General features: G+C 41.9%; 4 protein-coding genes and 1 long non-coding RNA gene across 6 annotated transcripts; 3 read left to right on the forward strand and 2 right to left on the reverse strand.

The window, feature by feature from the left end:
* The first annotated feature begins 13,045 nt into the window (after positions 1-13,045).
* On the forward strand, positions 13,046-13,516 carry LOC147455568 (uncharacterized). Its single transcript, XM_086513729.1, has one exon. It carries the CDS (start codon positions 13,046-13,048, stop codon positions 13,514-13,516), a length of 471 nt encoding a protein of 156 aa, XP_086369855.1.
* Positions 13,517-16,360: 2,844 nt separating this feature from the next.
* On the reverse strand, positions 16,361-20,634 carry LOC147455569 (uncharacterized). Its single transcript, XR_015188493.1, has 2 exons — positions 20,310-20,634; positions 16,361-16,592 (listed from the first exon to the last, which is right to left on the reverse strand). It is a non-coding gene; the product is annotated as an uncharacterized LOC147455569 (long non-coding RNA).
* On the forward strand, positions 17,272-19,975 carry LOC147455570 (uncharacterized). Its single transcript, XM_086515283.1, has one exon. The coding sequence runs from the start codon at positions 17,480-17,482 to the stop codon at positions 19,973-19,975; it is 2,496 nt and encodes an 831-aa protein (XP_086371409.1). The 5' UTR covers positions 17,272-17,479.
* Positions 20,635-21,668: 1,034 nt separating the features above from the next.
* On the forward strand, positions 21,669-27,939 carry PRD1 (putative recombination initiation defect 1). 2 transcript variants are annotated; one of them, XM_086514324.1, is made up of 11 exons: positions 21,671-22,348; positions 22,685-22,803; positions 22,903-23,060; positions 23,161-23,439; positions 23,535-24,501; positions 24,633-25,389; positions 25,475-25,770; positions 25,848-26,550; positions 26,666-26,887; positions 27,174-27,194; positions 27,271-27,939. In XM_086514324.1, the coding sequence occupies exons 1-11, from the start codon at positions 21,884-21,886 to the stop codon at positions 27,544-27,546; spliced, it is 4,263 nt and encodes a 1,420-aa protein (XP_086370450.1). In that variant the 5' UTR covers positions 21,671-21,883; the 3' UTR covers positions 27,547-27,939. The 2 variants fall into 2 exon arrangements, with proteins under 2 accessions (XP_086370449.1, XP_086370450.1); XM_086514323.1 differs by lacking the exons at positions 27,174-27,194; positions 27,271-27,939 and having other exon boundaries at positions 21,669-22,348; positions 26,655-26,827.
* Positions 27,940-28,943: 1,004 nt separating this feature from the next.
* LOC147455572 (laccase-4-like) lies at positions 28,944-33,834 on the reverse strand. Its single transcript, XM_086514325.1, has 8 exons — positions 33,524-33,834; positions 32,956-33,107; positions 32,357-32,449; positions 32,008-32,168; positions 31,404-31,532; positions 30,702-31,303; positions 29,444-29,804; positions 28,944-29,341 (listed from the first exon to the last, which is right to left on the reverse strand). Exons 1-8 carry the CDS (start codon positions 33,647-33,649, stop codon positions 29,211-29,213), a joined length of 1,755 nt encoding a protein of 584 aa, XP_086370451.1. The 5' UTR covers positions 33,650-33,834; the 3' UTR covers positions 28,944-29,210.
* Positions 33,835-71,865: the final 38,031 nt, after the last annotated feature.

Genomic DNA, 71,865 nt, shown 5'->3' on the forward strand with positions numbered 1-71,865 from the left:
GATCTCCCCTGCATGTAGCCTTTCCCTGACATAGTGGTAGTGAACCTCTATGTGCTTTGCTCTTGCATGAAATACTGGATTCCTTGCAACTGCCATAGCACTCTGACTATTAGTGAAAATGGTAGTGGGTGCCTGTTGACACTCACAAAGATCTGCCAATAACCTGCGTATCCATACACAATCAACTGTTGCCGTGAAAGCTGCCCTGTACTCAGCTTCACAAGTTGATGTAGCCACTGTGGGTTGCTTCTTGCTTAGCCAAGATATACATGCATTTCCCAAGAAAAAACAATTGCCACTTGTGGAATGTCGTGTGTCAAAATCACCAGCCCAATCTGAATCGCTGTAACCAAGAAACTGCATAGAATTGTGCTTTCCATACATATCCCCCCTTGGAAAGAACATGGAAAGATTTGGGGTGCCTGAAAGGTAACGAAGTATGCGCTTCACAGCCTGCCAATGATGTATACCTGGGCTGCGCATAAATCTGCTTGCTTGTGAAACCCCAAATTGAATGTCTGGACGAGTGTTGCCTGCCAAATATATCAAGCAACCAACCGCTGCTGCATAAGTATGTACATCAAAAGGTTCTCCAGCATCGTGCATGCTCAACTTTGATCCGGTTTCTACGGGTGTAGAGATTGGTTTACAATTTTGCATACCAAACTTGTCCAAAATTTTATGCAAATATTTTGCCTGCAACATGTATATGCAATGCTCTGATTGCACAAACTGAATACCCAAGTAATAATGTAGCAAACCAAGATCAGACATCTCAAAGGTTTTTCTCAAAGCATCTTTAAACGCTTCAATTTCATCTGCAGTATTTCCTGTAAGAAGCATATCATCCACATAAAGTGTTAGCATAATGAGAACTCCATCTCTCTTTTTGACATACAAAGTACTTTCTGTTGGACAATTCTGAAATCCCTGGCCAATCAAATAAGTATGTATCTTCTCATACCATGCTCTTGGAGCCTGTTTGAGACCATACAAAGCTTTACGCAATCTACATACCTTTTGCTCTTGACCTTTTACAACAAAACCACTTGGTTGACTTACATAAACTTCTTCCTGCAAATCACCATTCAAAAAAGCAGTTTTTGATATCCAACTGATGCACTTTCCAACCATGATGAGCAGCAATTGCAACTAGTGATCTAACTGTGGACGCACGAGACGTAGGAGCAAAGGTTTCATCATAATCTATATGCCTTTCTGTTGCTCATAGCCTTTTGCCACAAGCCTTGCTTTGTACCTGTCAGCAGTACCATCTTCTTTCCTTTTTACCTTAAAAACCCACTTTGTACCAATAGGCTTTTTACCTGTAGGCAAGTCCACTAGATCCCATGTATGATTCTTATGAATAGAATCAATTTTCTTGCTGCACTAGCATCTTTCCACTGAACACACTCTAAAGCTTGTTCAAATGAATCAGGCTCATCTGCATCACAAAGAGTGCTAAAGCAAGCCAAATCTACTTGCTCTCTGCCAAAAGTAGTACCCCAGCACGTGTTTTTCGTGGCAACGGTGCATCCAACTTGCTATCCTGCAAAGTTTTTTGAACCCATTTAGGCAAGGTTCTTTCTTCCCTGAGAACTTCTTGCTCTTCACGCACAATTTCCTCTACATCATGAGGTGTCACATGCTGATCAAAAGATTGATCAAGATTATCAACCTGTTGTGATTATTGATTCTCCACAAAAGAAGGAAGCAAACCTTCAAATACAAAATGTGTCTGCATATGAGGTACAATCAAAAGCAACCATAGGTTGAGCAGTAGTTTCTGCAAAAATTACATCACGTACTTTCAAAAATCTTGTTTGTAGCAGGATTGTAAAGTCTATAACCTTTAATATTCCACTATTGTACCCCACAAATATACATTTGATTGCCTTATCATCAAGTTTCCCACGTAACTGCTGAGGGATGTGAGCATATAAGCAACACAACCAAAAAGACGAAGATAACTGACTGAAGGTTTTCTGTCATACCAAGCTTCATATGAGTAATGGTCTTCAAGGCACGAGTAGGACACCTGTTCAAAACATGTGCTGCACAAGCAACTGCCTCCATCCATAGCTTATGAGGCAAAAAACTTAGCCTTGAGCATACATCTAGCTGTCTCCATTAAAGACCTGTTCTTCCTTTCTGCAACACCATTCTGTTGTGGTGTGTATGGCATAGTGCATTGGTGTTTAATGCCTTTCTTTCCCAAAAAATCCTTAAATGCACCTGACATGTATTCACCTCCTCGATCGGTACGAAGAGTCTGTACTTTGCAACCTATTTCATTTTCAACCATGGTGACATAATGTTGAAAAACTGCAAACACATATGACTTTGCTTTGAGTGGATACACCCAACAAAACCTAGAAAAGTCATCAATGAAGGTCACAAAATAAAGGCTGTTTCCCAAAGATGGCATCCTCATAGGACCACATACATCACTGTGTACAAGCTGCAACTTTCGTGTCCCTCTAACTAAACCATCCTGCGAAAATGCAATTCTGTGCATCTTTCCAAGAACGCAACCTTCACATACATGTCTCGGTGGCATCTCCAATAAAGACAAATCATGCACCATATTATGACATTGTAAAGTCATCAAACTGCCATAACTAACATGCCCAAATCTAGCATGCCACAACTCAGCATCCTGCATAGCATGGCCTGAGTCTTTGTTTCTGCAATACATACCTGAATCTGCTTTTCATAACGATCTAGCACAAATAGTCCATTTTCCAGCGTACCTGTAGTGATAAGAGAATAAGCATTCTCTCGATCTCGTACAACACATCTGTCATCCTCAAAAATGGCCCGAAGACCATTTTTTGCAAGAGAGGATACAGACAACAAATTCTTCTTGATCCCTGGAACATATAATAGCAATATCATCTTATCAAAGTCACCAAATCATTTGTGTCTCGTCAACACTGTAAGTAGAAAAATCTGAATATACTAAGAAAGCATAAGAATCCTGCACAAAGTTTGCAGACTCTTCTTTAGCTGTAGAAGAATCACCAGAAGCTGAAACAACCAAACCAGAAGCTGAAACAACCAAACTTGACTCTTTCTTCTTTTCTTTAGCAATTCGCTTTTTACACTCACTAATGTAGTGACCAGGTTTCTTGCAGTAGTGACATTTACCTTTCTTCTTGGACTTGTCGGAATCACCTTTAGACTTCTCTGAAGACTGTCCTCCACCAGACTTGGAGTGATGAGCACTCTCTTTACCCTTGTTTTTGTTATGTACAACAAGAGCATGATCCATACCATCCACCTGTAAAGACTTGTTCTTACGTGATTGATCCTCCTGCAATAGCAAAGCCACTAACTTTTCAAAATGAAGAGGCTCAGGATTAGTTCGCAAAGACAGAGTCAAAGAAGTCTGAAAATTCAAATAAGACGGTGGTAGTGAATTGAGTGTTTTGGAAACCAAGTCCTTCTCTGGAATCACTTCATCAATGCTAAGCAATTGCTCTTTAAGATCCCTGATTTTTGTAAGATGCTCGACGATATCGTCACCTTCGTCCATCTGTATTTTGTCAAGTTGTTTCTTCAAAAACTCTATTCTGGCAGTGTTTCTTCCTCCAAACATAGCTTGCAGAGTGTTCCAAGCATCCTCAGAAGTTCTGCAAGATCTGATATGTGGTGTGATTGTCCTCTTTATGGTTAAGGCAATCACGACCATAGCTTGTGCATCTTTAGTATCCCATCTCTTTTGCTCTGGAGTGACTTGTGAGGGTCCTGCACCAACAGCTGCACCACGACCAGGCGTGGTAGGTGCAATGCTACCTGGACGAACTTCATCTCCAGACACATAATCCCACAATCCTTTACCAACCAAAACATTTTTGGCCATAAAAGACCAAAGAGAATAGTTGGTACCATCCAATTTGTCTTCGGATGTAAACACACCAAAAATCTCTTTCTCCGTAGATTGAGCCATACTGTGGATGCACACAAGAGAGCAAAAGTACCTCCAAGAGATTCACAAATCTCCTCTCCAATCCAAGCAAAACTCTACACAAAATCTCAGCACAAAGCTAAGATAAGCCGCTTCCCAAAAGAACTGTTTACCTGAAGAAAATCTGTCAAAAAGCACACCCTCTTGATCTAAACGCCTCCGAAAAGTAACTTCTACTACGCTGCTCAGAACAAAATTTTGAGGGCTTGAACGGCTTCAAAAGGGGGGTAAAATCCCAGGTCGTCTGCTCAAAGTACTCCCGGAACGTCGAGGATGCTCCCACGAGCAAATTTTTCGAAAACTGCCTGAAAACTGCGATTACGCGCGCGGACGCGAAAACGCAAGTAGAGGCTCTGGAAATCACCTTGCTCTGATACCAATTGTTGAAGATGATGAAACAGGAAACAGAAGGAAGATAGCAACTCAGTTTAGGAAGAAGATGGAGAAGGAGAAGACACAGAGCTTGCGTACGAGATCTCTGTAGTCTATCTCTCTGTATTAGAATAATAGAGTATACAAACTCAGAGCTACAAAGCTTATATGAAACCCTAAGAGATAAGGTGTCCTTTCACACCAGATGTCCAGGGGAAAAAACCCAGTGGGAGAAAAGTGCCCCTGGTGAAGCGCGTATACATACTAACACTACTACATGTCTACATTTAGCAACCAACACAAGTACACACCGCAGAGTAGTCATCGTGACAACCGAAGAAAAGATCTCATCAAAGTCAATACCCTGCTGGCTGCTTAAATCCTTTAGCAATAAGTCGTGCCTTGTACTTGGGTTTATTATCATGAGGCGTAATTTTCTGCTTATACACCCATTTGCATGGTAATGTCTTTTTACCTTTTGACAATGGAACCAACTTCCAAGTTTGATTCTTATGCACCTAGTCCATTTCAGATTGCATAGCTTTCTCCCACTTTGCCTTGTCATCCATTGACATGGCTTCCTTATAGCAAGAACGCTCTCGGCAATCTGTCAACATAATGTAGTCCACTGAGGGAGTAAATCTATCAAGAGGCCTTGAAACTCTTGTAGACCTTCTAATAACTGCTTGAGCTAGTTGTCCCTCAGCAACATCTTGTACTACACGAGGATTCTGCACTTGTTGTCTGACATTAGGCACTTCAATCCTATTGTGGATAATTCCATCTTCTTGGAAGATAACTCTCCTGACCTCCACTGTATGCACAAGCTTCTTATGCATCTTTTCTTCATTGAAGTATACGTCATTACTACAAACTATCTTTTTAGCTTTAGGATCCCATAACCGAAATCCCATCTCGCCAGGATTGCCATAACCAAGAAATATGCATTTCTTTGACTTAGGAACCAACTTGCTTCCAAACTCCTTTGGAACATGGCAATATGCTTCACAACCAAAGACTCTAAGATGCTTGTAAGAAGGTGGCTTCCCAGACCAAAGCTCTTCAGGTACCTTCTCATCTACAGCCTTGTTAGGAGATCTATTAATAAGATGGACAGTCGTTGCTAACGCTTCCACCCAAAATCCATTAGGCAACTCTGCATTAGACAATATGCTACGTAAATTCTCTTGTATGGTACGGTTCATCCTCTCAGCAACACCATTTTGTGGAGGGTTATATGGAGCAATCAACTCTCTTTTGATGCCTTTGGAACCACAAAAATTTTAAAAGGCTTTAGTGACATACTCACCACCATTGTCTGACCCTTAAGCACTTGACTTTCTTGCCAAACTTATTCTCTCCACCTAATTCCACAAAATTTTGAAATTTTGAAAGAACTTCATTCTTCTTCCTGAGAGGATATACCCACACTTTCCTTGAGAATCCATCAATGAATGTAACAAAGTACAATGAACCTCCCATGAATACGTTAGGCATAGGTCCACACACATCACTATGCACTAACTCTAATGGCTCACTTTTTCGAGTGCTTACCCTTTTGTGTGGTGACTGTGTTTGTTTACCATAAAGACAATGCTCACAGACTGAAAAGTCTGAGAAATTGAAGCCAGGAACATAACCAAAACAAGACAAGTTTTTCATTCCCTTTTGAGACATATGTCCTAACCGGTGATGCCACAAAGAAACACTTGGCTACTCAGTTATACAAATTACATGGTTTTTAACATTGGATACATGTAACATGTACAAAGTCCCAGACTTTGAACCATGTGCTACCACGAAAGAACCTTTGGTGATCTTCCACGAACTATCACCAAACGTGCAGTAATATTCTGCGTCATCCAATTGTCTTGTACTCATCAAGCTTTTGGTAAGCTTTGGAACATGTCTCACATTCTTGAGCGTGAATAAAGAACCATTCTGAAACTTTAACTGCACATCGCAGACACCAACTATGTCGCAAGCAAAATCATTGCCAAGATGAACACAACCTTTACGGGCTGCATCATATGTACTGAACCACTCTCTGTGAGGAGTCACATGAAACGATGCACTTAAGTCAATAACCCAATCCTGTAAAGCATAGTCATCAGTTGTTAAGTATGGAGCCTGATTTACCCTTGTAATTTTATGTGTAAAAGCGCACATTTGTAAGGCCCTCATTATGAGGAGAAGCCATCGTGCGTGAAGGTAAATCACTCACCGGAAACCAAAATTTTCACAGTCAAAAACCAGGGGCAACTTTAGGGGCCTCGGGGATGGAAGCCCCCGAGACTTTTTTTTCCTCACTGGAATATTCCTTTTTGCCGGAATATTATGGCCGGACGGCGGCCGGAAAGTGGTCGGAAAACAACCGTCGGTTGGCCGGTGGCCGGTGGCCGGTAGTCAATGGCCGGTGGCCGAATTCAATGGCTGGTGGCCACACATGGGCGGATTGGAGGGTCCGATTTGGACTTATCTACACAAGGGCGGCTACACATGGCTGCCTCTCATGAGAGAGGGCAGCCCTTTTGGCCTATAAAAGGAGGCCATTTCTACACACATTTCATAGTGTGAAGTTGATGCAACAAGGTGAGTGTGAGGTGGTGAGAGTGAAGCAAGGCGAGAGCTCTATTAAGGGTTTAATCCCTTTGTAAACTACTTCTTCTTTTGAAGTGCTAAAGCCATTGAGTGGCTGCTTTCCCGTGGACGTAGCCCACATTGGGTGAACCACGTATATCGTGTGTACTCTCTCTCTCTCTCTCTCTCTCTACTCTATAATCTCTTGTGTGTGAAATCTATCTCTCTCCATTAAGTAATCTACTCAAATATCTATTTAGCTACGTCTTATTTCCTAACATCAGTGACAATGAAGAATGTTGAATCCATGGCAGATGTGAGATAGATGTCTCCATCAGAATCTTCAACAAAAACATTGTTGATCTCTTCAATCTTTATACTGCTTTCCTTAGTCTTGCCTTCTTCTGACTTCTTGTCTTTACCTTTCTCTTGTTTCCACTTTCGATAATCTTTCTTTATATGACCCTTTTTGTGACAATGATAGCACTCAATGTCTTTTTGGCCACGTGATTTGCTACGAGATTTTCCTCTCTGATTCTGCTTGGCCTTTTCTTGTGATCGACCACGAACAACGAGAGCATTGCTAGTACCACGAGAAGTATCAAGATTCTTCTTGCTAACGTCTTTAGTAAGCAAACTTCCCTCAACATCAGCACATGTTAAACCATCAGGAGGTATTGAGTTACTTATGCCTGTGCGAAAAGTATCCCAACTTCATCATCGGAGAACTCTTTGTTCAACATTGAGAAGTTAGGTGGCACTAACTTCCCATTTTGGAAGGAACAAATCTACAATGTCTTAGTACAAAAATCCACCCGATAAAGATGAAGGGGACAAAGCCTGGGGATATGGATGAGTATGATTGGAAGGAGTTGGATGAGCTTTCCAGTCCACCATCATGATGAATTTGTCAAAGAATGTGTACTTCAATGTGAACATGGAAAAGACTAGCTATGAGATGTGGAAGAAGTTATGTGACCTGTATGGGAAGCAAAGTGCAGCATCACAGGTTTATTGGTTGAAAAATTTAGTTTATTAAAGATGGATGAGGACACACCCATGTGAAACCATCTCAATGAGTTCAACACAATTTTCAGTCAGCTTCTTATGCAGGGAGTCAATTTCGACAATTCGTTGATGCGCGCGTGCGAGAGCGTGTGTGTGTGTGTGCAGCAATGGAGAAGAGAGGTGACACAGGTTTGGTTGGACTCCAAACACAATAGTGTTAGGGTTATGAATCCTTATTCTTAATGTAGAATGAATGGTCAATGTTAGTTCCCGGTTAGTCTCCGGCCGCCCAACACTCAGGCGCGGCACATTGGCTTTACCACCCCAACAATTGGGTGCCTTAACAAATCTACAAGGTTCTAGAGTTTTGAGAGATTCGAGTCAATGACAAGTCTTGGAGTTTCTTGGGAATTTTTGCAGAGGTCTTGGGAATTCTTGGGAACCAACACAATGACCAAGATCGTGCCCTGGGTGAAATTGTGCCCACTTTAAGGAGCACTGTGAACAAACTGGGTGCCGTAACGAAGCTACAAGGTTTTGGGGTTTCAGAGATTCTAGCCGCTTCAAATAAATTGGATGCCTTAACAAAGCTACGAGGTTTTGGAGTTTCAAAGATTTGAGCCGCTTCAAATAAATTGGGTGCCTTAACAAAGCTACAAGGTTCTAGAGTTTCAGATATTTGAGTAGCTTCAACTACACTAAATGCAATGGTCAAACACAATTTGCCAAAGCCAAATAATCGCATTGGTTACAATGCATGTGAACAAAGTGCAAATCGCTTATTATATATGTGCTTAACATTTCTTTTTTATGCAACCAAAAAATGAGAGCTTTGCTTTATGTAATTTTTAGACTTTTTCAATTCACACGTCGAAACACCAAAGCTACATTATGGTGTATCTTCCTCTACACATGTGATTGCACATGCCATTAAAAAAAAGCAAGAATAGAGGGAATGAAAATGGGGTGTGTGTGTGTGTTTGTGATAGATGGACAATTGTGTAATTGTATATGGTAAGATAGAACTCATAGCACACGTATATAAACTAGGATTATGGTGTATCTGCCACTCCCCTCCTCTTCTCCCTCCCTGTCTCTCTCTCTCTCTCTCTCTCTCTATGTGTGTGTGTGTGTGTCAAATGAAACATGGATTTATGAAGATTAAGCGATAGCAAGTGATTGATAAAGAAACTAACATACATTCTCATTCTCATTCTCATTGTCTTTTATACATCAAATTGATAAAGTTGAATCACAACAATTGAAATGGTCTTTACCTCCCTATTTTGCATTGTCATCTCTCTCTCTCTCTCTCTCTCTCTCTCTCTCTCTCTCTCTCTCTCTCTCTCTCTCTCTCTCTCTCCATCTTCTTCCCTTAAAGATACGGAGCAATGCCAGGATGATGGTATACCTTTATGTGTTTTTAGCTTAGTTTCATTAATAGTTTTGTTAATTAGTTTCTCTAAGTGTAACCGAGGGTGTTAGGGATCTCTCCCCCTCTATGGAGAACTCTTTTGCATTATTGTCCACCCCCCCCTCTATATCAACAATTTCCTTAAAAGATAAGGAGAACTGCTAGGATTATAGTGTACCTTCATGTGTTTTTAGTTTAGTTTCATTAATAATTGAAGTTTCATGGAAGATGGTGTCTAGACCGTGAATGTTTTCCCCACGACATGCAAGGTGTATTAGACAGCTTGATCAATCTTGAAGAGCTAGGTGTGAAATAGCAAGAAATAGAGCTAGGAACACTTTGTGTATTAAGGCATTGAGGGTCTTGAGGTTATCCACACATTTCTTATGAAAGAGACTGTTATGAGGGACTTGAACCACCCATTGTTGTCTAAGAGCCAGATCATGAGTGCATGGATATTCATGTTTAAGACCATGCAAGTAGTTTAGAGAAAATGTGCATGCATAGAGCCCCCCGTTGTGCTTGAGGAGGGAGATTATACAAAGGTAGCAAGACATTGTTGGTCAATTTGCTCTCACTGTGCATCTATTCCCATCTTGAAAAATCCTTCCATGGCACCAATTCTATTTGGAAAATGTTTGATACACAACTTGGGCTGCTGCTCCATATGTGGAGCTACAACATGGAAGCTTGAAGGAAGAAGTATTTGTAATTTTTTAGGAAGAGGAGTTTACATGTTTAAGGCACATGGTTGTATATATCACAACATTGGTCCTTTAATGCCAATTTAAGGACGTGATGAAGTTTCTCGATTTGAACAGTTGTATTTTTTTGACACAGAGTATGAGCTACAAAATAGACTACTCCATGTTTCACACTTGGACGTTGAAGTATTACAAAATTTACAAGAAATGATGCATAGGGTGAATCCTTATGCTCGTGCACTTTGCACTGTAGGTGCTATGGTTAATGGATCTGTAGTTTCATAAATCAAGATAGTGATAACTAAAGCTCGCTCTAATAGGTGGCAATATCTTACTCCCCGTGGTGGTGAAATTGCTGCTATATTGCCTAGGAAAGGGGATGAGAGAACTATAGGGCATCATGACATAGTGTTAAATCTTCCAAAAGGGGGATTAGAAAGGATTTCTAATTCGCATCAATCATACATGCCTCTTATGTATGTTTTTTTGTTTCCAATGGGAGAAGATGGATGTGATCCTTTACTACAAAGAGGATCTAGATAGAAAATTACACAAAAACAATACTATAGTTTTTGAATACAAATAAGAAATGAAACTACTGAGTGTCTCCTATCGGGTGGTAGATTTCTCCAACAATATATTGTGAATGCATATAATTCCATGGAGGACTCACGTTTGTTGTGGCTAAGAAATAATCAGAGGACACTTCGGGCTGAGGTCTATTAGGGCTTGGCCGATATGGTTCAGGCTAGGGATGGTATTGATGCTATTTTGGGACAAATTGCTGGGCGTAGAATTGTATTTCCCTCTTCTTTCACTAAAGGGCCACGATATATGTGCCAATTGTACCAAGATTCCATGGTGATTGGTTGTAAGAAGGGAAAGCCTAATCTCTTCATAACCTTTACATGTAATCCACGATGGAGAGAAATAGAAGAAGCATTGCTACCAAGACAAAGTGCTTCAGATCATTCGGATCTAACAACACGTGTATTTATCTCAAAAGTTCAAATACATGATGCATTTGCTCATCAAAAAGGCTGTCTTTGGATATGTTGTAGGCCATGTATGTGTGATCAAGTTTCAAAAGCAAGGTCTTCCACATGCACATATATTGTTGATTTTAGCATCTGAGAATAAACCAATGGAAGCATCCCACTATGTAAGTTGGTGTGCGTTGAGCTCCTAGACAAAGATCTGTTTCCAGAGATGCATAGTGTGATTAGTCGTTGCAACCATGTGGTCCCTTGAATTCAAATGCTCCATGTATATGAAAAATGTAGGTTTAAATATCCATGCAGATTTAGACTATCTACAAATGTGGATGAAAGTGGATATCCTACGTATACGAGATGAGATAATGGAAGTTTTGTTGAATTAAGAGATTGCAAGCTAGACAACATATGGGTTGTTCCATACAACCCATTTTTATCATTGAGATATAAAGCACACATCAATGTTGAGATTTTCTCGACCATTTCTATTGTCAAGTATTTGTACAAGTATGTCTATAAGGGCCATGATCGAGCTATTGTCGTGCTCCGTGATCATGAAGGTGTTTTTGACAAAATTAAGAGCTATCTTGATGCACGATATGTTTCTGCATTTGAAGCTATTTGGAAAATTTATGGTTTTGACATGCATGAAGAGAAGATTGATATCCAAAGATTGCAAATTCATCTTCCCGATCAAAATACTACGAATTTTTGAGATTTAGATGATTTGGAAAGGTAATAAATAGCAATGAAATTAAGAAGACAACACTACTGAGTGGTTTGTCGTAAACCAAAATAATCCTGAGGCCCATATACTAATATATGATGACTTTCCTACTATGTGGGTCTGGAACAAGGCTAAAAAACAATGGACAGTTGGGAGATACCATTGGAAGAATGTACAACATTGTCCCCACTTCTAGAGATGTTTACTATTTACGAATTTTGCTAACCATATGTACGGTATGAAAGTGTTATGATGACTTGCGAACATATGAAGGACATGTTTATGCTACATTCAAAGAGGCTTGCAATGCTAGATGGTTATTGCAAAGTGGTGAGGAGTGGATCACATGCTTGGAAGAAGCCTCTTCTTTTCAAACTGGATTGCAATTGCGCCAATTGTTTTCTATTATATTGGTATACTGTGAGCCATTATGTTCAAGGACATTTGTGGGATAGGTTTCTTGTTGAGATTTTTGAAGACTACGCATATGCTTTAAACATGTGTGTACTTGATGCAAGAGTTTGACAAGAAGTTGTTAAAACTCGGGCACTTTGTAATCTGCATTCTTTGCTCCAACATTATGGTAAGAGGCTCTCTGACTATCTTGGGATGCCTCCAATTGATCAAAATTTTATGTCTTTAAGTAGTAGTAGTGTGTTAGCAGAAGAGATTATATATGATACTACCAAATAATGTAGTATGGCAGAACACATGGAAAGGTCTTTAAACAATGGCCACCGTGATGCTTATAATTGTGTACTATAAGCAGTTGAGCCAAATGGAGGGGGTATCTTCTTTCTAGATAGTCTGGAAAAACCTATGTTTATAATGCATTGCTTGCACGGCTTCGCGGCGGTGAATGTAAGGTAGCGTTGGCATGTGCATCTCTAGTATTGTCGCTTTCGTCCTTAACAATGGAAGAACTACACATTTGAGGTTTAAGATTCCTCTAGAATTAAATTCTGAGTCAACATGCAATATAAAAGTGAATAACCAACTTGCTGAATTGTTGAGAAGAGTAGTTTTGATTATGTGAGATGAAGCACCCATGACTCATCGGTATGCTTTTGAGGTAGTAGATAGGACACTTGGAGATGTTTTACAAACATATAGCTTGTTTGGTGGAAAGGTAGTTTTGCTTAGAGGTGGCTTTAGGCAAATTCTACCAGTTGTTTGCAAAGGGGACGCAAAGGTAGCCAAGCAGATATTGTGAATGCGACATTGTGTCATTCGTATATTTGGAGACACAGAAGAATATTAAGGCTCACTCAGAATATGCGTGTGCAAAATTGTATGACAGATGCAGTTGAGAAAAAATTCTCACATTGGGTTCTTGATATCGGTAATGGAAATATACATGATGGAGGAATTGTTGACAATGTCACTTTGCCTACGAGCATGCTACTTCACAGAAACCATTTGTCATATCTTAATGAGAGCATCTATGGAGATATTCAGAGAGTTGAGGATTATGCAGGATTCTTTAAAGATAGGAGAGTTCTTGCACCTTGCAACAAGGATGTAGACGTGGTCAATGATTATGCTCTATGCAAGATGTGTGGACATTATAGAGAGTATTTGAGTGCAGACTCACTATATGAATCAGAAGAGAGTAGTGCTTTGTATACAATTGAATATTTGAATAGCTTGGATTTAGGTGGAGGATATCCACCACATGTATTGTGTCTGAAAGAAAATGCTCCTGTCATGCTATTGCAATTTGGAGCCAAGAAGGGGACTTTGTAATGGCACAAGGTTAATATGCAAGAAATTTCATCGCAGAGCCATAGAGGCAGAGATAATCACAGGCTCCAACTTTGGAGACCGAGTATTTCTTCCAAGGATAGATTTCATTAATGAAAATTCTTAAGGACTACCGTGCCAAATGAGGTGCATACAATTTCCTATACGGTTGGCATTTGGAAAGACCATCTTGGGATTATATTTGGTAGCACTTGTTTTTTCACATAGTCAGTTATATGTAGCAATGTCACGTGTGTGAACCCCCACTTTCTGTAAAGGTTGTGGTCAAGGATGATAATAAAGCAGAGTTGACTCCGACTCCAAACATTGTACTCAAAGAAGTGCTGCAGGCAGCAAATGCAGTAGGGTAAGCATGCACAAATGGAATATTGAAATTGTATATGCAAGACATCCTCTTTTACATCATTTCTCCTCAAAATGATGTAAGGTTTCAAGCTACAATTTTCCTCAAAGTGGGAGTGCAATATTTTGTTGCATCGACTCTAAGCAATTGCAATCTAAGTCATTGGGTTATTTATGCCTTAGAGTTGAAAAAGGCGTCTCTATTGTATTCTTATATATGACATATTGTAAATGAGTAGAAGTAATAATATACGATTACATGTGATGTCTTAATTACTTTTCTAATGGGATTGACCCGAGCTATATTTGTTCTCGAAAAGATAATAGCTACTTTTCTTAGAATTTGACTTCAACACTATGTTTTTTGGACCGACATCCATCAAAGACAAGGTGATTGTATATAGGAAGGGTTAAATGAAATCTGTTTTGGGTAAATAAGTGTGGCCCTAGATCTTTTAACTCTCTATTTTACTTTTAAAATAGTCATGAGTTAATCACTTACACATCAAAATGAAACAATGGAAATTTGGAAGAGTTTGTGGCCTAACACTCTCTCTTACTTTCTTTTAATCAAATTTTTTTTTTTGTTAAATGAGATTGGTTTTTGGTAAATAAGTGTGGTCCTAGCCCTTTTAACTCTTTATTTTAATTTTGAAATATTCACGAGTTTACCCCTTGCATATCAAAATGAAACAATGAGAATTTGGAGGGGTTGTGGTGTGTCAAGAAGTTTATGGTAAGTTTACTTTATCATTTTTTGAAGAATATAAGCTTAAGTGTAATTTTATAAGAGCTTGAATATCTTATTTTATTTATCTCTGTTTGGTTAGAGATGGCCTACCACTCTACAGTGACATGGATGCACATGCAACCACCAACATTTATCTATGGTAATTAACTATTTTGTCTATGATAATCAACTATTTCACAAAAAAGTTCACATGAGTTACGCAATTGTGTTATAGATCCGCGATTTTGGAGAGGGCCTTTACATGCTAATGATGTTGTTCGCATCATTGAAGACTTTGAAGTTGTTCGGTACGGTAAAATGAGACTTATTGAAAGTGGTTTATATTTTTTTGTTATGTAGTTTATGATTCAACATTGAGTATCTTTTTGTAAATATAACCATTATTATTGACAATATATTTTGTTGGGTGTTTACCATCATATTTGATGGCTTGCAGGGATATTATCACATTAAAATGGCCATCCCTATGTGATTCTTTGGAGGTGGCGGGCTATAACCACTTAAAATACATTATTCATATAGTGATAGTTGTCCCGGTTGGAGGAAAGAGATGTATGTGTTGGGCCACCCTCCTCGACGCCTTGGATGAAGTGTGTGTCGCATTGGACCATGGATAGTGCGGACACCAAGTGATTCTTCTAGAACCTTATTTTATTGATGATGATGGTCATTTATGTAGTTTGGCATACATTGTGTGTTGGAATTTATGTAGCTTGACACACATCTTAGAATGTAGTCTTCTATTCCTCTCTTTCTCTACGGAAAAACTTCTTGCTTGATTTTAATTATGGTTCAATTACTCCTTGCTTGATTTTGATTATGGTTTGAGAAAAAAATATTTATGGTTCAATTATGTAGATGGTGATGTTATAGAGTTTGATTTCATTGAGTTCTATTTTTTGGCAAGTGAACCTTGCTATACTCTTGATTTACCATGTCCATGTTAAAGAGAGAGAGAGAAAGGTTGTGGGGTGGCTCAAATGTAACTCTCCCTCATACACACCACCACTCTAAACAATAGCAAAAATCTTTCATTACTTCATTCTTCCATAGTATCTCTCTCTCTCTCTCTCTCTCTCTCTCTCTCTCTCTCTCTCTCTCTCTCAACGGAGGCCTCTCTCTGCGGCCTCCGTTGAGAGAGAGAGAGAGAGAGAGAGAGAGAGAGAGAGAGAGGTGGTGTGGTGAGGGATGCTAACAAGGGAGAAAAAGAGAGAATATGATGTGTGTCATGGGGAGATATATAAAAATAGCCACACACATATATAAACACACACATATTTAGGCTGGGTTCAGACTGAACCGGCGGAAGAAACCTTCATCTGCAAATCTGCCGCCGCCTAGTGTGAACAACGTGGAGGAGGAAAAGCGAAAAAGTGAAGGGGGCCGAGAGAGGCCATCAACTCTTCCGAGAGGGGGGGGGGGGGGGGGGGGGGGGGGGGAGGGGGGGTCAGAAGAAAAATGGAGGGCTCGACGGAAGAGTGCCTCAACTCAAACCAATCAGATTTCATCATGGAACATCCACGCCCCTTTGCATTTCTCTTCCGACGCCTGGTCTCAACCCACCCTTTTATACACAAATGTAGGTGCACACATACTCATATATTTAAACTTGAGAAACTATATAATATTGTCCTATTGATAAAAGCGAGTGAGATCCATTGGAGACGTGAATAGGGTAAAAGGGCCAATAAAAAACCGGGGCCCAATAATGAGACACAAGTCAAGGACAGAAATAACCCAATATTAGTCCAAAAAATTTTCATTTCTGTAGCCATTTTTTAACGTGGCCCAAAAAAAGTTACAAGGCCAGTTCTGGCTTACAAAGGGTCCATCTGTGCATTTGTCCACGTACATCAAGGATTACAGCTGGACCACGACCACCTCTGCACACCTTTGTTAAATGATCAACCATAGCAAGCTCTCCGACTCCTTCGCGCCAAAATCTGCCGCTTGATGATCCACTACCTGCACATAAATGACCATTCTCAGCAATGATGCTTCACAATACACAGATACATCATACAATTCCACACAGAGGAACTATTTTCACAATCGTTAAGAGCTGCACTCTTGTTGCCCGTACTATATAATCAAAACCAGAAAAGGTTCAATAGGTAAGCACCATCCAAGCCACCCACACCACTGTCTCAATTTAGCACAAGCCAACCCACCCACACCACCTTCATAGAGTAGAAACTATACAGAGTATTCACTACAAAAAACAAGCGCCAACAACCAGCTCATAGATGAAGTTGTGCCATATCAGAAGAGACACCTTTATAAGCTTGCAGAACACAAGCACACCAACTCCTCTCATCTACATGCTAAACTATTCACCTTAGGCTGCTACATATTCAATCACAAACAACAGTCAAGCAATGCAAGCACTCGCATGATGACTTCAAGAGCCCCATGTGAATGCAAAGCCTGCTTGATAGAGAGGCATCCAGGGCTCGAGGGTCTTCTTTGTACTTCACAGCTGGTGCACAAGAATGGTGGAAGAGTTTGCTGCTGCGGGAAGGTACATGTCCTGCCCATTTTTATGTGTGTGTTACCTCGCAACCAAGAACCATTCATTTCACCAAAACTCCCTTCATCTTCAACTACACAAAAGAAGACAGTCGAAAATCTCCATTTACCCTCTCCTAAACCTGCTCCCAAAAGAAAGTTTTCAGTGAAGGAATACTCCAAGCTCTTGGAACCAGCTTTGGATTAAATCTTCGTGCTTTACTCAAGAGTAAGAACATTCTTCTACCTTCTTCACTTCATGAGTTTATGAGCCACCTTATCAATTTTAATGTGTGTAATCAATCAGCCCTAACATCTTTTCTTGACATGCAGCAAAGCCGAAAATGCCAAAAAGAAAGCAAGCAAACCATACACCAGTAAGGTCTAAAGGCAGCCGACTACATGCATCCGATCTTCAACAACATTCCCACATCACATCCCCACAAAGCAAGTGCAAGAAGAAAGTGCAATTCATGGATGAGAGTAGAGACAATGTCTCTCCACCAATCAGAGACCAACATCAAAACTTCATCGTCCAACCATCAACAAGACAGCAACACCGACAGTACCATAAACCTCTCTCCACATCACCTAAAACCACCAACAAGCCAACATCATCCGCAAGTAAAAACAAACCTCTTCTTAAACAAGCAAAGCCCAACTTTTCGAAAAGGACAGCACCAAACACAAGGACTTCATTGACTAACCTCACAAAAGTTGTTCAAGATAGTGCATGCCACTTGCCAACTGAAGGTGAAGCAGAACTGCCAAAGACTCCTCATAAAGTCAAGAAACACACTGTTTTGAGATGGACAGAGCTGGATATGGCCAAGGCATTGCAAGCGCGTGAAGACGGCCTTTCATTAAGAAAATGCTCCTTGCAATTTGGAATTAGTAGATCTGCTATAACAAATTGGGAGGAAGGCAGAACTCAGAAAAAGAAAAAAGGTCCGCCAACTCAGCTGAGTAATGAGGAAGAAGATGCTTTGCTACAGTGGATTTTTTTAAAATGTGAATCAGGACATGAAGTTTCTGTCTTGGATGTCAAACTCAAAGTTGCAGAAATATGTCAAACGAGGCATACAATGTTCTCAAATGGAATTCCAGGCAAGAGCTGGTGGGAGGGATTTCGCAGAAGACATCCTAACCTAGTCTTCAGAGTTTCCAAAGGGCTAGACCAATCAAGAGCTAGCAGGTTTAGGCTAGAAATTGTTAAGTCACTTCATGAAAACCTTCTAAAGCTATACACGGAACACAACTACCCACCCACCAACATATGGAATGCGGATGAGACAGGTTTCCAAGGCTCTAGGGACAAGGGCATGAAAGTTCTTGCGAGAAAAGGAGCAAAAGCAGTGTATGGAGTCACATGTGATTCTCGCGAGTGGATGACTGTACTATGCTGCGTTAATGCAACAGGTCAAGCCATTCCCTCCTACTACATTTTTAAAAGAAGCCGCATCACAAGTAATTACATTCGGCATTGTGAGCCAGGGGCAGCAATGGCCATGCAAAAAAAGGCTTGGATGACGGGAGAACTTTTCCAAGCATGGTTGGAGCACTTCGACAATGCCATAACTCAAACCATCGGTAAGTCTAGTAGACATCTTCTAATCTTAGATGGGCATGGCAGTCATGTATCCCTAGATGTAGTAGAAAAAGCTGATGTTGCAGGAATCGACATCATCACCTTGCCAGCTCATACCTCACATAAGCTACAACCTCTAGATGTGAGTGTTTTCAAGTCATTGAAGGTGCAATTTAGAAAGGAAAGAGACATTTGGCAACAGAAAACTTCATATAGGCAAGCAACAAAATCAGAACTTGCAACTATTGTTGCTAGGGCTATAGAATCTTCTTTCACAAAATCCAACATCACTGCTGGCTTTCGCGCAACAGGTATATGGCCTTTAAATTTATCTGCAGTGCACTTTGAGGGCATGCCAAGCAAGCACATCAACATAGTTGAAGATTCAACTACGGAAATATTCAGAGAGGAGGATAACATCGAAAATCTATCTCAAGTACCCAACACACCAATGCAACCAAACATAGAAGACGAAGCAATAATTGCTTTGAACAACATGGCAGCACAGCTTGACGAAGACATATTGAGAGAACCTGGAGAGATAGCCACACCAATGACCTTCACACAGCTATTACAAGAAGAAGACATGTCCATCTTTCAAGGGCCTTCACAAGAAAGATTGTATACAGCCAATGATGAGAATGCAGGTAATGTACATCTATTGGATTCAGACTATTCTTTTGGCAACAATGATGCAAATTCTACACCTGCAACTCAATCAAGAATGCAAGGTCTTGAAGATGAAAATCAAAATCCCAATCACCCCTCTCCACCAAGGCAAGCAGATAATAGTCAACGTTTCATTGATCTTTTGAGAATACCAACCACGGAGGTATGCATAAGGCAAGTGCATCGCAAAGCCTTTGTTGACTACACGAAGAGCATGATACTCACTTCTACCCAGTACATGGAAAGTATGAAAGCTAAAACCGCAAAGAAGGAAGAGATAGCAAAGACAAAGGAGACAAAGCGCTTGGAGAAAGAGATGAAAAAAGCGCAAACTATAGCAGAAAAAGATTCAGCAAAACAAAGAAGGATCGAAGCACAACAAGCAAGGCAATCACGCAAAGTCTGGGAGGCACAACAACAATCTTTTGAACAAAGATTACGTTCAATTCTATGGGAAGGTGGACCTACACATGACCTTTACATAAGGCCATTGCATGTCCCTAATCCATATCATGCATTGGCTCGAAGGCAAAGATTGGACAAAATGCGAGCACGACCTAGTCAACCATCGACTGCTTTTTGATGCATCAACAACAAAGTCTACAATCATGTTGCACTTAGTTCTTTTAGTTCTTTTATACCAGTTTAACACTGTAACTACTATTATGAGTTTTGTAATGTCATCTCTTGGACTATACCATTTTGGTCTCCATGCTTTTGTCGACCTATGAGTCATGTATTCATCTTGACAGAATATATATGCAAAGTTTCATTGCCTTGGTTTAGCTTCGTTGTAATGCACATTCTGGAACATACGAAAAAGAAACAAACCATACATTGTTGAGTGAATACGAAGCCTCACCCATATAAAAATGTTGCTCTTGAACCATACATTACTGAGTGAGTATAAAACTCACCTGTATACTTTGTTCTTGAAGGTCTCATTGCCGTGTTGTTGGTTGGTGAATCTGGGTTGTCTTCTTGCGAGTAGGGATCTGCATGCCCCATATGTTGCTTCATCATCTACTAACGTTGCCCATTGCTGCTTCGTCATCTGCTAGCTGTTGCCCATTGCTGCTAAATAAGTGAGTATCAGTATCCGTATCAGTCCCCTGAAGGAATTTGCAAGCAATGCCTACTGATGAAATAATTTACATCACATTACTTCATGCATGTACTGCCCTCCATGCACTCACAGTTTAGCTCTCCAGAGATAGAGGTATGAAGTGAGTTACGATGGCATCTCTGTCCTTATGTCGTAATACGAACAAGCATAAACAATTGAAAGAGTATTGATGAATGCACACAACCAAGCTGTAAAGATATAAAGACCAGATTTTCTTTGAGGAGTCACAGGTAGAGCATATCGCCTTACCTGAAGCTTTCAAGATGGGGCATCTTTCAACATTGCACAGGGTAGCTAGAAGCAAGGGCATGCATTGGCCTAGTGGAATACACCTGCAGTTGAGGCAGTGAGTCGCTGGGAAGAATTTTGTTGGTGCTTGTTGTGCATGAAAACAGACTTGGTATGTGGTGCTTCCTGAGCAGAAGCTCATGATGTGAAGGTCTATATGCAAAAAAATGAGAATTAGAAGAATTGGCTACTGAGCCTAGTGTGTGAGGAACAAGGGCTGTACCTGATTGCCTCCCGCAGCTGTAAACATGAGAGTCGACGAAGTTGAAGTAGACAGCGAATGCCTAGATGGGGTGTTTTCCCTTCTTCTTCACACTTCCCCCTGTACACAGGTCTGCCCCTAGCCCCCTGCCCCTAGCCTGCTCGTCACTGACTTCGCGGAAAAACAACCTCACAGGGGCAAGCCTTGGCCTCGTGGGATGCACCAGTGGAGGCGTACACTATGCACGGTGGATGGGTAAGCTCATCATGAAGTTTAATAGGGTCATCAGAGCTTACAAGCTAGATAAGACTCGCACGTGTGTCAGCTCAAGTGCGGCTCTAATAACACGCCTAAGAGGTGCTTGAGTAGTAAGTGCTGGCACCTGCAATTGCTTACCTACCACACCTATATTGAAAAGAGGGTGGACAAGTGGAAGGGGATCCAAAGTCCTATTTTTCATGCCCATTTTTTATACAAAGGAATCTTTGTTTTTCCCAAATAGCCCCCCTCCCATCACTGCAACACATTCACCTTCTCTACTAGTGTACAGTGAGATGCAGCGATCCTGACCAATGCCTTAAACACCCAAAAACACCCAAATTTGACCCCTAAACCAACCTTTCCCCTTAGGTGGCCCTAAGTTGGCCCCTTCACCCTACTTGCACACATTCTCAGATTGGAGCTTCACAAACTGTATAAGAATGATCCCTTGGTAAGAGCGAACGAGACCTGCAGGAGGCTGGTCGCGATAAACCCGTGCGGCCGTGCCTCCAAGGGGCTCGGGGATGGGCACGCACTGACAATGTCCTCGGACCTACGTAGGCCTGTTGCCATTTGACAGTGTCGAAAGACTCGAAATTTTCTGTTTGCTTCAAATGCGAATGGCGGGAGCACAAGCGGACCAGCTACATGGGTGCACACAAAGTCACAGTCCATCTCTTCAGCTGTCCACAGATGAAGGCGGCTCCATCTGCCTCATGTGCTTTGTCAAGCTTCTCTCCGACCACTCCGCCTTTCTCACTCACAAGCTGTACGCAGTTTCAGAATTTCGGCAAGCTCTCAATGGCCCCTCCTTCTGTGCGAATTTTTTTGGTCATCACTCCCATTTCGTAGTTTCGCCTCTTTCGGAAGCCCTTGCCCATTGCAGAGATAAAAGCAGTAGTTGCCTCGCGAAGGCTCTCATGGAACTCATCCTCGATCTTTGCAAGCTTTATTCTTCTGTGGGTACGGAGGTTCCTCATAGCGATCCTGCTTCCCTTCTTTATGACTTCGTCCTTCACATCATAATGGAAATCAGCTCTTCATCCAGTCTATCTTACAGCGCGGGGCAAAGGAATTCGGTAAGTTTTAGGCCCTTGCGAATGCTAAGTAGCATCTGTCAGCTGAATGTTAATATCTGTGCTGCTTGGCCAGCAACCTTTAGTTCATCATAGTCTGCAACTCGTCTTAAGTGAAGATAGAAGCTGCTTAACCTCCTATGTGGATAGAAATTTTCTGACGTGCTCCCACTTAAATCATTAGTTTAGTTGTTATCGAGTCTGCAGGAAAATAGGAAGATGGATGCTTGGCCGCTGATAGCTTGTATGCGATGCTATCGGTAGCAACTTGAGCTGCACATTGTGCCTTTTCGTCATAAAACTCGGTTGTCTTTAAGCTTTTCAAATTGACTATGGCAGCTACATGTTTTGGGACGACTACTGGACAGCTACCGCCATTATGACAATGTGCTGCCAGCTGCTATACAAAGCTATCCTGACTTTCTGGCCAACCTCATTGCAGGCTTAGTGGTGCCAGGGTACTTTGCCTACTGAATAAAAATTGTACTTTCCAATGATATATTTACTTTGAAACTCCATGAGTGTACAAAGTATCTTACATGCAAGTAATTTTCTAGGGATCAACTGCGAGGCGAACTTTTGTTTCTTTTATACAAGGTGTCCTCTTTTGAAGGAGGTATCGAACAACTTCTACCGTTCCTCTCAGAATTGACGAATGCTGCCATCAATATCCTTGAGAAAACAGAGAATGATGAGTTGAGAATCAATTGCATTGGTATGCCTGTTTTTTAAATTCTGGTATTAATACTCCAAGAAGGTTGTTGCATCTGGATGCAGAAACCGGCTTATAGCGTCGTATGTTGACATGATTGCAGCCTTGCTCAGTACAATGGCTCAACAATCAGTTATCAGCATTCGTTTTCAACAAACAAATGTGGATGCTGAAGCTGTCCCAGAACACAGAAATGACTTTGCAAGAGCTTTTGCAGAGGCACTTAAAGGATCTCTGATCTCATCTGACTCGCAGGTCCAAGTGGCTGCATTGCAGCTTCTGTTTTACATGTGTTCCCCAGACAAAGCATTTATAAGTGACCTTCAGATTCTTATTGAAGAAGGCATAATGGATTATCTTTTTGAGATTTTAAGAGTTTGTGGTGAGTCATACTAATTTTGTGTCTAAGAATCACTAGTCACAGAAGCACGATTTGTCACATTCTTCCTCAATCTTCTGCTTTCTCCCATATGGCAGAAAACACCCTTGATATAGTGGTATGGTCTGTACGAATTCTTAGGATGCTTTCAGAAGCAAAGCAGGCTTTCACACAACGGTTTGCTTTGGGCCTTGAAACAGCAAGTTGGATTCTAGAGCGTTCTACAGAAACATCTATGCCTGTTTTGCAACCTGACCTCCTTATTCTTATAGATCTTGGTCTGAACAATTATCCTGGAGCAATCTCTCGTGTTAGTGCAGAGCGGTTACTTCACATTCTGACCGCTATAATCAAGAATCATAATGGTGATACTTTGGGTTTGGGTCAGGATTCATTTATTTCAGCTTGCTCAGCCCTGTTGGCACTGCTAGGGCTGCCATGCACGCCCAGCATACAGGAAGTCCATTCTCTTGTGAATTCTGCAGTTTCAAGCACATTCATGTCTGTGGCTGCAGCAGGTCTGGTAGGATTGGATTGCAGAATGTTTCAGTATGCTGTCCTTCTGTTGAAAGGAGCTTTCGTTTTCAGCCTCAAAGCTCAGGAGCCTGTTGATTGCTCTTTTTCTGATACTTTAATATCGATAGTTGAGAAAGTCCTACTACCTTGTTTCCTAAAGAGCTTGTCAATTATTGACAATGAAGATACAGTTTTTGCAATTCTGGAAGTGCTTTTTCTCATGATAGACGAGCCTTCTTTACTAGCTTCAGCTAGGCTTGGTAGTATTCTCGCTACAGCCTCCTGGTTCAGTGTAACTTATGAGTTAATGGCCAGATTTCCAGCACGCAGAATTAAGGATCTTATTATGAATCTCCTTGGTAGTATGATCTGCAAATTGGAAAGTGGTACTCTTGATGAAAATGTCAAGCAACAATTTACTCAGCTTCCCAGTGACCCTCAAGAGTCACTTGTTTTGTTGGCATTGAGCAGCATCCACGACGATCAGCTTAAGCTTATCCAGTTTGCTGTTATCAAAGTTCTCTACTTTAGCCACATCTATGGGGATAGGTGAGACTTGTTGCTAAGATTGAGATGCTTGCACGGTCATTGACATTGCTGTTCCTCCATAGTGATGGATTTTAAAATGCTCGATCCTAGTTGATAAGATTTACATTGTAAGTCCTTCTGGCACCATGCAGGTTTGCAGAAGACAGCCATGTTCTAGCATTCTTGGAACAGTATCTTTTGATGAACTTCTCGACACCAAATCTTTTGATGAACTTCTCGACACCAAATCAAGGCTCTTGCTCATCTTGCATTTTTAACCAATTGCTCTATATTTACATCCTTACAATAAACACAGCCATTTCTTGCGGTCTTACATATAGTCTTGAAGCAGAGAGCTTGCTTGCATCACTTGTTGAACAATATCAGCACAACATCATATCTCCTAATATGCATAGAAGTGTCTTTGTATGGCTGATAAGGACACAGAGTTTAGAATCATTTATGGTTGCAAGCATGATAGACAGGATTAAGACCTTGTCACGTGGAGAGCAAGGCAATAAAGAGAAGATCACAACATATCCAAGGATTGTAGATCAAGAGGATGGGCAACCGGAGGATATTAACTTTTTTCTGGTTGCAATAGAGGAAGAGGACTGCTGTGGTTTATTCTTTGCTCGTGTACTTGATGAAGTACTTGCAAGTCAAATTGAGGATGATATTAACACAGTTGTAGGTTGTTACATCAAGCTTGTAAAGCTCTCTGCTGTGGCTGCCAATCAGCTTTGCCTTTCTGGAATTGTTTCAAATATAAGAAGCTGGCTTGCCATTTATGGTGCCAGGTTACCAAAAATTCACAGCTGTTTGTTTGAACTCTTGTATCAGCTTCTTTGTGCAGTGGATCATGATAGAGCCTTGGATGAGGAGTCTTGGGGTCTTCTTGTAAATCAGGTATCTGTGATTCTTCAAGGTTTGAAAATAGATTTCGCTTTCAATTTTTGAATTATTGATTGAATTTATTGGTCTGGTTATTTAGTTTGTCCATCCTCTGGCGGACAAATTGAATTTCTTTGGTGATACTGATGCTGACGAAGAACTTTTCAGCCTTTTAAGTCTGATGGGTTTGATACTGCATAAGTCCATCGAGAATACTGGTTTTCTTGCACAAGCTTCCAGGATTATTCTCTCACATGAGCAACTTCAGAACTCTATCAGATCACATCTGAATAAATTTGGGGCACGAGGTTGTAACTTACTCAATTTGGTTGCAGAGAGCATGGATGGAAAAGTTTTAGCTTGCATTTTGGCGTTTCATCTGCTTTGCTTGAGATGGTGAGTCATTTTTTGCTTTGTTCTTTATAATCTTATGAAATTTCAGGTAAGTTGTAGATAAATATTTGTTGATGCAGTGCAATCAACACTCTCAGGCCAACTCATTGTATTTCGAGATTGGCACATTCATTTGCACAGCCATTGGAAGAGGATCCTCATCCTGGCTCTCTTTATAATCTAGTTCTTCCCAGAAGTATTGAGCAAGTTGAACATTTGTGCAGACTACTTTACTTTGGTTCAAACTTTGTGAAATCATTAGCATCGTCTTGCCTGGCAGAGGCATTCAACTGGCTAACACAACCTGGCACAGACCAGTCGTCTCTGGAAACTCCAGATGCAAGGAGATGCCCTGAAGTGTTGCAGTCAATTTTAATGGTTCTGCAAGGGTCTGTTCTTAATGGCAGTGAAGTTGTGTGTAGAAACAGTTCATTTTGCCTCTACTCTTTGCTAGTAGACACTAATCTTAGCTTACATGAGAAAGCAATAATTTTTGGAAGTCCTTGGCATCGTTTTCTTGTGGAGGACTTTGTCCTAGCTGTATCAGCCCGAGATTCTGCAAGCACACTTGATCCTTCTGCTATCTACATAGCTATTGGAATGCTGAAGCAATCTGTGTCTCCAACATGGACTAAGTCTGTCCTGAGTCCTTGCATTTCAGCAATAATTTCCTGCCTTACAGCTCAAACAGTATCACCAGCAACTATTGTGCTTCTGAAGGAGCTGCATGGAAAAGGATGGCTTCAAGTCCAGCACTTGGAAATGATCTATAGAACTCTTCAGGTAGGTGCTTTGCAAGAGAAGAGGTAGATTTGTGATTGCATGCAACTGTTGCTGGTAAATGCTCCTTTTCCCACCCACTCAGCTTGTTACTTACCCCTCCAAAGCGTGTTGGCAGACTACTAGAAAGATAGTTTATGAAGAACATGCCAACTTGGACTGCTCTGGCTTTTACTGTGATCAACGGCACACTGTATGCTCATCCTTTTGTCGACAAGATTCTGATGCAGAGTGCCTACTAAGCTATAAGCACCTCATCAACATTGCAGCCAGCTGCTGGCTGGATCCTTTAACAGGTGTCCGTTACAGCATAGCTGAACCTTACAACTCTTTGCAACTGGTCAGCTTGATTGATGAGTTTCTACAGGAAACGACTTCTATTCCAGCAGAGTAACTTAAATCACTGTGAAATGCATTCCATTGACTCCGCAACTGCCTGATGAATTCCATAGAATGCAAGTACTAATCCAGCCGGGACCACCATGAAGATAATCATTTGTCACGTTATCCAGTTGAATGCCAACTCACGGAAATGATCAGCTCAATGTATGCGTTTACTCAGGAAACATCTTTCTTTTCCCTAGGGTCAATAATGAAGACTAAAGCTTTGCATATGAAACCGATAGTTGCTGTCACAAGCAGTCCAGGTAAATAGCTTTTTGCTCACCAAAAATTGCAAATAACTAATTGTGTGTTACTTACCCCTCCAAAGCGTGTTGGCAGACTACTAGAAAGATAGTTTATGAAGAACATGCCAACTTGGACTGCTCTGGCTTTTACTGTGATCAACGGCACACTGTATGCTCATCCTTTTGTCGACAAGATTCTGATGCAGAGTGCCTACTAAGCTATAAGCACCTCATCAACATTGCAGCCAGCTGCTGGCTGGATCCTTTAACAGGTGTCCGTTACAGCATAGCTGAACCTTACAACTCTTTGCAACTGGTCAGCTTGATTGATGAGTTTCTACAGGAAACGACTTCTATTCCAGCAGAGTAACTTAAATCACTGTGAAATGCATTCCATTGACTCCGCAACTGCCTGATGAATTCCATAGAATGCAAGTACTAATCCAGCCGGGACCACCATGAAGATAATCATTTGTCACGTTATCCAGTTGAATGCCAACTCACGGAAATGATCAGCTCAATGTATGCGTTTACTCAGGAAACATCTTTCTTTTCCCTAGGGTCAATAATGAAGACTAAAGCTTTGCATATGAAACCGATAGTTGCTGTCACAAGCAGTCCAGGTAAATAGCTTTTTGCTCACCAAAAATTGCAAATAACTAATTGTGTCAGAAAATTGTTAAAATGTGGATACCACCATGACAACCATTCAATCTGATCTACAAGATGTTGCCGTTTGCTGTGAAAAATGGAATCTTCCTCAGTGGCTAAGTTTTTAATGTCCAGGTTATTGTTAAGATCACAATCTAGATTGAACCATGTCAAAACTCTTCAATCTCATCCATGTCATATTACTTGCCACCTTTTCCTAATTTAGAGTGTAGCTTCTTTGCAATCTGTTTTTCCAAGAGAAACTTTCTCATATGGTGGGTTGGGAGTTTTGGCAAGCTACCTCCCCTCTATGACAATCATCTGCTAGCAAAAACCCTCTTCTGCCCTTAAGCTCCATTCGGGAGTGGTTTTGGTTGGATAAGCTACTTAGCCAGCGAACTTTCTTTTTTTTAAGCTTCACACTTAATCTGCCTGCTCTGTTTGTCGCCCAACTTGTAGACTAATGTACAGCCGCATCTTGCTTTTGATGTGTTTATTTAGGTTGCATCTTCTTGGTTATGACTTCAAGTGTTTTTTTCTCCTGTAGAGGACTTTTGTGAAGCCAGCACCTTCAATATGGAACCTTAGAAAAAGATAGATGACTCATGGGGTGTCATTGAACCAGCCAATGAGCCCAGTCATGGCTTTTGTCTTTTTTGTGGCACTCTCTGTACCATAAGAAGTTAAGTCAAATCATATGGAGAGTAGCACGCTTTATTATCTTTTAGTGATCATATTTGGCGGAAACGAAACATTCTTTGGTGCTGTGCTTTCTCTTAACCTCATTTCACGTTATAGCATAGTAGTTGAGTATGCAGACCTAGTGCCTATTATTCATGCAATGCCTCTCTTTCGTTCTTTGCCAAGAGACTTCTTGCAATCTGAGACGTTTGCATGGAACCCATTATTCACGCAATGCCTCTCTTTCGTTCTTTGCCAAGATACTTCTTGCAACCTGATACGTTTGCATGGAACCCATACAATTGGAGTCTGGCTTTTTCAAGCAGCTCCAGTAGACACTCAATTTGAGCACGAAGCTACCACTTGAAGTTAAAACTGAAACAAAAAGTACGACAGTTTGAACACAAACCCACATTTGAACCAGCTTAAAGCTCATACAGAAAGTAACATCGTGTTCAATGAGAATAAAAACCGTGAGCCAATGACAAGGCAATCTTTTTTGAAGTGGTGTCTCTATGCATGGAGCGGCAGTGGTTGTCATGGGAAAGGTGGAATCCACTCCTTATTTGAAGCGAAGCACAAAATTTAGAAAGAAGCACAAGATTTTCTATGCTAAGCTCTACAAACCCTTCTGATGTCAAAAATTGAAGAGGCAGGCTATCTTACAGGATTTGAAATTGAGGATGATTAGATGGCTGGGGTTCAGCAACGTGGTAAATCACTAGGTGGTGGTGGTAGTGTTTGTGAACTTCCCACTCCATTTTGGGTGATGAATGCCATGTCCATGCCCCATGACTGATGAATGTCAAAATGGCAATGGACGAACCAGACTCCTGCAAGTTACATTTGATTGTTAGATGAGTTATAATTTGTGGGCGCAGAGAGAGAGAGCGAGAGAGAGAGAGAGAGAGAGAGAGAGAGAGAGAGAGAGAGACCTGGATTAATGGCTCTAAACCTCACAGCAGCCCAACCACCAGGATAGACAGCAATAGTGTTTCTGGCAGGGGGATTAATGAGGTTGAAGTTGAGCGGATCAGTGGCAGGGTTGTACGTGCCATTGCCAGTGCCGACCACATAGAAGCTCTGGCCGTGCAGGTGCATGGGGTGGGACTCAAACAAGAGGGTGGCTGTGTCTTGATATACTACTTGCACGGTTGAGTTGAATGGGAGCACTCTTACTCGAGTTCCTGGCAATGCTGACTTGTTCACAGGATCAACTGCTGTGTAATTATATTGGAACAGTGGCACATCAGGAAAATCGGTGGTGTAGTTTGCACTGACGTGATCGTAATATGCCTGCAGATGAAAAGGGCCATTCAAATATTATATTCTCTCTTCCCTCATTACAGCACTTGATTGCTTTGTTAAGTACATGCATGATAGTTATTTTAAGAGGTAAAGATTTTATATTTTTATTGGAGGAGATTCAATGAGGTGTTGTAAAGCAGCAAGGAAATGTCGTGCTATGTTGATGCCAATGCAGCCGACAACTGAATTAGCTAGCTATATAACGATACTGTTAATAGGGCCCATTGGTTATATCCCAAGGATGTAATTGGTTGTCCATCTTCGGACAATACAGCAGTGATTTGCAGGCATCAGGATATGGTCATCTCTGATTAAGAATGTTGACTCTGGTAATACAAGGCCCAACCTGAATCCCAAATGGCTGATCCTGGTAATGCTTTTTCCTTCATCTGCTACATGTATACAAACCCCAACATGAAGCACAATATGTTTCAACATTCTAAGCACCATCCTGTGTCTACATTTTATCTTCACAAGGCATTTGAGAAATGTTTGAGTGGCACTTCCTGTATATAAATGTTTGTTGTGCCAACTGTAGGGGTAATTCTGGCCAAATCTATCTATTACATTTTTGGCTCCTATCGTGTGTTCTTTCAGCTCTGCCGGAGTTACCTATAAAATTGCATTTCCTTTCACATATTGCTTTATTATTTGGAAAAAGCCGCTTCTTCTAGTTGACTCTAAGGTGACCTGGGGTGTGTCCTATCAACAGGTTGTAGCCTGTAGGTGCCCATTGAAATGTGACACACACACACATGGTTTCTAGGTCAACTTCTAACATGCCCCATTGTGATTTGTATGAAGTTTTGATGAACATGTACCATTTATTCAAATATATTTGTTTTGCACTGATTTTCAAAATCTTGACATATCAGCATGTCTTACTTGGAGTATGGAGAAGTCTGAAGGAGAGACATAAGTAATGTTGTTGATGGAAGATCTGAAAATAGTGGTGTTGGGACCAAGGCATGTGGCATTAGGGGGACAAGGTTGCAATGCATATCCAATGGTGTGGAAAAGATCAACATCTACAGTTTGAGGAACATCAGAGTAGTAGAACCCCTCTGTAAAGTTCTTTCCCTTGAGGCTTTTGGTAAGGTTCACGAGTAGCGAACTATCGTTGGCTAGAGGAAAGGTAGGAAGGACCAAGCTAGTTGGAGCAGAAGAATTGACTCCCCCGTATCGAAGTATGGCAGTTGTAGGAGTCTGAGGGAAAGGGACGAGACTTATGTTTGGTGGTGAGAATACGGAAGCAGCAATGTAGAACTGATCCCCGCCAGAGTGGTTTGTTGTGAAGAGCACATTGGTTGTTTGCCCTGGAGCCAAGACAAGCATGTCTGTTGTAAGGTCTTGGGTGTACTCCGCATCTGCTTCTACCACTGTTAGGCTGTGGTTTGCTATGGCAAAGAACATCTGAAAATTAACTGCCGCATTGATTATCCTCAACATATATGTATGACCCGCCGAAACGTTGTAGACGACGGTTTCTGTAGTCAGAGACATTGGCTCAAGTTAACCGCATCTTATGTTTCAATTTGATACTTTTAACATTCTCTGTATGACCAGAAAGCAGAGGTAGAATCCTACCAGCTGACGAACAGTTGTAGAAGTCACCAGGTTGGCCATTGATTGTGAGTGCATCAGAAATATTATAGTTACCTCCGGTTGCTAAAGCTTGAGCAATAATGTCCTCGACGTTTGCATTCCACCACTCACCTGCCAATTAAGCATGAATATTCAATCGTTGCAGGGAGCCTGTCTCTCTCTCACCACAATCAGAGATCCTACTCATTTAGGCCTTTACCATGCACGTGCTATGCATACTTATCAACAGATGAATTTTTTAGTGCACATTGTTATCATGCGGCCTCTAGAGTCTTTAAAAAACTGTGCTTTAGAATTATATGAACCCTTATCACCTCATGTAGGCACACATTCTTCCCACTCAACTATGTAACTTTTGCAGCACGTTCAGAATCATGCGAAGCAGTGTTCCAGAAAAGTTTGTTGTAGCTCGCATTGAGAAGAATAGTGTGAAAATACTGAAAATTATCTCAATTTTTTCCTTTTTGGGGGCAACTCATGAAAAGGAAATGTGTATGGTTCTGAAGATGAACATTCCCGCACACAGATGCGAAGACAGATCCATTACAGATTCATGATTATAGTTAAGAAAGGTACAACTGCAAACCTAGCAAAAGGGGAGGAAGCTCCTTATGGGGTCTAGAAACAGTGAAGGGGAAGGGAGTTTTGTTCTTTGGAAGGATGATGAAAGCCCCATAAACTGTGGCTCTTAGCCAGCTGATGTGAGCATGCCAGAAGAGGGTGCCCCTTTGACCCAATACTTGAAACCTGGAATCAGTAGACTATCAGCATGTGTACACATGCACACTCGCTGTAAATCGTGCATGCTTGCACAAATGCATCTGTGCGCTTGTCCATGCGCGCGTGCGCGTGCGCGTGCACACACACACACACACATGCATGCACGCACAATGGTCTAGGTATTTGCAAGAACAAACAGTTCCACAGTAGCAGACCTGTGGACATACGACTGGTTAGTCTGAATGGGGCACTGTGTGACATAAGCAGGTCCGTCTGCCCATGCAGAAAGTAGCTGTCTCACTCCATGCCTGTTGCATCCAAATTAAAATTTAAGCAAAATTTACCCCAGCAAAACTCTTGTGCTGCTTCGAACCTACTAGGTCACTCACTGCATTACTTCATCATGCAACAGCTTCAATTTGTTGTCCATCTTACTTTTCAGAATCACAAGCTAGAATAATCCATTTGATCTCAACCTATTTGTAAGGCTATGTAGGAAATCTTCTATTCACATTTCAAGCTTTAACCTACTAGACTGTATACATGATTATACTCATGACCCTTCTCTCCTGAACAACATTTATAGATGTAGCCCTGAGAGGGAGAAGTTAAAGATACCAATGGATGGTGGCATTGTAGGAAACAAGCTAGAATAATCCATTTGATCTCAACCTATTTGTAAGGCTATGTAGGAAATCTTCTATTCACATTTCAAGCTTTAACCTACTAGACTGTATACATGATTATACTCATGACCCTTCTCTCCTTAACAACATTTATAGATGTAGCTCTGAGAGGGAGAAGTTAAAGATACCAATGGATGGTGGCATTGTAGGAAACAAGGTTCGTGACATTGACCACCACCTTGTCACCTTCTCTGACATAGCTTGTTGGGCCTGGGAATTCCCCATTTACAAGCACTGTTGACTTGGTGTGGCAGAGGCGTGTGACATCTGTGTTTTGAATCTGCATTCAGATTAACTGGAGATTTAAGCTATGTTTCACAAATTAGTTTACGTGCTTAACTATAGCCCAATGAAGTTTATTTTCTACCTTGCATTACAATAAAATTTAACAACAGCTCTCCTCTCTGTGCAAGCTCCTTAAATGAACTTAAATAACGATAAATGGCTTCATTGTGTGGCCAAATTGGACTCATCAATTCTTAAGAATCACTTGGACGCTGTGCTTGGCTGAAGGAAGGAACATAACCTTCGTAACGTAAATACGAGGCTTTAAACTAAGTGTGGAAAAGGTTCATCGAAAATTTGAACTGCAAGTGGAGGTGGATCAAGCGAGTGCAGAATGATTGGCATGAAGAACGACGTGCATGAAACCTTCGCAAAATAATGATGCTGCAATAAAGCGAGCTGGAAACAAACCGTGAAGTTGAAGTATCTCGTTTTGGCAAAGGCGAGGGGGCAAAAGAGGAGCCACAATGATAGGCACACAAGATTCATGGCACTCATGGGAGAGGAGGGCCTCACAGCTTCTCTACTAGTGCCCATGTTGCTTTCTCAGCTATTGATTACCCTCTCCTTTTCTCTTGCCTCAAGTAAAGTGAAGAGCCTCTCTCTCTCTCTCTCTCTCTCACTGCTCTGATTCCCTTCACCTTCACACTCCTACCCCTCTTCTGCGCAGAAGATGATGAACCCAATAGCGCAAAATGCAGAAAGAGAGGAGATTTATGAGTCCCCTATTACTCTTCTAGTGTATATATATATATGTATATGAAGTTATGAACCCACATATTCCCCTCCCAAGCTTAAAAGTTCTTCAAAAACCGACTTTACCTTCCCTCTTTCAGGAAAGTGAGAGTTTCTCCTTATTATTATTATTATTATTAATAGCTAGTATAATTTTTTCACTACGCAATGTCCCTTTCATATGGGTGGACTGTTTCCATCCCCAAGTTTACACGCCATTCCCCAGCTTTGTGAATCTAATCTTAAAGTTTTCACCATGTTCTACAGACTACTTGACACCTTCTATGGGCATCATAAGGATAATAATTATAAATTCAAACACAGGTAAGTTATTTCAGGAATGGGGTTAGGTGAAGGGAAGCTGGTCTTTGATGTAATTTCAAAAGCGTGTTAGCAAGATTTGGTGTTTGTATTTGTGTACACAATTGCCTAATCAAACTGGTAGGAAGGATGTAAAGTGTACGCTTATATATTATCCATCATCATGCTAGAGCCTAGGAGCATTCCTCCAAAAAAACCCATTTTCATAGCCTTGACACTTAAAATAGATGCTACATCATCTATGGGAGTGAGACCATGGATCTTAGGAGGACCACATGTGTAGCCCGGCACACCATAGACTTGAGCATGCTCAATGAGTGTCAGGCCTAGTGTGGATGGTAGCCATTGTTAGGTCTATATGAATGGGACTCTTGGAGTTGGGTGCACTGCTCGAAAAAAACTTTTTTCCAAAAACTTGGCAAACCTACATATGTGAAACAACAGAGGTAAATTGACAAAATTTGAAGGTTTTCACACCAAATTACACTAATTTATTCAAAATTTTGTAGGTTTTCTCACCTTTAAATCTAAGATTTAGAGGTAAATTTCAAAATTTGTAGGTGGGAATACACTAAACCTAGGTTTTTTTCGAGCACTGGTTGGGTGGTGAACTTATGTCAATGCTCCTATGCTAGAGAGCTCCTCCAGGTGGTTTCAGGCAAAGGCATACGACGAGGGCTCCAGAAATATTTTTTGTGGACCCGGCTTTGGAACCTTTTTACATGCATATGAGCATGCTACCTCTAAATTTGAGAGGGATAATCACACTAAAAATCTCATATTATAACTAAAAATTCCATAATTTGAATCGACTTGAGAACCTTCTTGCCCAAATTTGAGCCATTCGTTTTTCATTTTGAAAAGGCTTTGGATAAAGGGAACCTATCTTTTCCCGAGCCTTGCATGATACGACGTCTTTGTACCAATACATCCAATGGGACAATCTAGATTTTTGCCAATATAAAGTTATGTACCAAAATTTATAATTAAAATGCTCAAATTTTTTTTGCCTTAAAAAATTAAGGTACAAGGAGATAACAACTTGGAATTTTCATTTTCAATATGGAAATTTAAACGTCAAACTGGGATATGTGAGCAATGCCTAGGAGCCAAAACGGTAACAAACAAGGGAGCATTCTACATTCACAGTATGACCTTTTCAAGTAAAAAAGTTTCATTCACAGACTTTCAATTTATCTATGCAATGACTCTACTGTAGATGATGGCTATACTAGAAAGACTATAATGTCAAGTAGAAATGTTCACGTTCTTACATCCAGAAGAGGTTCAATACATATACAGAGAGGCTATGGATGATGATAATCATTCGTATACTGCTTACTTAAAAAAATAGTATTAAGAGGGACACTTGGAAAGGTTCATTTCAATCCGTGTTAAAGCTGGTGGTACCCATGCGCTCCCCCTAAAATTATAAAACTAATCAGCCGTTGGAAAACATCAAAAAGGTAACTTGATGTGTCTTATTCTAAGATAGAGAATATGACCTTTACGATGCATTTCAACGATCAAAAAATGCCTCGCAAGTTAAAGAACATTTTGTTCGGTGCCCCTCAACATCTCATAATAGCACACCCACCATTTCCTATCTACGTATGTTAGAGAAAATTATAGGCACCCAATTTAGATTACGTCATCTAATCATAACCAAAACAAGCTTTCAAATTTGTTCCCTCCAAAAATTTATGTTTTTGAAACTCTTTTTCCCTAAATGGCCGGGTTTTCACCTTGTGCAGATGCAAACCGGAAATACTAGTAGAATTTTCAGATTTGCAAGACTTTTGAACTATTTTCTTCACAGGTTTTTCCCCTTTACCATCATTTGCAACCAACTAATATTAATTTTCAATAGGTGTACAAATGCAAACTGGAAATACTAGTAGACATTTTCAATTTTGCAAGACTTTTTAACTATTTTCTTTATCGTTTTTCCGCCCCCCCTTTACCATCATTTGCAACAAGCTAATCTCGATTTTCAACTGGCTCAAGGCTAAGCTAAGGCACACCTTTCCCGACACTGGCTGGACTCAATCTTGATGAATCATTCCCATACAATATCTTACCATTAAGCCGCTCCTGTTATTGTGGTGCCTTATTATCACGTTATGAAAGCTCAAACTCATCCGCTATCCTTTTGGATCCCTAGGCAAGGATTGGGGAAGATGCAAACCACTATAGAATAAGGTGTCAATTGTGAATCAGATGTACAATGGATATAGAGGCATATATAATAGCTCTTGTCGTAATTTATGCAACAAGACCTCCAATATACAATAGCACTCTTGAAGAGAAGAACACAACTCAAGCCACAAGAAGAACCCCCCCCCCCCCCCAAAAGAGCGCACACACACACACACACACACACACACAAACAACTCCCTAGACACAGACATGGACATCTCTAATACACAATCCCTAGCCACCACCGTCGGCAAAACTAGCAAGGGCTTCCTTCTCCACCATAGGTGAAAATCCCACCTCACACATGACTAAAAGTTGAACTAAGAACCCCCATACATACTTACAACTTGAAGTTGAATTATTCACTAAGTCCCTGCTTAGTGACACACCCATGGCGTAGTCATGTATGCATACTAACATCTGGCACACATGGCTCTATACACATTTTAGAAGCATGCGGTAGGTACATGTAAGGCTTGTAAAAACGTCAAAAGGCATCAAATAAAATCCTTGGGGTGTCCAATATCATTTGTAAAAAACTAAGCCCAACCAGCATGAAACACATTCAAGTGTTTAATGTACACACTTAGTTTCTTGTTTGTATCCCACAAAAGCAACACTATATAAAAGAGAGCTAAAACAACAAACAACAATAAATGAAACAACACTATCAAAGCAGCTGAGGATGAACGTCCTCGACTCCTCTTGTTCTCACGTGGTCACTCCAAGCTTGGTGTACATTCCAGCTCGCATCATTGGTGAGGGTTGGCGCTGGATCTTGCCCACGACCGCCTTCTCCGGAGTGGGTGTGCAAGTGTGTCCCTCTTTCGGTCTGAGCATTCGAACCTCACTCTGTTCTCTTCTTGGGCGCAATCTGCTCTTCATCTTTCGCGTAGCATCTTTTTGTTCCACAAGCAGTTATTCGCTTCAGTTGCAAAAGCTTAAGTAAATAATCGTTTTGATGCAAGTGCCCTTATAAAGCAAATAATCGTATTCTCACCCTTGCTTCCATTTTATCTACTTTTTGGCAAAGCAAAGGTGCTGCCTGTGTGAGCAACCTTTTTTTTTTTGGGTAATTTGGGTTAAGCTTGGAATAGAGGGGGGTGTCGGTGAGGTCGTTCACCGCGCCACTCGGTAATGGAACCCGACACGTTAGTAATAGGCAAAGATATTGTAAATTTTTTGCAGATGTTAGCGGCGTGTAAATTGTCCGAAATGGAGTTTGCAGTGCCGATGGATGCAGGCGACGGCTCGGTTTTGAAACCATTACATGACGCGGAAATGTCGAGCCCCGATTCGCCGAAGGCTTTAACCATGAAAGTGGACAAAATTGTACCGATTGGAAAAGTGCCTTCTGAAGAACCAAGAGAGAAAATGGGCTCAGCTAAAGGGTTCAAATTTGAGGTTAAAACCCTCAAAGATGGGGCTCCTCAGGGTCCCATCTGTACGAACGTAAATAAGGCGTCAAGTGCATCTGCAGTTCGCAGGCCAGGCATGTTGTTTGCTAGCATACTCAAGGGGCCTAACTCTAAGGATTGTGGAAAAGGCTTAGTAGAAGGGTTGTCGAGTGAAGGAGATTTCGAAAATCTGCATAATACAAGAGCTAGACTTCAGCAAGAGCTTAAGGAAGTCAACAAAATGATTGAATCCTGCCCTAACAACAACAAAAGAACTAGTTCCCAAGCAGATTGCAATGGGCTAATGGAAGACAGGTTGGCAAATTGGGTCTTTTCCGCTTTAAAAAAGTCTTTGCCCCAGCAGGTGGAGGTGGTCGAGGCTATTATTGTAGCGATACCACCAACAATTATCAAAAAACAGTTAGCCAGGCAAGCTGAGCTAACGCTTGTATTTGGGTTCAACGAAAGAATCCTGAACAGGTTTGAGATGATTCAATGGCTTAAAGGCCCTCAAATTCTTGGCCATGGAGGAGCAGTTGAAAGTACTTTCTACCTAGCTAAAGGATACTGTTCAGTGAGATTCAAAGAGGCCTTAGACGTGGAAAAGATCCTTGACAAAGGGCCCCTAGTCTTTAATAGGACTACGGTTTGTGTGGTGCCTTGGGAGCCAGTGTTCGACTCAGCTGAATCTTTACAAGGGTTTCATCAGGTCTGGGTTGAGCTTGTGGGTCTGCCTAGCTGGCTGTAGGAAAATCTCAGGATGCTTGCTAGCCAATTGGGCACTCCCTTATTTATGCCTACCAAGAGAGGGTTTGGCAGAACCTCAAACAGGGTTTGTATTGGCTGGGATGTGTCTAAAACGCCACCTAAGAGAATGGTTATCAATGTCGGAGCAGGGTTAGTTACTATTCCGCTAAACTTTGGAACATACTTTGGGGCATGTTTTGAATGCAACAACTTTGGACACTTCGCCAAGGACTGCCCCTTGAAGTCTAATGTTACTGCAGCTCCGGTAGCATAGGCCCCCAGTAAAATGGATTCCCAGGTGGAAGGGTTGAAGAAGCAAGGAGGCAGTAACGAAGGGGTAAATGCAGAGAAGGATTAAGGAGGTATGGTTTGTGACAAAATGGATATCAAGATACAGGACAAGATTGTGGAGGAATTGATTCCCATACAACGAACTTCTGAAGGTGCAGGAAATAATAATAGGAGCAGTACTTCCGCTGCTACCCCCAAATTTATGACAGTGACAACGGTGACAACTGTCCAAGTCCCTGGTCTGAAAAGAGCCAGAAGAGTGAAGGCAGTGGAAAGAGATTCCAAAGTGCTTCAAGTTGTGAGAACACTTGAGGTGAAAGGATCTAATTCATCCTCCACCCCGTCGAAAAGAGGGGGGTTCACTGTCCCACTACTCAATCCATTTGCAGCACTGCAAGAAAAGAAATCCTTTGACTTGGAACCCCCGGATTCTCCTATAACCAAGGAGAGGGGGGGGGGGGGGGGGGGGGGGAGGAGTGATTCGTATGCTGAAGAATTTGTTCCTCTATCCCAATAATGATGGAGTCTCTCACTATCCAATCTTGGAACGTAAAGGGGTTGAAAATCCTTAAGAAGAGTACCCTTTTTTGGGAGGAAGTAAAAAAGGAGAAGACAGTCAACTGCTGGGCCATCCAAGAACACCACTTAGATGCCCATAGCAAGAGAAAACAGGTGCTAGGAAAGAAACTGGTATTCTATGGAGAAGGAAGTAACGGTTTCAGTGGTGTCCTCAACATTGCGGATAGAGAATAGGAGTCGAAGGTGGTTCTTAACCACCCATCCGACAGAATCTTGGGGATTAGAATCAGATGGGAAGGGCATCCCTTCACAGTTGTGAATGTGTATGGCCCTTGCAATGCAAAAGAAAGAGCTAAACTGTGGATGCATCTTAGAGATACTCCTATTGAAGGCGAGTGGTTGTTGGTTGGCGACTTCAATATGGTAGAAAAGAGCAGGGATAGAACAGGATCCTCCAGTATGTTGGCTGGCTCGGAAAGGTCTAAATGGCAAAGTTTGTGCAAAAAGTGGGCGATGATTGACTTATGGGAAGTCGGCCCATGGAATAGCACGCCTGGTTTCACCTACGCAAGCCTCCAGTATGCCCGCACTGCCTCAAGGCTGGACAGATGCTATTGCTCACACCAAGCTGACTGGATACCGTCGTTGATGGAGCTGAAGGTAGTCCCAACAAAAAGTCTTTTGGATCACATTCCTCTGCACATACAATTCAAGAAGAATAAAGGGGAGGAGGAGACCCCAAGAGGTGGGAAAAAACTGTTAGTAATAGGGGCACACCTATTCAAAGACCCTCTCTTAAGGAATCTAACCAAGAAAGCACTGGGTAAGCTCAAAAAAGATGTCGACCTCAACAAACACAATGCGTGGGACCTCTTTTCTCGGAGCATCCAGAAAGCAATCAAAACCTCGGGCCCCCGGTTCAAGAAAGCTAGGGAGGTACACCTTCTGCATCTTACAGCGGAGGTCCAGGTGCTTACCTCCATAAAAGCCAATGGGCATGCTACTGAGGAGGAGCACAAACGATGGCTCGAAGCCAAATCTAACCTTGCTAATGAGCAGTTAGAAGATATCAGAAAGGCAAGGCTTCTCTCGAGGGAGACTATCCTTCAACCTGAAGCCTCCAATCAAACTCAGTTTTTTAGGGCTTTAAAAATCAAGAAGAGCCGGGGCCACGTCCGCTCGCTCTATGATGAGAAAGGGACAACAGTTCATAATTAGGATGAGATGGCTAGTTTGATGTTGAGATATCTTAGTCAAATCATTGGACGGCCAGAGATCCAGTCCCAAGAAGTGGAAGACGCTAGAGGGACCATACTGCAGAGTGTCAAGAAGGAAATTCCCCACTCAGAAGCCAATTGCTTGGAACGGGCATTCTCCGAAGACGAGTGTTCACTAGCATTGCAAGCCCTTGGCAAGGAAAAGTCCCCTGGTTGGGATGGGATGACGATGGAATTCTATAGAGAATTTTGGGATGATCTCAAGGCCCCAATCACAAGATTGGCCAATAAATCCATGGTCGAAGGGTCATTGGAGGTAAGTGTAAAGAGAGGGCTTATCAAACCCATCCCCAAACAGATTTGTTGTTCTCAAATGAAACATTGGCGCCCTATAACAATGATGTCGGTGGCCTAAAAAATTATAGCTAAAGCAGTAGCCCTTAGACTAGCCCCCTTACTAACCAAGATCATCTCTCCCCATCAACATGGGTTCATAAAAGGAAGGTCCATTTACGATAACATCTTGGCAACAATGGTGGGCATCGAATACACAACTGTCACAAAGCAGGAGTGCATTCTGCTGCAGATGGACCTGGACAAGGCTTATGACAGAATAACATGGACATATATAGAAGCCCTCATGGAAGCTCTGGGCTTTGGGTCTCGCCTTTGTCGGTTGGGGGCTGGAAGCCAGTAAGAGCTCCTATTCAACAATAGAATTGTGGGCTCTTTTGAGGTCAAAAGGTCTATTAAGCAGGGATGCCCTCTCGCCCCCCTACTTTTTGCCATAGGATCACATCCTTTAATCACGATGCTCAAAGCTAGTGTGGAACGAGGGGAGTTGCAAGGCCTCGCTTTGCCAGGAAATAGCCAACTCCTAGCAAAAATTTTTGCAGACAATTCTCTCCTCTTCTTGAAGGCGTGCCCCCAGGTCATCAGAAAAGCTATGGAGATTGGCAAATATTCTTAAAAGCTTCGGGGTCCCAGTGTAACATAGAGAAGTCAAGGCTGATCTCCCTATCAAAAAATGACTCATTTGACCCTTCTGTCTGGTCGGGGGAGATTGTCACAGAAGGGAATATATTCAGGCATCTGGGAGCCCCCTTGGGAGTGGACGTGACCCACAAGAAAAGATTTGAGTGGGTGCTTGAGAAAATAAAAAAAAATGAGTAGGTAGGAGTATGCTCTTCTCCCATTCCCAAGTCGGATAAAGTGATGAATGCCTTTATGATTCCTTACATTGCCTTCACTAGCCCGCTTCTCAAGATGGCTAAGTGTCACTGGAAAGAGTTCTTAAAACCAGTAAAAAGGTTTTTATGGAAAAACAACACGAAATCCTCCAGGCCATGGAAATGGGCCCGGTGGGAATTAGTTGCTCGATCAGTGAATCAAGGAGGCCTCAGAATTCTCAACCCTGTGGCCCATGTAGAAGCTTGTTGCACCAAGTTTGTTGTCTCCTTGGCTAAACACGATCAAGTTTGGGTTGTCATGGTCAGAGATATGATAGAAACATCTAAACTTGGCTCGGATGGTGGAAAGTGGAGAGGGGTGGAGGTTCATGACAAACTATTAGCCCCGGAGTGGTCTACCTTAAGACTGGGTGGCAGCTCAGGAGAATTGGTAAGAAAATGCAAGAGAGCAGTAGGAGTCTTAAAGTGGGGGGAAGAAGTCAGATACTTCAAGAACTCCATTTTGCATTGGTCCCCTGGCTGTCCAAAGTTGTAGATCTGCCACAAACTCCCTATTGGATTGAGACAGCCAAGAAACTGAATAATAAGGGTCTGAAGCGGCTTGGACACTTCTGGGACAGTGGCAACAAGAGTTGGAAAACCATTGACCTTCTGGTTACCCAGTACCAACTCAATAGCTTGGAGGTCTTGCAAGTCCACAAAGTGATGAAGGAGCTTGACAATTTAGTGATGCCAATCTGTGATTCGGTGTTTGACTGGAATGCCTGGAAATGGCCCGGAAGCAGTCTATTAGGGAAACCCCATCCTAAAAGAATTTATCAGACAATGATGCATAAGAAGAATTGGTGTAGCCCCCTAAACAAGCTATGGAAAAAGCAATGGCCGGAGGAAAGGTGGGAGCAAGTATTGGAGTACATATGGAAGCCAAAGGTTCCGCAGCACATGAAGGTCTTTCTATGGAAGGTAATTTGGGGTGCTCTACCGAGACGGGAGTGAAGACTCAGGAGAGAGGGATTGGGTCAGATCGATGCTTGGGATGCAGGATGGCTAGAGAAGATCTGGCCCACCTATTCATGGACTGCCCAACTATTAAAGGCCTCGCAGGGAAAATATGCAAGTGGGTCCAAAGAACATGGGAAATTAGGTTCTTCAAGAGTGACCTATTCCTTGGAGGCAAGAATTCAGGAAGTCCTGCCCTCCTCGTCAGCACTCAAATCGTTAGATATTTCTTTTTCATAATGTATGGCACACAAGGAACCGCCGTGTGTTTGAAGGAGGTTATGAGGTGGCAAGCTTCGCAGAAATTACTCAAGAAAGCAAAGTGATAATATGGACGCTCGGGCGCAAGCAACACTCGGAGGATTGGTCTAGGACTACTTGTGCATTGTTGTCAGCAGATGGAATGCCTAGGACGGTGTAAAGATCTCAAAAGGACAATTTTTTGGACCATGTGTATCGAGGAAGAGGTGGCGGGTTGGAGGGGGTGGCTGCCCTGATGTAATTATAGTCTCTGGATGATGTCATGGCTCAACAAGAGCATGACCTTGTAATTTTTTTGGGCTGCTCAATATATTCGCTCACAATTGTGAGTTTTGCAAAAGAAAAAAAAAGAGAGCTAAAACAATGCATATTTTATAGCAATCACTCACAATTGTGAGAAAAAAGAGAGAGCTAAAACAATGCATATTTTCTCACCATCCATCTCCATGTTGCATCTAATAGGCATACACATAACATGCCAAGGGATTTTCCCTTGATGCAAAAGCCCATTTGCTAGCCTCATCACTAAAGGGCACGGGTACTTTAATGAAGCCCAAGCGGTGGGATCCACGACAGCGAAGTTCGGACACGGAGATTGAGACATATGCAAAAGGGGGGTCCATAGCTCCCAACCATGTACATATACACATCAAAAACCATCCCAGCTATATCTTATACAAAAATCATAATGTTCACCAAAAATACTAAAACAAATCATGGAGAAAACAGGGAGATACTCTCCCATTCACATGTATAACAAAGGGCTTTTAGACGCGAGTCACAGACACATGCGAACAAGAAAGCTTCACTTCATGTAGCCTTCATCAACAAAAAACAAGAAGAGGGGTGAAAGTGCCGAGGTCACCACCCATGGTCATAGCCCTCTTGAGGAGAGATACACCCTCAACTCAAGCCACAGGACCCTTGTGCACGTGCGTGCGTGTGCATACACACACACACACATTGTGCACGTGCACGCACGCACTCACACACACACATGTATTACTATCGGCTATAATTGGTTAGCCCCAAGCTCTCACACTCTCTCCCACAAAAGCAATATCTCTTACAGCTTATAGTTACCCTCTTCTTGATTCATGCTATAGCTATAAACACACTCACACTCACATCTGCCTCGATATAAACCCCGTTTTTATACACATCTTTAAAGGTCTTAGCAGTTGGTACCTTGAACCCTTAGCATATTTTCACACTTGAAATAACTGCTATGTACAAACTCTTTAAATTGACCACTTCCAAAAATAATTTTTTTAGGGGATAAACCCCGTGGGGTTGTGAGCATATTACTCACTAGCGTGGGACTCTCCATGCGGCTTCTACTCATAATTGCTCGTCTTCTAAGCCCCTCGTGGGATGGTACCCTTAATGGGCACGTGGTGTATAATGCACTCTCTTCGATCACAATACACGTCATTTAAAAATTTTATGACTTCCAAAGCATTACTCGATTCATACGAGGGCTATTCATGCCCCAACTGCCTCCCCTCTCCTCCCCCCCTGTTGCATTGCCCCCTTCTGTCATACACATGCAACCTTGCTCTGCCTTTTGAATTCCTACTCTATCCTTCTCTCTCTCTCATACCTTAGCTTCTACTGTACAATCGTGGCGCTTGCATCTATTAGGAAATAAGACGTAGCTAAATAGATAATTGAGTAGATTACTTAATGGAGAGAGACAAATTTACATACACGAGATTATAAAGTAGAGAGAGAGAGAGAGTACACACGATGTACGTGGTTCACCCAATGTGGGCTACGTCCACGGGAAAGCAGCCACTCAATGGCTTTAGTACTTCAAAACAAGAAGTAGTTTACAAAGGGATTGTACCCTTAATGGAGCTCCCGCCTTGCTTCACTCTCACCACCTCACCCTCACCTTGTTGCCTCAACTTCACACACTATAAAATGTGTGTAGAAATGGCCTCCTTTTATAGGCCAAAAGGGCTGCCCTTTCTTATGAGAGGCAGCCATGTGTAGCCGCCCTTGTGCGAATAAGTCCAAATCGGACCCTCCAATCCGCCCATGTGTGGCCGCCCTTGAGAAGACAAGTCCGCTTTTGAATTCGGCCACCGGCCATTGAATTCGGCCACCGGCCACCGGCTATTGACTTCCAACCACCGGCCACCGGCCATTGACTACCGGCCACCGGCCAACCGACGGTTGTTTTTCGACCACTTTCCGGCCGCCGTCTGGCCTTAATATTCCGGCGAAAAGGAATATTCTGGCGAGGCCCCTAAAGTTGACCTTGATTCTTGGTCGTGAAAATTTTGGTTTCTGGTGAGTGATTTTCCTTCACGCACGATGGCTTCTCCTCATAATGGGGGCCTTACAAATGTGCGCTTTTACCATAGAAAATTACAAGGGTAAATCAGGCTCCATACTTAACAATCTCCCACTTGGAGACTGATCTCCAAACCAAACCTGTGATTGCTTTCCATTATAGCTTCTTATCCTTGAATGCCGATTGAAGATGAGCAAAAGATCAACTTCTGCTTGTTGACCACCTTTGTAAACATGTCTGCATGATTTTCACTTATATGCACCTTTCCTAGCTTTAGATGTCCCTCTTCTAAAAGAGTGCGTATGAAGTGATATCGATCAAACTTCAAGTACCATTGTCTTGATGCTTGCTTTAAACCATACAAGCTCTTCTTTAATTTGCAAACCATTTTCTCCTTACCTTTTACTTCATACCCCTTTGGTTGAAGCATGTAGATTTCCTCCTCTAAGTCACCATGAGGGAATGCCGTATTTACATCCATTTGCTCGAGATTTAGATCATGAGCAGCCACAAGGCTTAAGACAAGCCTAATTGAGTTCATTTTTACAACAGGAGAAAATATTTCATTGAAGTCAATACCTTTCTTTTGAGAAAACCCTTTTACCACAAGCCTAGACTTGTACCTTTTCTTCCCACCTTCTTCTTCCTTCAGCTTGTACACCCATTTGTTTTGAAGTTCCCGCTTACCTTTAGGCAACTCAACCAACTCCCATGTTTGGTTGCGATGTAGTGAGTCCATCTCCACTTGCATGCTCTTCGTCCATTATTCTTTGGATTCATGTTGCATAGCTTCTTCGTATGATTCTGGCTCTCCAGAATCTGAGATCAAGAGATGGTTGAAGGAAGGAACAAACCTTTCTGGAGGTCTACTTGCTCTTGTAGATCTTCGGGGAATAGGTTGAGGCTCCTCATTTGGTTGACGTTGTTGCACATTGTCACCGTTTGCAGTTCTTGAGTCTTCCCCGTCCTCAAGCTCCATGTACTCATTACCTGTTTCTTTTGTTTGATTTCTTTCCAAGTAATCTTTGTACATATTTTTTTCGTTAAAAATTACATCCCTACTCCTTAAGATTTTACCATCTTCACGATTCCATAGGCGATACCCAAAGTCACCTTCTCCATAGCCAATGAAGAAACACTTTTTGGACTTTGTATCTAGCTTTGATCTTAGGCTTCTATCTATGTGCATGAAAGCCTCACACCCATACACTTTGAGAAATGCATAATTCACCGGTTTACCTGTCCATGCCTCTTCTGGAACTCCCCCATCCAATGCCATTGAGGGTGACCAATTGATTAAGTACACAGACGTACTTACAGCTTCCGCCCAAAGCTCAAGCGGTAGGCCTGCATGTAGCCGCATGCTTCGTGCTCGCTCCATGATTGTCTTGTTCATCCTTTCCGAAATTCCATTTTCTTGAGGTGTCCTTGGGGTTGTCCTTTGCCTCCGAATGCCATTGCTAGCACAAGAGCTTTCAAAAGCTTGGCTGCAATATTCTCCTCCATTGTCGGACCTGAGGCATTTAACCTTGGTACCTGTTTCATTCTCCACAAAGGCTTTCCACCTTTTAAATATGGAAAATACATTGGATTTATTCTTCATGACATAAACCCATGTTTAACTAGTCGCATCGTCTATGAATGTTACATAGTACAATGAGCCACCAAGTGATGGTGTACTTGCAGGACCCCAAACATCAGAATGAACCAACTCAAGTTTTTTATTTTTTCTTTCATTTCCTGATTTTTGAAATTTTACCCTCTTTTGTTTACCATAAACACAATCTTCACAGAACTCTAAGTCCACTTCTTTCAAACCTGGTAGAAGCTTCTTTGTTTGAAGGATTTGCATTCCTTTGGCACTCATATGCCCAAGTCCGTATTGCCACACCGCACTGTCAACTTTTGTAGTTGTTGCATAAGCTGAAGGTTGCGTGCTAACAGTACACAAGTAAAGTGTACCGACCTTTTCTCCCTTGGCAACCACCAAAGATCCCTTTGAGATCTTCCACCGTTTGTTTCCGAATGCAATGTTGTGACCTTCATCGTCCAATTGTCCTATAGAGATCAAATTTTTGCGAAGAGAAGGAACATGCCTAACATCTTTAAGCTTCCATTCATTTCCGTTAGCAGTTTTGACAGAAACTGTACCTTTGCTGACAATCTCACAAGCTTCATCATCTCCCAAGTATACATACCCAAAATTACCTTTGGTGTAGTCCTGGAAATGTTGCTTGTGTGGTGTCGCATGGAATGAAGCCCCGGAATCTACTATCCAGGAATTAGACACATTGTCTAATGAGAGAATTAGAGCATCTTGCTCTACTTTACTTGCCACATTGGCCTCTGATGTTGGCTTGTTGTCTCGAGACTCAGTCTCCTTCTTCTTCTTGGACCAGCAATCCTTCTTGACGTGGCCCTTCTTGCCGCAGTTCCAGCATTCAAGAACTGACTTTGTGCGTGACTTGCTCCGCCTTGAGCGATCACGACCCTTTTGGTTTTTGAACCTCTCCTTAGGCCTTCCTCTTGTTTCCACTGACAATTCAGCACTTGATGATTCTCCTGTGCTTCTCCTTCGTATTTCCTCGCTTAGGAGAACACCCACAACATCATCAAACTTAAGAGTATTTGTGCCAGAAATAGAATTACTTACAACCATCACAAGGCTTTCCCAACTATCTGGTAGAGATGATAGTATAAGGAGAGCTCGCACTTCCTCATCGAAATTGATTTTCACCGATCGAAGTTGACTTATGTTTGTGTTAAAGTCATTTAGGTGTTCTGCAACTGAACCATTCTCTGCCATCTTTAGATTGAACAAGCGCTTCATAAGAAATACCTTATTGGATGCCGATGGTTTCTCATAGAAGTCGTCAAGTGACTTCATTAAGTCCTCCGTGGTCTTCATGTCCGAAACATTGAAGGCCACCGTTGGCGCCAAGCTTAACTGGATTGTTCTCAGTGCCTTTCGATCAAGGACAATCCATGCTTCATCTGCCATTGTTGCGGGCTTCTTCGCAAGACCGCCTAGTGGCAAATAGAGGTCCTTCTGGTAGAGATAGTCTTCAATCTGCATCTTCCAATGTTGGTAGTTTTTGCCATTGAACTTCTCAATCTTGAGCTTCCCTTCCTCCGCCATAACTCCCACTCAATTCAAGGAATCCTTTCCTTGAGATAATTTAGCTACGAGCAAACCTTGCTCTGATACCAGCTATTAGAAAATAAGACGTAGCTAAATAGATAATTGAGTAGATTACTTAATGGAGAGAGACAAATTTACATACATGAGATTATAGAGTAGAGAGAGAGAGAGAGAGAGAGAGTACACACGATGTACGTGGTTCACCCAATGTGGGCTACGTCCACGGGAAAGCAGCCACTCAATGGCTTTAGTACTTCAAAACAAGAAGTAGTTTACAAAGGGATTGTACCCTTAATGGAGCTCCCGCCTTGCTTCACTCTGACCACCTCACCCTCACCTTGTTGCCTCAACTTCACACACTATAAAATGTGTGTAGAAATGGCCTCCTTTTATAGGCCAAAAGGGCTGCCCTCTCTTATGAGAGGCAGGCATGTGTAGCTGCCCTTGTGCGAATAAGTCCAAATCGGACCCTCCAATCCACCCATGTGTGGCCGCCCTTGAGAAGACAAGTCCGCTTTTGAATTCGGCCACCGGCCACCGGCCATTGACTTCCGACCACCGGCTATCGGCCATTGACTACCGGCCACCGGCCAACCGACGGTTGTTTTTCGACCACTTTCCGGCCTCCGTCCGGCCATAATATTCCGGCGAAAAGGAATATTCTGGCAAGGCCCCTAAAGTTGCCCTTGATTCTCGGTCGTGAAAATTTTGGTTTCCGGTGAGTGATTTTCCTTCACGCACGATGGCTTCTCCTCATAATGGGGGCCTTACAAATGTGCGCGTTTACCACATAAAATTACAAGGGTAAATCACGCTCCATACTTAACAACATCTGGTAATCATCTGCCTTGAAGCTTGGACCCACTCAGTGTACAGATTGTGTGAAGATTCACCACTCTGTGCAATACAAGATGCCTCAACCTGTATGGTTCTACTATAAAAAGAGGCGAGGGCTTCTTTGCCCCTCACTTAGTAGCCTTGATTGCATAGTGTGTGTATGTGAAAGAGAGGAGTGATGGCATCATTGAGTTAATCGAGCATGCATCTCAGGTGGGTGTTTACGTGACTAGTTTTGTTTTTGCAACTCACTTGGGTTCTTTTTTGGGCATATTATCGCACTCTGCACATGCTCTAAAGGTTTTTTTAATGCATCATACTGGGTATGATGTCGGTTCCTAAGCCCCTCGTGGGATGGTACCCTTAATGGGCACGTGGTGTATAATGCACTCTGTCTCGATCACAATACACGTCATTTAAAAATTTATGAATTCCAAAGCATTACTCAACTCATACGAGGGCCATTCATGCCCCAACTGCCTCCCCTCTCCTCTCCCCCTGCTGCATTCCCCCCTTCTGTCACACACATGCAACCCTGCTCTGCCTTTTGAATTCCTACCCTATCCTTCTCTCTCTCTCATACCTTAGCTTCTACTGTACAATCGTGGCAGCTACATCTGGTAATCATCTTCCTTGAAGCTCGAACCCAACCCATTGAGTGTACAGATTGTGTGAAGATTCACCACTCTGTGCAATACAAGATGCCTCAACCTGTATGGTTCTACTATAAAAAGAGGCGAGGGCTGCTTTGGCCCCTCACTTAGCCTTGATTACATAGTGTGTGTATGTGAAAGAGAGGAGTGAGGGCATTATTGAGTTAATCGAGCATGCATCTCAGGTGGGTGTTTACCTGACTAGTTTTGTTTTTGCAACTCACTTGGGTTTTTTTGGGGCATATTATCGCACTCTGCACATGCTCTAAAGGTTTTTTTAATGCATCATATTGGATATGATGTCGGTTCTGTACCTAACTGGGGATTTGTTACAACACAACATTGTTGTACCTGATCGATTCTTCATTACGATTGTGTTTTTGGCATACTATCATAGAAAACTGCACTTTGCACACACTTTGAATATTTTTTTAATGGCTAGGCGGTCAGTGCTGTTCATGGTTGAGTATTTTTTTGCAAAATGGTACTTGATGTGCTGGCTTACTAAAGGAATGTGCCTCATGTACTCTGAAAAGTTTCCCTTTCAAAAAAAAACACATAGATGGTGGTTACTTCCTATTGTTTAGTTTAATATTGCATTCTTTTAGGTGGCTGTATGATGTTGGTACCACTGAAGTATAGTTTGCAGCGTGGTTTTTTTAACAAAAAGCAGGGGGCATCACGTTCACTTTATATTTTTGCTTAGTTATTTGGTCTAATGTTTGGTATGCCTTGAGACTAATTGAGCAATAGTAAGGCTCCATTTCTCGGCTGGTTTTTGCTGATACAACTAAGTTTGTACTAAAGATCAATTAAATGTGGCAATTGCATGGGTAATATCTCCGGTTGAAAAAAATGGTTTTTGGCACATAAGAACTACTGATCTGGCATAGGAGTACCAAACTCAAATATTTCATCTCAATTCAATTGGGCAGTTTTAAAAGAGAAGCATGTATGGCATAAAATTTGGTTTTTTGGAAGGATCACATAGGAGGGTTTCGCAAAAATATTATAAATTTATTGATAACTTTTTCAAACACCAAGACATTCAAGAATGTAATTTACCTAGTAGTGTGATTGCCCTATCTTATTAGAAACACAAACAAAAACCTTTGGGACAAATTTGGGTCTAAAACATTTGGATCAAAAGGGGTAGTGGAGTTTTGATTGAAATTTTAGCTATATAAATAAGCTATTAAAGATCATAAAAATTAGGGTAAATAATAATCTTATTTATAACTTACAAAAACTCACTTGAATCTTAAAGGAGTGATGACCTTTTTGATTACAAGTTAAAAATGAACCTGAAAGGAACAAAGAAAAGAAAACACACCTTATACTTAAAGCTAAACAAATAAAATTCAAATTTACTTTGGACTGTAGGTTTAAAGTTGAAAAAGGTTGTAAGATGGACATAGATAACAACTAATATGGTCCATCGACACCTGTTAACATATATGTTGTCTTGTTTGCATGGATGTAGGTGATGACTCTTTCTTTTCTTAGTTTTTTTTTTGGCTTAGTTGATGTCCATCACTAATGTACATGACTCTCATCACATTATACAACATTCCTTGTAAATTACCCCATGTACAAAAACACTAGAATGAGACCTCATTCTTATATCTATGTACAAAATTATTCAAAGACTGAGTTGTTTTTGTGCTACTCCTTGTCCCTTGTCTAAAGCCAGTTGTCTTTTGAATGATTATGTTCTTTTGTGTATATGTATTAACTACCGTCCATTCCGGTACCCCTCCCTGCATTAAAGATAGGTGTCAGGTAGTGTCAAGGGAGGTCGTGTGCTACACCTTTATACTTAGCGCCTATCCCAAGCGCACTTCACTTCGAGCAATGACTACCTCCCTTGCACTGGAGGCACCTCACCCACTTAGCTCCCCAAGCCCAGTAGACCCTGTCGAACCTTCACTCTTAACCAGTTGTCCAAGGCTTGCAGACAACCATTGGTGCCGCAGCCTAGCCCAACCCAACCCCTCGCTTCCAGAAGCACCCTGACAACTTAGGTCTCAGCTACCCCTCCTACGTCACTGCCCCTTAAGCATCGCTCACCTCGGAGACAACACTTCAACCATTGCTAACCATCGCTAATTAACCCTCGCCAAAAAACCATACATACATGTACATATTCACTTTTATGTTGCCATGCCAGTTCGTCGCTTCTTCTTCTTCTTCCTCTCTCTCTCTCTCTCTCTCTCTCTCACACACACACACACACACACACACACACACACACACACACACACACACACACACACACACACACACACACACATTTTTTTGGGTACTTAAAACATGCCTTCGAATGCAGTTGCAGCCTACACTTTTGTCAAAGTGAACGATGCGAAAGATTAGAGCAATGGGGAAAATAGATGAGAGAGAGAGAGAGAGAGAGAGAGAGAGAGAGAGAGAGAGAGAGAGAGAGAGAGAGAGAGCTAAATCAACCAACCTTGGCAAGGAATTGCCTATTATACAATGGGGCACCTTAACCAATTGCCCTACCTTGAGTTTGACAAATAAATAAAATTAATACCTAAAGCCAAAATAAATATTTGGATCATAAATAGTGAGACCAACTTGGTGAAGAAGCTACCATGGACACTCTAGCAGTGGCTCCTACTAGATACACCTCGGATTTGCAACCACCAACTTTCTACTTGAGAAAAATGCCATCCCGAGCATTGGTCACCTTGTAGAAAATTGAACTGTAAGCCACGCCATGTCTAAGAATTCCCATTCGTGAACTGTGAGCACATCATGTCCAAACTTTCTAGAGAATGAACTTTGAAACACATCCTGTCCATAATCTGACCAACAAGAATAGATTGGTGCACTCATCCATAGTGTTTTAGATACGCCTGATTGGTTTACTAGAATATATTGAATAGATATTTGTAACCTTTCTACTCTAATATAAGTTGATATTTTCATTTTCAAAATGATTCCTTAGCCCTTGAGATGGAATTCCCCGTCAAAGTAACTTCCTCTAAAGCAAGTGTATATGTTTTACAATGTATTGAAATTGCAAGCGCTTCTTACCTTATTATCAATTCTATTAATGAAGAATTTTATCCTTTGGTTCACTACAACTTCTCTCATCGAATGACTGGATTAAGTTCTTAGTAACTGTCATAAAGAATAAAAAAGGACTCAAACTTCTGGATGATGAATTGAAGTCTCCTGATTTTCCAAAAAATTCCACCCAATCACTAGCCTCTTTCTCTTCTTTTTGTGCAAATTTAACTAATTTCCTAAATAAGTTATGTAGACTTAACCCTGCCTTCATTACTACACCTAAAGCTCCTTTTGTGAATGTCTTTGGCAGCACTTTTAGCCGCTTGTGCACTTGAGATGTAGAACCTACTAGTTTTGAAGACGTTGTTGGAGATCCAAAGTGGTATCAACCTATGGATGAGGAGATGGATGCCCTTGATGCTATGGAGACACGGAATTGGTTCCATTTCCAAAATAAAGAATGTGATTGGATTTAAATGGATCTACAAGGGGAAACACCATGAAAATGGCTCAATGATCAGGTACAAAACTCTACAGGTCGGAAAGCGTTATGCACAAACTCATGGCATTGATTATGAGGTGACTTTCAGCCCCATGGCAAAGATGGTTGTTTTTTTAACCATTATTGTAGTGGCTACAATAAAAGGTTGGGTTTTGTATCAGATGCATGTGAAGAGTGTGTTTTGCATAGGGAATAGACGTGTATATGGAGTAGCCATAGGGATATGAGGGTTTGATACATCCCGAATATATGAGCAAATTAATTTATGGGATGAAGCAAGCACCTAGAGCTTAGCATGAGAAGATTGCAACCTATTTGATTACAATTGGTTTTTGTATGATTGATGCATATCACACCTTGTATGTGTTGGAGAATGGTATATGTATTGTGATGATATGCATCTATGTGGATGGTTTGATTGTCAGGGGAAATTATAAGGATTTAGTTGAGCATGTAAATAGACTCTTAAGGAAAGAGTTTGACATAATAAAGTTGGGATCACATCATTTGTCTATATAAGAGAAATTGTCAAACTTCCGATACAAATGAGCAATTCAAAATATCCAATGGATCTCAAATACCTCTCTCAGCAAGATTTTGAGAGAGTCAAGAAAAAAAAATCCTTTGTTATTGCTTTTTATTAGGAGATTGTACCAAAATGGATTGCTCCAAGGGGACACCACAAGATGTAGGATAGGAGAAAGCGGTGAACATGGTGCATGTACTTTCTTTAGACTCTCCTCTAAGTATGCCAATGTGGAAATCTCACGAACGAAAGAATGAATGTCTCCCATGTGGTGGCCCACTTTTGGATGACATGACCTTGTGAGAATACACAACTCCACCATAAATGGTGTTTTTTGACCTAAAAATGAAGGGACTAAACTGAGGTACAACATGTTTTTCCTCATGATTAACAAACTCGAACTAGAGAGATAACCTTTCTAATTATATTTCTTTGTGGTAATGAATGCACTTAGCATATCCTCTAGCACAAGATGAACACTTGTAATCATTGCTTGGTGCTATCGTACGTGCTTAGCATATCCTTTAGCGCAAGAATGAACACTTGTAATCATTGCTTGGTGCTAACATACGTGCTTAGCATATATCCTTTAGCACAAGATGAACACTTGTAATCTACCTATCTTCTCTAGATGATTGACAATACCGAGGTGTGTTTCCCCATCGTTTATAAGCAGTCCTCCAAAATGACTGGTAAACTGGGACGACAATTCCTTGGAACATTGTTGAGTAATCAACAATGTTATGAACAACCAACATGGTTAACTTTAGAGATTGAAAAAATGGATCGAATAAATTTGTACAGAGCTTAGTCACTTATCTACCAACACACAAACTGAGCCATGACCTCTATTGGCGATTGGTAGACCCACAACTAAGCTCATAGAGATACTGCACATAAAGTGCAAAATGCTTCATAAACTATCAATTTCATAAATTTGCAAGCCGCTCCAAATCAACCTTTGCTAAACACTAAAGCCCATAACACCTATCATGCATGCCTTTAACAAAAAAACTAATCCGAACCTGCTTTTTCATGACTATAACTGCCAATGCGTATGGCATATGTGGTGCCCATAGCACACATGAAAGAGGAGGGTAAATAGTATTGAGAAGAAACTAAATACTTCCTACTGCAAGTACTTGCAGACCTTGTTAAAATGTTTGAACCATAATAGAATGTGAAACATAAAACGCATCTAGGTACAAACAATGAAACATTTTCATTAACAATACATAGCCTTGCTATATATAAAAAACAACCATCTGATAATGTTAATTAGAAAAACTTGTAACCTTAACAAGTCTTTCTAAGTATCCAACAATTGAAATTGTTCTTGTTATTACGTGCTCAAAATGGTATGCAAAATGGATTTGACCAGCACTTAGGGACTCTCTTGTGACACATAATTGAAATGATAGGCACTAGTGTCAATCCCAGAGACTCATATTCTACACGTGGAATATGTCTCAGATAAAGAGGTCCAAAAAATGACATCCTTCAAGTACGAGATGTACTTTTGTGTGGAGATAATTGTGAATACTCAGTGACATGAGTGAGAGCGATCCCCATAGACCTTGCTCCACAGCAATGACAACATGAATTTTATTTGACACAATTATGAAAGGCCAAAATTGTATTTTTTGACCACCTATTAGTCTATGCAAGTTAGCTCAAAATCGGTGAGGAATTTGAGAAAATTTTGTTTTACAAAGTTGAAGACCATGTTGATTTTGCCAAGCTAGGAGGGGAAAATGTTGAAAATCAATTTTTGTACATAGATATTCAAAATAAAAATGCCTAATTTAGCATCATGATAATCTGCAGAGTACAAAGAGAGACATTCTCCTCCTTCCTCTACCATAACTATGATACCAATGTGATAGTAAGGGGAGATCAATACGTCCCTAACCTTCCAATCATGCATCTTTATAGAGTGCCCACTAGCATGCAAGCCATCCACTTGGTAGGGCCTTCCCTAGGGCCTCTACCCATGAGACCATACTAACAACCATTTTCCTAATATATCATGATCTTTGTCCCACTAAATACATGTGTTACATGTGGAATACATGTGTTTCAAATTTAGGTGGTTCTTAGTTATGCTATCAATATCTAATACTTACCATCATGTTGTGCAAAGAAAAAAGAAACAAAATCACTCAATTTTCTCACCCATCAAACGATGTGGGTGAGCCACTAAAGGCATTATCCACTACAAAGGAGTTCCACATGGGTTGAGTATTTTAGGAAAGAACGTACCAGATTGATGGATGCAAATATGCTTGATTGAGATTGATTAGGATTTTGAATCATTTTTTGGTGTATAATAAATTTAATTGCCCTGAAAAATTGTAAACTTAGGCTCTACAAGCAAGTGCCACGGGAGAAGACTGCCAAACTATTAGATGCTTGTAAAAACTAGGTAGACTTTGTGGTAGTGATAATTAAGTGAGAGAGCTGTACCAAAAAACAAAGAAAAAAATCATGCAAAGGACACTTATTCTTAACATATATAAGAATTATTTAATAGAAAAAATAAAACAAAAAACTTAGCTTTGATTGTAGCTGGTAAAAGTCTCCATAGCCATGATTGTCATGTACCCTAGGAATGTGGGCATGGCTCTCATACCACTACAATAGTGGAGCTATGGTAGACATGCAATTATCAAAACAACCAGTGATTTACATAAATAAATAAATAAATATATAGATATTTAACACTACATGGATGGTAGGTAGAAGTTAAAAAGGTTTTGAGTAGGACATGGATAACAACTGATAGGTCTTCATTAGGAGAACTTTGGACTCACTTTTGGGCCCTGTAAGAAGTTCCACATCATCTTAGAGAGAGAAAATGAAAATGTTAGATAGTATATTTTAGGTGATTCTTTTTTGCACCGACAAACAACCAAAATGACATTCATTGTTAGGTAGCCGCTGTGTTCTTTTCTTTGTTCTCTTGTTAGGAATGTAAATAACTGTATAACTAATGATTTTAAACACCAATCTACAAGCGTTCCCTCCAAAAACATAAGCTACAATATTCTATCAACTCTAAACATGGGACTACAGTGATTTCGAAGGCGAGCTTCCAAGCCTTTGCTACCAAAACTTGAAATATTTTGTTAGTCATAGGAATGGACAACACTTCTTTTTGTGATAAAAACATCAATTTGAACTTGCGATCCTCAACCTCTTCATCTTCAAAGATTACCCAAAGAAAGAATGTACAACTACCAAAATGTGACGACTGGGAAGTCTCTGACTCACCATCCGTCAACAGGTTCAAGTAACACACAAACCCGTGGTTGAATTCCACCAAGTGAAACTTTTTTAGAGTGCCTAGGACATCTTTCTTTGACAAAAAGTGCAAAGGAGGGACACTTTTCTAGACAACGATTCAACCTTCTTGCAGCACACTTCTCAGGGTCAAGATCGATCAGGGAGTTATCACAAATGACTGCTTCGTACTATTGCGAAGGCCTTTGTAGATACTCCATTGAGCAATCAACAATCCGCTGGATACAAAAATCTGTATTAAACATTTTTTGATAGCTCTGGTGACGGTGATAAGGATGGGTGCTGTACAGGAATGTGTACAATTTTTATTCACATGTATCCTCCCCTACATCGTTCGTCTCTAATACTATGTTCTCAATGTTTGAAAGAAACAACAAGACAAAGCTACTATTATATAATGAACGGTATTTGGGGCTAGAGCCAAGCGAATATGGAGCCTTGGGATTCCATAAAGGTCTTTATTTGCTTGTTTCTGATCCACTTGTTTAGTACAACCGATGACGTGGTAAGAGTCAGAACCAAGCAAGTAAGGGCGTGAAGAATCCCCCAAGGCCCATATTTGCTTGGTTCTGACCAACATGATCATCTCGGTACTATCCATGCTCTACCCATGCCCATTTGGGGTTAGAACCAAGCGAAGAGAGGCCTAGAAGGATTATTAAGGCCCTTCTTTGCTTGGTTCTGACCCAAGAGAATATATCAGTATAATTCATGGTATATCCACGTCCATTTGGCACATAGGGTTAGAACCAAGCAAAAGGGGCCCTTGGGAAATTATTAAGGCCACTATTCGTCTGGTTCTGACCCGTGCATTGAGAGGCCTGATCAGAACTATGAAAGAGGATTAGTTATTCATTTAATACTATGTCTAGGCATAATTGGATTAGTTATCAATAAATGATAATGAAGCCTCGTGTGACACATAGCCTATCTAAGCCCACTCACTTACGATGCCCAAACAGAGCATTAAATGAGAAACCATAGCCTTGCAGGTCAAACAAGGGGTCATTACTCCACTATGCTTTGAACCTCACAACTATGCATGGAGAATCTCAACCCATTGTTATGATTTGTAACTACACACATTTTGGCATCGCGTGACCATAAACAAAATTACCGTGCTCCAAACCTAATGACTACTCTCCCCTTGTGCCCTAACCCCATGACGAAGGTGCACACATACGTGAAACACACACACAGAGGAGAGCTAGCCGGGTGAGAGAGAGAGAGAGAGAGAGAGAGAGAGAGAGAGAGAGAGAGAGAGAGAGAGAGAGAGAGAGAGAGAGAGAGAGAGATCTTGTTTCTGCAATATCCAATGGCACCGAGGTGGATGGGGATGCGGTCGATAATAGAAACAAATCTTTGGAGGTTGCTGAGAGCACAATAGCGAGAGGTGGCTGAGATCAAGATTGCAAAAAGGCAAAGGCATGGGCGATGGCGACGTGGCAAAAATAGACTCAAAGCTTTGGAGACCACTGAGAGAAAGATTGAGAGAGGTGGCTGAGAGTAAGATTGCAAAAAAGGCAAGGCCGATCTGTTTCTCCTATTTTGGAGATGGAGATGCCAACCCCGACAGCCGATGATCGGTGTGTGATGCCAAACGGTAACTCCAAAAGGACACATGGGTTGTCCTCACATAAGGACACCACACAATAAACGGACTCTGATTCTCATGTAGTACGGTTGACCAACTGCCATGAAACTAGAAATGATGCTCATTAAAGAGGCGCATGGTCCAAAGTTTAGAGGTAGGTAATGTCTTTGCCCTTCCTTACATCAGTAGTGGAATCATCTGCATCTTGTTATCCTCGGTAGGCATATGTAGGGACAACATAAATAGCTCAAAGTCGGCCATCCACTCTTCTGGATCTTCTTCTTTGGTGAAAATCGGACCATAACCTCTTGCTACCACCTCTTCTTGATGAAAAACCGCTTCTTTGATCAAACCCAAAGAGCAATCTGATGCTCCTTAGTGGAGGCATCAAAAGATGGATAGGGGGAAAGGGGAACACAATCAAAACCCAAACAGACTGCCTCTCTATAGCCAAGATAATCACTGCACCCCAATCCACTAGAGTTCACCTTCAAACTCACACAATTGACAGCCAACCACACTGATCTTGCCCGTTTACAATTGTACTGCAACACACCCCACTCTCTCTTTCTCTCACGCACACACAGAGGCCCGGGGAGTGTTTGCGGGTCACCGCGACGGTCATCCATAGCATAGCTCTCAAGCATCAACATAAAATTATCGATACAGGGGAAGCGACTCGGATGAGGCATGGAAACTCATTAGGTTGTCAATCCTAATGCAGTGAACTCGAAGAGATGCAACTACTAACTCTACAAGCAAATCAATCGCACTAAAGCCAAGCAATTCGCCTATGTCCTTCTACACAGCTCTACAGTCATCACGCCTGTTCACCATGCAAATCATATCGGAATCGCACGAAACTTGAAGGGAAGCTACACGGGACTATGAGGAACATATCCTATCACTGTCACAGCATTCTGGAGAGGTACAACGATCGCAATCGTTCGTCCTAAAGTACGCAAAAACAGTAAACGAATGATCCTAAAGGGTCGTTTTTAGGTCCCTAAAGCCTCTCCTAGGGTTAAAACAACATAAAATACACATATAAACACTCAAAACAACAATTTAAGGCCTAGACGGATGTGTCTGAAACCTTCACCAAATCTTGAATGCTTACACTTGAACGGAAGAGCTGAGTAAGAGGAACACAATGCAAGAAACAAAACTGAATTTGGATTACCGTAGCCGCAATGGCGAAGATTACAAGTTTGAACAAGAAGGAGCTCTCTTTCGTACGCTGTCTTATCAGTTTTTTCCTCCCAAAAGATTATCCAAAACTTATAGAAAATGACCTTTATAGATTAGGTCTTTGCAAAAATGGCTTGTCCGGCCATAAGCTCCTAATCTTAAAACTGGCTCTCTAATATACAATTGCTCCCAAAAGAATAATCATACATCCTTGACAATTTCCCGGCTTAGAGATGCTTCTTTACAAAAGAATTTTACAATGGCCACGGCCGCCTGTTGCTTCTTCCGCCAAACACTCCCCCCTTCCTTATCCTTGCACGCCCTCGTGCATGTTCAATGCTTTGGCCGTTGATGTGGCTCTAATGAAGCGAGTGTCGCTGAAAAGCTTCTTGTTTGGAGTACGGCTTTGAGGGCTTCTTGGTGTTGTCTGAATGGATTTTCTGATAATGTGTGTTGGTATGCCACGTACCTTGCCTTGAGGTCCTTCGCCATGGGATGGAAAATCCTTGAATCCATTTCGAAGAATCCTGTGACGAAGGCCTCTTCAAATGTTTGCAAGTAATGTGATGGCAGGTACATTAGCCTGGAGTACATGGCCATCAAGATATGCCGTAGCGGTGAATCCTGTAGATTCCAGCAGATGCCTCTGTGTCCTTCCAAGAACAGATTCCACGGATGATCATAGTGTCTTTAAACACCTGGATGCAGGTGACGATCATCCGGGCTATCTTTACTAACATCTGGCAGGCCAAATCGGGGACATCCCGTAGCAAAGTCACTGTTGAGTTCAGTGTGCTGACCATGTACGCCACTGTAGGGGGATGCTGCGCTGTCAGAACCGGGTAATTTAGCTTGTGCTGCCTTGACCCAACCATGTTGTGAAATCTTTCCACGTGCGTCTTCGAGGGACAGGGCAGAATGTAGGATCTATTTGTATATGTTGAGGCGCGTTGTGGTAATTTGTTAGATCATGTGGTCTGTTGTCCAACCACTTCTGCCTCCACTTGGGGTGGTCATGGACAAGCACCTGAGCTTCTTCCACTGTGAGTGCAATGCCCTCGTAACCCCCTTCTTTGTTTCGTGGCAAGGCTGGCCGCATATTTTCTTTCCATAAATTTGCTTCATGGCACAGCAGAGGAAACGGAAGGTATTCGTGGCCAAACCCTTGCACTTGCTTTCTGGTTGTAAATATGCCAGGGCTGCTGACTCCAGTATCTTATTTTCATAGAGCATATATTCCTTGGCTGGCCCCTTTGGCATGTCCTGAATTCTTTCTCTGATCTCATTTCGTATGTCCAGATCGGGTCCTTCAAATTGCTGCTCCTGTTGCCCTTGTTGTGAGGTTCCAGGCAAATCTGTCGCATGGTGTCCAGGTAGCAGTTGCGGTTGAGTCTGTGCTTTGTCTGCTTTGATCTGCTGTTTGACAAGCAGATCTTCTTTTTCCTTAAGAAATGTGTCCCCGATTTGTCTCTGAATCTGGAGTTCAGCGCTTGCTTGAGCGAGTTGCTGCTCCACGTCTTTTAATTTTAACTGGTTTGCCGCTGTCTAGGCCACCATTCCTGATACGAGCAGCTGTCTTTGGAGCCTTTCTTGCTCGAGCTCTGCTTTTAACGTTGCTATAGTATTTGCTACTGTGGCATTGTCAGATGTGGAGACCAATGCTCCAGCAGGTTCCTGATTAGCCATCAAAGCCGTCAGAGTGCCGTTGATAGTGCTGTAGGAGTTTCTAAGCCTTTGAAATCTTGCACTTTTGTAGGCAAGCTGCTCTGTCGCTTTCTGGACTCTGGCCGTTAGTTCTTGGCATTCTTTCTCTTTGGTAGTCAGGTCTGTCCTGACGTCCACCAAATCTTTGATCAGAGACTGAGCCTGCTGCCGCTCAAGGTATCTTTCCTCCGTTGTGCGTTCTAGTCGCGTTCTTAGGCTGTTTAACTCTTCTTGCCCTGATTCTTGCTTTTGTCGGGCTTTCTGTACCTGCCTTTCTTGTTCAGTCAACACCACATATTGACACTGGAATTGCCGTTCTAACTCTCGGAGTGTTTGCTTATAATCAAATCCAGCCACTGCTTGACATGCTTCTTGGTATCCAATTGATTCTGTAGGTGGTAAAGCTTACTTTTACGAGGTTGAAGGGGGAGGAGTTGGCTATTTTTTGTCCGATGGAGAAGGGGGAGGAGGTGGAGATTTGGGTGATGGCGGAGGTGATTTTCTAGGCAAGGGAGGAGGTGATTTTCTAGGCGAGGGAGGAGGTGGACTCGATTTTTCTCGCACATGCCTCCTTTTGGAAGTTTCCTCGCCTTGTTACGACGCAGATGCTTTCGCTTTCCTTTTCTTTAGGATCCTGATTATTCTTTGGCGGGTGAGATCCGCCGCGCATCGCGCATGCAGATTCCTATCTCTCTGGATCTGCTTAAGCTGCTTAGCCTGATTCTGCTCTTCAGCCGCGTCTTTTTCCTTCGTTTGTTCCGTGGACTGTGAGGATATGTCCACTTCAACAGCCTTTTGTTCCGCTTCCAGTCTTTGCTTCTCAGCCCATAGGCGAGTTGCATTTTCTATCCTTTCTTGTCTTTCCCTTTCTAATCTTCGTTTTTTTTGCGTGTTGGGTTTCCACTGCTCGAGCTTGTCTGTCAGCCCGCAATTTGGTGCGTCTTTCTTCGACCCTTTTCTGGGCTTCCGCATACGCTTTTTGCAAGTCCGACTGCGGTATTGTACTTCTCTCTCCTCTTTTTCTCTCAAGCGGCTTTGTAGAATCTTCCTCCTCACTTTCCTCAAACTCTGAAGGCACTTTATCTTTAGACTCTTGAGACTTCCCTTCGTCATCTGTCTCCGTTTTCTCTTCATCACTAGAACTTTTATTGGTGGCCTTCGCTGAGCGCGATGATGTAGCGCCAGGTGTTGTCCTTACAGAGTGTGCAACTAGCTTAGCTTTCTGGATCAAGGTCGTTTGTGAGCTGGCAGCTGGCAAATCCTCGATCATGCCTAAAGCCTGGTATGCTATTCTGGTTAGCATCGGCCTTGCACTCATGTAGGTTTTGTTTTTTGCCGAGCTTTTCAAATTTGCTTCAATCAGATTATCCAGAATATAAGATCCGTAGTCGCAGCGAATGTATCTACCATCTTCTGTCGCTAGAGCCATGACTACGACAATGTGCAGGATTGGCTCTGTGTAGCGAGGAGGCTTTTGAACTCTGAAATGTTGAGATATCAATCTCATCGGCAACTCCAGCTCTCCGTAGATCATGTCAGTGTATTTGTATTTGTTCTCCTTCGCTTTGACGAATGCCTTCTCATTGTCTAGTGACTTTGTCTTTGCTAACAAATCGTGTTGCCCTGGGAGGAAATGCAAGGCTTCATTGATGATCTCCTTTGTGATCTTTACTTTAACCTTTGACCCATCTTTGTCTGTGAGCATTTCCTGCCCATCATATTGTATTGAGCTCATGAGTTCGTGGGCCCTCATGTAATCCGTTCCCCATGGCTGTAATCTGAAGAATTGTTCCAAGTGTATCGCCCGCATTGTTCCAAGTGTATCGCCCGCATAGCCTCTATTACTTCCGGCCTTTGGTGGAGAGTCCATATCTCCCGTGGCATGATAGTTGTCTTCACCAAGTCGCCATCAACATCCTTAAACTTTGAGATGAAGATGTGGGCAGGGATTTGAGCCAGTATTTCATCCGAGATGTGAGCCTTCTCATTTGCTGCAAGCTCCTCCACTTCATATGGTGCTGCTGTCCACTGCCTGTCTTTCTTTGGGCGAGGCATTCTGTGTCAGGAGAATCACAAGCTGTCAGGAATTTCATTTCGCAATCAATTGCATTTAGACTTTTAGTAAAAAAAAGTTCAAAAGTTAAAACTGATCATAATTTGAACAAATTTCATCCATTCTTGTCCATATTTCACTAGTGGGACTAGGAATGCTAGAGCTATGACTGATAAAAAATTGAGCCAGTTCTGGATCTGAGGTACACCGATCGCGATCGTAGTACAGAGGCCAAATTTGGATTTGATCATATGAGTGGGTTGCTGATAGTTAGAGGGTCATTTTGGTCCATCCTGTGTGTTTTTTGGACCACTTTTGAGTTTACAGGTCCCATTTCTGGGTTACAAGGGAGTTTTGGACTAGACTCTGATTTTTTATGAGTTTTTGTTGTCCAATTGGCTTGAAACTTGGATGGTGACTTGAACAAGATGTGTACAAGGGATCTGATAGGTTTTGGTCAAATTCTGGGTTTGAGGTACATCGATCGCGATCGTAGTACAGAGGCCAAATTTGGGGGAAACTGGATGGTCATGAACTCCTATGCTTGCCTAGCGCACTGATGATTTATTTTCAAGTTTGGACTTAAAATGAACAATTTAGAGCAATTTTTCACTATTTGACCATATTTTACTAAGTCTAACCATATTTGGTTTCCCCGATGAATTTTGGTTGGATCCTGGAGTTAGTTGAAGTTAGTTATGGAGCTGCCACTGCTCCTATGATGTTCTGCTACTATCAGCCTACTGCATTGTCTGATTTTGACCTTATCAGGCACTTTAGACCCTGTCTTAGGAGGTTTCCCAGATCTGTGCACTTTTCAGGCATTTCTTGGATATCCATGTGATGTTTTAGCATCCTTAAGGTGGTTTTGGCATTGCCTCGGCTCCAAGTCTAGCTTTGTGTGATCATTCGAAACTGAAATTACCATATCTGTACTTGTAGGAGATTCTGAGATCCATCTGAGGTTTCCTGTAATTGTCCTGACCCTTAGTCGGACAAGTATTCCTTCCAAACCATCCATCATCTTTTTTAACCAAATTTGGGTAGTATTAGGTCAAATTTTCCCTTTTTGGTTGTGTTTGCCAAATTGGGCGCATTCTATGAGCAAAATTTGTGCATTTTCCTTGAAAATTCAAGAGGGTGTACTTTTATCTGAGTTCCAAGCATGGGCCAACTCAAAAGTTGCAAAACCTGCAAATGGGGCATCGATCGCGATCGTACCATGGAGGCCAAATTTGGTTTTGACACCAGCAGGTTGTAGGCGCGGTTGAGGGGAGGTGTTTTGCAAAATCTGTCCCAGTTTTTGTCAGGGAGGTACACCGATCGCGATCGGTGTACCACCACCAAATATGGTTTTGACCACATAGCTTTGTTCTTGGCCTTGTGGGGAGCACACTGATGTGTTCTGTGGCTGAAAGAAGTTTTGCATGGATGCCTCTAAGGGCCCTCGACTTCTTTGACCCAATCCGAATTTGATTCGATCCTTTCGCCCGTTTGTGAAAAGATTCGCGCTTGCATGCATAATAGACTTGATCTTTACTTAATAGGGAACATACCTGTGAAATCTGGTGTGAAATTCTGGCTCCAACCGTCCGTATGGGGCAGAAATGTGGCAGCTCGCTCTAGGTCAAAAAAGCTCTCTCCTTCTCTCTCAAAAGGTGAAAATGAACAATGAGCTAGACTTTGGCCTACCTGACTTATATCTTCCCGAGATTTTCATAACACCGGGTTGATTTTTCTCACCATTGATCCTGATTTAATCTGCATACCACTTGTGGGTCGAACCGTTCATCATTCCGGCGTCGTATGACCGTTTGATGCGATTTTGGCGAAATGTAGTCATGATCATTGAGGTCGAAATTTGACATCTTCAGATTAGCTTCATATCTTCCATGCTTGATAATTTTATCATGATACTTCGGCGTTTGCTTCCAGAACTTGATTCCGACACTTGTGAGCGAGATTTTTTGAATTTTAGATGTTTTATTAACGAAAATCAAACACAATAAAATGAAAATACTTATTAACTGGCGAAAAATTAGCCAAAATTATTATACTCACCCCTAAGCATATATTTTCTCTTGAAGCATCCCAATGCTCCGAATTTGTCATTACAGCTCATTATTATGCTAGTCGGATGATACAAAAAAAAAACTGCTAAAAGATGCTAGGTTTTGATCGAATTTGTTCAAAACTGAACTCTAAATAATGAAAAAAACACACACATTATGTAAATATATACACCTTGGATCTCTTAATGGCCTTGACTGTTACTCTCCCCTTCCTTGTCCGAGTCGTCCCGGACGAAGGGTGGTGCATGTGCATGGGTTTTGAACTCTGTGTCTATGCATGGCCGTGTCATGTGGCCCTATTCTGATGTTTGAGACAATGCGTTGGGTAACAATATGCTGTGCATGATGTGGGAACTGAATATAGTTTTCAGTGGACTTTGATGGTGAGGGTAGCTGTTTATGGAACATGAGAGCCTCTAGTTGAATTGCTCTTTCCTTGATTGTGGGTGTTGTGCCAGCAACTATTTTTGGAACCCATTTATATGTGGTTTGTTGCATCTGCACCGATTCTGCTTTAGTTTTCACCGGTTTCTAATGCAATTTGGAAGATTCAGGCCTCGTGGTTTGAGTTTTGGTGTTCCTTTTGAGCTCTGGTATTTTAACGTTATCCTTTTTTTGTTGCCATTTCCACTTGGAAGTAGCGTCGGAAGGTTTTGGAGATGATGCCGCTTCCGTTAGGAGTTTGCCCTTAGGTAGCCATATCTTGCTCGGTTTGTTGGTCAGCAATGATTTCCTGATCCAAACCTTTTGAATAACCTTCTGGGTTGTTTTTGGTTGAATAGCCGATTGCTTATTGTCGATGGGAATACTTGGCCACAAGTGATCTGTTTTTGCGAATGGAGTCATGTACATGTTAGAGTCGTGTGTGTACCTTAACGCATGTTCCGACCATTCAGTGACTGCATTGTACGTTCTTATCCATGGAACTCCTAAACATATTGATTCTCTGATTTCTCCGTCTTTCATTACGAAAAATTGATGAGGGCAACTGTTTCCATCAAGATTGATTGGCAAGTTTACTATCCCCATCGTTGGCATTGTTGCACCGTTTGCCGCTCGTAGATCAATTGTGGATTGCACGAGTGGTTCATCTGTTAGCATCTTGTAAGTGGAGAAGTTGACCGCATTCACTCTTGCACCTGTGTCAATTAATGCTCTCGCTGATACCTGCCATGTGGGAGTTTGACATTGATTCGAACATCAATTCCTGTTTGCCATTGCTCATCAGTTTGAATGATAGCTAAAGGAATTCGAGCCGTGTTCGTTGGTGTAGGAAGTCTTTGTTATTGTAATGCTTGTTTTCTTTTTAAAATCTTGACTTTGGCTTCCTCCTGCGCTTGAGCTTTTGTTTCTTTTGCTTTGTTCTTGCGTTGCTTCGCAGCGTGTATTTTTGTTGGAATTAGGGTTGCAGAGAAACACACACAGCTTGGAGAAGACGAAGGAAGCTCAAGGCACACAATAGAGAGTGTGTTACTTAGTGTGCAATGAAAAGATAGATAGCCCTAGAGTGATGGGCGTATATACAATGCACGGGGGAAAAAACCTCCTAAAGAGGGAAAAAATTTCCCGGCGGTCCTAGTGTGTTCACACACATCACTACCACATGTATATGGTAACAAATCCCCCCTGGAGTGATGCGGTGAACGAGAGCTGGCACATGAGTAAAAGGAAGTGCCATGCCCTGAGGACAGGATCAGTCCACAAAGGGGAGTAAGCCCAAAGCTTTGCGGAAAGCTTCAAGCTTCTCACGAGACAATGCCTTTGTGAAAAGATCTGCAAGGTTGTCCTGTGTTGGCACATAAGCCAAGCTGATCTCTCCTGCTGAGAGCCTCTCCCTGACATAGTGGTAATGCACCTCAATTTGCTTTGTGCGAGCATGAAAAACTGGGTTCCTCGCAACTGCCAATGCGCTCTGACTGTCAGTGTAGATAGTGTTGGCAGTGTCCTGTCCAACACCCAAGTCAACCATAAGGCGTCTGAGCCATACACACTCAACCGTAGCTGTGAAGACTGCCCTGTACTCAGCCTCACAACTCGAAGTGGCCACAGTAGGTTGCTTCTTGCTCAACCATGATATACATGAACTGCCAAGCATGAAACAAAAACCACTTGTGGACACTCGCGTGTCAAAACAACCAGCCCAATCTGAGTCCGAAAAAGCATGTAAGTCTGGCGGCAATGATCCCCCCTTGGGATAAAACAAGCGAAGATGTAAAGTGCCACTAAGGTAGCGGAAAATCCTCTTGACAGCCTGCCAATGCTTAGACCCTGGGCTATGCATAAATCTGCTGACCTGTGAGACTGCAAACTGAATATCCGGCCTCGTGTTGCATACATAAATGAGGCAGCCAACAGCAATTTGGTAAAGAGTGACATCAGCAGGATCGCCAACATCATGTAGACTCAACTTCAAACCTGTTTCCATGGGAGTGGCAATAGGTTTGCAATCCTCAAGTCCAAACTTACATAGCAATGTCTCTATGTAACTTTTCTGACACAAGGCAATACCACCATCACACTGCTTAAACTGTATACCCAAGTAATGATGCAACAGCCCCAAATCTTTCATCTTGAAAGTAGCATTCAAATCAGCCTTAAATTCAACAATATGTCTCTCATTTGGTCCAGTGATCAGCAAATCATCAACATAAAGAACCACAATGAGAAATACATCATCCTCACGCTTTACATACAATGTGCTTTCTGTTGGACTGTTACGAAAGCCTCGTTTAACCAAATGAGTGTCAGCTTTCTCATACCAAGCACGAGGAGATTGCTTCAACCCATACAAAGCCTTTTTACATTTGCACACTTTGTCCTCTTGTCCTTTTATGACAAAACCGCGAGGCTGCGTTACATAAACTTCCTCAAATATGTCACCATTCAAGAAAGCAGTAACAATGTTTGATTGATGTACATCCCAACCAAAATGAGCTGCCAATGCACATAGAAAACGCACAGTAGTCATACGACAAGTGGGAGCAAAAGTCTCTTCATAATCTATGCCTTTTTGTTGTGCATAACCCTTTGCAACAAGTCGAGCCTTATGGCGATCGATCTCACCATCCGGCTTGCGTTTCAACTTGTAAACCCACTTCGTACCAATGGCCTTTTTGCCAGGAGGCAAATCACATAAAGTCCATCTGTCATTCTCTATAAGTGCATCATATTCTGATTTCATGGCAGCAATCCAATTTTCTGAATTTTGTGCTTCATCAAAAGACAGAGGCTCCTCAACATCATGTAAACTAGACACAGCCAAAGCATAACAATCTGATGCATAAGATGCATGGCGAGAGCCTGAACGAGTACGACTAGATAAAGGTGCATCCAATTTACTGTCACGCAAAGTGTGCACCAGCCATTTTGGCATACCTCTAGCCTGCTCATTTTCTGCCCTTTCCTCATCAAGTACATCATGTACATCTGCATCAGTGATAGGCTATTCTAAAACATTTTCAGAAACCCCCATAGGCTGTACATTTGCGTCATTGGAACTTACATTCGTATTTCCACCACTGAAAAGAGGCAACAAAGTGTCATAAATGTCCTGTGAGCTTACATTACTGTCTCTAGTACATGACAGCAAGGGCTGAACAGAGTCTTCCACAAACACTACATCCCGTGAAACCAAAATACGTTTTGTTTGCGGATGATACAACCTGTAACCTTTGCTTTCAGCACTATAACCAACAAAAATACATTTGACAGCCTTATCATCCAATTTTCTGCGCTGCACTTGTGGCACCAAAGCATATGCCAAACAGCCAAAAACACGCATGTGCTCAATAGAAGGTTTTCTATCATGCCATGCTTCATATGGAGTAATAGACTGCAAAGCTTTCGTAGGACACCTGTTAAGTACATAAGTGGCACACATGATGGCCTCAAGCCAAAAAGAATGCGGCAAAGCTTGACTTTTGACCATACATCGTGCCATTTCCGTTAGTGACCTGTTTTTCCTCTCAGCAACACCATTTTGCTGAGGTGTATAAGGCACTGTACATTGGTGTTTTATCCCACGACTAGCCAGAAATGCATTAAATTCATGAGACAAATACTCCCCCCCTCGATCGGAACGGAGGGTGCCCATAGTACATTTTGAGACATTTTCAGCCATAGCCAAAAATTGTTTGAAGCACATAAAAACTTCGGACTTCGCTTTAAGCGGAAATACCCATGCATGCCTGGAGTAATCATCAATGAAAGTCACGAAGTACAGGTAATTGCCCAAGGACGGAGTTTGCATGGGCCCACAAACATCACTATGCACAAGCTTCAACCTGCATGTGGCCCTAACTGAACCATCCTTTGGAAACTTAGAACGCTGCATTTTACCCAGAATACAGCCTTCACAAACATGTTTGATAGGTGCTTCAAGAGGCGGCAAAGAAGCAACCATATCAGATTTCTGCAAACGCAGCAAACTGGCAAAATTCAGATGACCAAAACGTGCATGCCAAAGTTTTGCATCTGAAATAGCCCTTGAATCTGCAACAGCATTTGCAAAATTTTGTGCACACTTGTCATACAAAGTGAGCTTATACAGCCCACGGCACAAAAGGCCAGATGCAACAATTTCATCACCAAAACTGAGATCATGAACAGTACATCTGTCATCCACAAATTTGACTACAAGTCCAAGTCTAGCAAGTGCGGATACAGACAAGAGATTCTTCTTGATCCCAGGTACATAAAGTGCATCAACAAGTGTGAAGGAACTGCCATTAGCAGCAGTGAGCACAATCTTTCCAACTGCCTGAACTGGATAGGAGGCGTTGTTGGCACAAGTGACTGAATTCCCATGAGGGACAGACTCGAGAGAGGTAAACAATTCACGATGTGAGGTAATTTGCTTTGTAGCACCACTGTCGAAATACCACACATGTGAATCTGCAGCAACTGACAAGCATGCATCATGGATAGTAGGATTGTAAGTGCACTCTGCGCTAAAAGCCCATTCTGCATCAACATCAGCATCACAATCTCCTTTCACAGAAGACTCAACAATGGCTGCATTTGTAGTGGAACCAGCATTTGCAGTGGAACCACCCTCTTTCTTCTTATCCTCTTTGGCCTTCAACTTAGGACACGACTTGATCAAGTGATCATTGGCTTTACAATAATGGCAACGCATCTTCTTTTTGCCCTTATCACCAGAATTTCCAGACGAAGTGCTGCCAGCAGAAGCATTAGAAACATAATTTTTGCCACTCGCAGCAGAACCATAAGAAGTGGCTGCATTACTGTTACCACCCTTTCTTTGAGAAGCAATAAAAGCCTGTTCAACTGCACGCTGCCTAGTCCTGTTTTTTCTAGAAAGTGACTCCTGCAACAGCAATGTGCATAATGCATCAAACTTGACAACTTCAGGATTTCCTTGGGTCATCAGTCTCCAAGTACTAGCAAAAGTCTGGTAGGAATCTGGTAAGGCATCAAGAACAGTCTGCACAAGGGAACTGTCCGAAATGACTTCACCTGCAGAAATGAGTTGCTCATTGATATCCTTGACACTAGCAAGGAAAGTGTCCATATCATCTTCCTCATGCATAATCTTCGACTCTAGCTCTTTACGCAGCAAAGCAATTTTAGCCTCATTGCGGCTTGCATAAAGACCTGCTAGAATATCCCAAGCCTGTTTTGCAGATTTTGCTGAACGGATGTGAGGAATAATGGTGCGCTTCACAGACAACGCAATCAATGCATGAGCCTGCGCATCCTTAACATCCCAACGAGCTTGTTCTGCCGTAGGCAAAACAACTCTAACAGCTGCAATCCTTGCAGCAAGACCTGCAACATCCTCAACATCGCCTACATCTTCAGAACCAGGACGTACATCAATGCCCTGCACAATGTTCCAGACACTTTTTGACACAAGAACATGTTGCATCATATAAGCCCACATAGGGTAGTTGTCCCCATCCAACCTGTCCTCAGCAGCAAACATCTTGAACACATCTGTGTT

Source organism: Adiantum capillus-veneris, chromosome 6, assembly GCF_014529385.1.
Source record: "Adiantum capillus-veneris isolate H3 chromosome 6, ASM1452938v2, whole genome shotgun sequence".
NCBI lineage: Eukaryota > Viridiplantae > Streptophyta > Polypodiopsida > Polypodiales > Pteridaceae > Adiantum > Adiantum capillus-veneris.

Coding starts and splice junctions, on each gene's coding strand:
- LOC147455572 (XM_086514325.1), bottom strand. CDS start 33,649: ATGGGCACTAGTAGAGAAGCTGTGAGGCCCTCCTCTCCCATGAGTGCC. Junction 31,533..32,007: donor GCTTCCTCCCCTTTTGCTAG/GTTTGCAGTTGT, acceptor CTTAATTGGCAG/GTGAGTGGTGGAATGCAAAC. Junction 31,304..31,403: donor CTACAACTGTTCGTCAGCTG/GTAGGATTCTAC, acceptor CTCTGACTACAG/AAACCGTCGTCTACAACGTT.
- LOC147455568 (XM_086513729.1), top strand. CDS start 13,046: ATGCGTGTGCAAAATTGTATGACAGATGCAGTTGAGAAAAAATTCTCA.
- LOC147455570 (XM_086515283.1), top strand. CDS start 17,480: ATGCCAAAAAGAAAGCAAGCAAACCATACACCAGTAAGGTCTAAAGGC.
- PRD1 (XM_086514324.1), top strand. CDS start 21,884: ATGCGAATGGCGGGAGCACAAGCGGACCAGCTACATGGGTGCACACAA. Junction 23,061..23,160: donor GTTGAGAATCAATTGCATTG/GTATGCCTGTTT, acceptor ACATGATTGCAG/CCTTGCTCAGTACAATGGCT. Junction 23,440..23,534: donor TGAGATTTTAAGAGTTTGTG/GTGAGTCATACT, acceptor CCCATATGGCAG/AAAACACCCTTGATATAGTG.